The sequence below is a fragment of the Mytilus californianus genome, unplaced genomic scaffold (assembly GCF_021869535.1).
Source record: "Mytilus californianus isolate M0D057914Y unplaced genomic scaffold, xbMytCali1.0.p SCAF_15, whole genome shotgun sequence".
NCBI classification, from domain to species: domain Eukaryota; kingdom Metazoa; phylum Mollusca; class Bivalvia; order Mytilida; family Mytilidae; genus Mytilus; species Mytilus californianus.
In genome coordinates this window covers 2513340-2585428 of record NW_026262637.1, presented here as the reverse complement: position 1 = coordinate 2585428, position 72089 = coordinate 2513340, and the positions used below count along the sequence as shown (strand labels likewise).

At 32.7% G+C, this 72089-nt stretch overlaps 1 protein-coding gene across 1 annotated transcript; it reads right to left on the bottom strand.

The window, feature by feature from the left end:
* Positions 1 to 41565: 41565 nt before the first annotated feature.
* Positions 41566 to 63898, bottom strand: LOC127725207 (uncharacterized). The gene is made up of 5 exons (XM_052232063.1): positions 63851 to 63898; positions 62239 to 62625; positions 56969 to 57055; positions 51980 to 52070; positions 41566 to 43938 (listed from the first exon to the last, which is right to left on the bottom strand). The coding sequence occupies exons 2-5, from the start codon at positions 62615 to 62617 to the stop codon at positions 43857 to 43859; spliced, it is 639 nt and encodes a 212-aa protein (XP_052088023.1). The 5' UTR covers positions 62618 to 62625; positions 63851 to 63898; the 3' UTR covers positions 41566 to 43856.
* Positions 63899 to 72089: the final 8191 nt, after the last annotated feature.

Here is a 72089-nt window from a genome sequence, read left to right as displayed (position 1 = left end):
TTTTATCCCCGTCTGCTGACTTTTGTCAAAATGTCAGTACGAGTTGATTGGTATTTTGAAGACATCATTACAAAAAAACGGCTTTTCTGAGTAAAGGTACATTATCCCCGGCTTAGTATATTTCTAGGAGTTTGATTGGTTAACGCACGTCGTTACAAAACCCATAGCCCCTGGGTGTTGCTAACCCATATCCCCGGACGTTGCTACCCATTACATCGGGGAATTTCACGCGCGTTTTCCTTAGTTCCATGGTTGTTCCTTATGAAATATCGAATTCTGTAGTTTTTCCATGATGTCTGTATAATTAAATACGTAATCCACTAACGATTTTATCTTATTACATTGATTATTTGCACTCATTTTAGTAAATGCATCACTATGCAGCCACATTGTCAATGAATGGTACTACCGACCTAGCTATGCAAATGACCCACGTTGACCTCACACCATTTATGATGTAACTCTCACAACATTGCGCGCCAAATTCGACCCATTTCAGTTTCTCTGTCTCTAGTTTAAAAACGTCTTATATTTGTCTACCTGTAGGGTTCTACCAAAGGTAGTACCCTACACCCCGTTAAAAACATGTCAAATTCCCAGATTTCAATAAAAGATATTAAAAAATTTAAAAAAGTTGCTTTCACGTTAAACTTTGTGGTCGAATTTCTCTAAAAATCGCCAGATTTAGACTAAGACCGGGGAAAAATTCGTTATCTACGTTCATATCCGTAGATATGGATATTTTAACACCCTTCAGTACCCTGTACTTGGATACTTCAGGGTGTTAAAATATCCATATCTACGGATATGAACGTAGATAACTTATAATGTTTCCTTATTTTTTGCAATGATTTTACACATATCAGATGTTCAGTTGAATAACAATAAGAGAGTCGAAATACGGAAATAAACTCATCATAGATACCAGGATTGAAATTTTGTATATGCGCCAGACGCGCGTTTCGTCTTCAAAAGACTCATCAGTGACGCTCGAATCAAAAAAGGTTAAAAAGGCCAAATAAAGTACGAAGTTGAAGAGCATTGAGGACCAAAAATTCCTAATAGACTGCCAAATACAGTTAAGGTAATCTATTCCTGAGGTAGAAAAACTTAGTATTTCAAAATTTCAAAGTTTTAAAAAACAGTTAATTTATAATTATGACCATACCAATGATAATTCATGTCAACACAGAAGTGCTAACTACTGGGCTGAAGAAAACATCGTTACGTTATGCTACAGTTTAAATCAAGTATCAACATCTTCAGACAATTAAATCATACATTAGGTTCTTTTATTTAATTTAAACAATAAATCAAATATTCAAGTAATAAACATTAGATAGCATGTTATCCGAGTTACATGCATAACATTTTATGCATACTTCATTTTAAAGTTAGTTAAAAAATCTAAAGAAAATTACAGCTGAAGTTTTAGGTTGTTTTTAATCAACATAAAAGTACCTATTTAAGTAACAAGCATTTCAAGAACACTTTGTATCGTGTTAACCGGGAAAACATTTAGTATGGCTAAAAGGTAAATGCACTCGCTATAAAGAATATGAAAACGTGGTGTAAATTATTGAATTGAGAATAGAACTTAATCCTCGTCTTACCTGTAAAAATCGAAAATAAAATCATTATCAATGTGTAGATAATAATATTATTCCTCATTGTTAATGATATTGGTTTTACTGCATAGTATTGAGAAAGTAATGTCCAGAAAAGATAAACCGATATGTAAACACTTAACAGTCCAGTGACTTTATGACCAATGCTTATTGTATATATAGCCTTTACATTTATTACCTGGCGGCAAAAGGGGAATAATTATATTTTATAATTTTTTGTTATCAGTGACAGGAGTTTCAGGAGTCTCCCATTCAGAACAGTTTGTGTGGTGGTCCAAATTTTGTGTAAGTTATATTTTCATCAGATAACAATAAAACAATTGAAATCAAGTAAATTCCACCTAATTATGGAATTACAAAACTGTTAATGTCATAATGCCAATACATTGACTAAAATAAATAAAAATCAAAAATAGGTTAAAAGGCTATTGTAAATGTGTATTCTGTAAAAAAAGGATAAAAATGGATTTTAATTTATGTAAATTCGGTTAATGATAGCTTTATATATGTAACAACTGAACAAAACCCACCCTTCTTCAAACAATTAAATTGCAATGTATATATACCCAAATATAATTGATAAGGAGCAAAGGTGTGTTCAATCTATTAGTTTGTGATTTGCACTTCAAAATAAAATGTATAAGTTAATTGTGTATTTTACTTGAAAAATATTCGAAAATTAACCAAACAGGGAGAAATTGGAGAAGATTCTAATTTTTCAAAAAGAAGTAAAGAAACTCACAGCAAGGTTAATGAGGATAGTACAAAGAATCGTAAACGATTTTGAAGATTAATTAGTTGAGAACAGGGTTGGCCCATCCACGAAAAAAAACATGAACACTTACAGAAACACCAAAGCCAACATCGTTAATAACAAATTTACATCCACATTCTCCGACAAGTCCCTGATGACATTCCATCAAAAGAGAGTCCTAACTCAATTGTTCCAGATATTATTAATAGATTCAGATTTTAACAAACAACACCGCATTATAATGGAATATAGAGTTCATGGAACAACATTAGGGACAGCAACTTTTTAGAGTACCTAGGTCTTATCAGCAACAACCTATTTTGGAATACCAAAATCAACACCATAGCAAAGAAAACTAACAACAACTCTTATTTTGTTTGGTATAAGTAACATCAAACAATACATACAATATCAGTTAGCTTTGATCAAAGGGAAATTGTACAAATTGCCGTGTATGACTATAAATAACGATACTACAATTAGGAAAGATTTATCTTTTTTTTTTGTATGAATACATATTGCATTAAGTAATTATGTAGTAAAAAAATGAAATAGAATCGGAGTATCCTTAATTGATTAACTTGACTAGTGACCATGATATTATATTTCTAACTCAGTGAAATAAAAACTGATTATTTTGATAACATACAGAATAGTCGTTCAAATTTAAAAATAATGTAAAAAAATCAGCATCAGATTTCATAATTTATGGAGAAGTTTGTAAATTACTTATCAGAATTTCTGCCAGGAAAGCAAAAAAAAAAACACCCTCCTGTTATTTAGTATAATTATGTTTACAAACAGTTTGGGATAAGAATATTATCTTAGGAAGAAAGATAAGAAGTAAGCAATATCCGCTATATAGATGATGTTCTCTCACTAAATAATACAAAAATTGGTGACTATGTTGAACGAATCTATCCCATCGAACTAGAGATAATGGATACTACAGATACAGTTAAGTCTGCCTCATATCTTGACTTACATCTAGAAATTGACAATGAGGGTCGGTTGAAAACAAAACTGTACGACAAAAGAGATGATTTCAGCTTCCCAATTGTGAACTTTCCATTTCTATGTAGCAACATTCCAGCAGCGCCAGCATACGGAGTATATATCTCCCAATTGATACTATATTCCCGGGCTTGTATTTCCTATCATGATTTCCTTGATAGAGGATTGCTGCTCACAAGGAAGCTATTAAAAACCAAGAGTTCCAAATGGTGAAGTTGAAATCATCCCTTCGTAAATTTTACATACGCCATCACCAGTTGGTTGACCGTTATGGAATAACCGTTTCACAGATGATATCGGATATGTTCCTTATGTCGTAACTACAATACCCTTCCCTTTTCACGAATGTGAGCTACCGAATTAGACTATTTACCGGATTTGTAATAACATAAGCAACACGACGGGTGCCACATGTGGAGCAGGATCTGCTTACCCTTCCGGAGCACCTGAGATCACCCCCAGTTTTTGGTGAGATTCGTGTTGCTTAGTCTTTAGTTTTCTATGTTGTGTCATCTGCACTATTATTTGTCTGTTTGTCTTTTTGTTTTTGGCCATGGCGTTGTCTGTTTGTTTTCGATCTATGAGTTTGATTTCTCTCTGGTATCTTTCGTCCCTCTTTTACATCTTTTCTAGATAATTGTAGTTTGTCATATGTTTGGAATGCTCAGTAAGTCAGTCAGTTCTACGTTGTTATATTATAATATTAAAATAAGTCTCATAGAACAATTTAAAAACAATATTGACACTCACCATCAAAAACAACTAACTATAGTGTATTCATAGAAAAGCCTGAAGGGAAAGCTATACTATTTTGTTATATTAATCAATATTTACCCAGAAAGTACAAGCATTGAGAATTTTATTTTATCACCACATATCATAAACTGCTGGTCTGGAAGCGTACCCGATAATTTCATATCAAGACTATTCCACTTATACTTACAATATCAGTTAGCTTAGATCAAAGGTAAATTGTACCAATTACCGTGTATGACTATAAATAACGTTACCACAATTAGGAAAGATTTTATTATTGTTTGTATAAATACATATTGCATTTATTAATTATGTAGTAAAAAAAAACATAGAATCGGAGTATCCTTAACTCAAGATTAAGTTATATCAACATGATTAGTGACCATGATATTATATTTCTATCTCAGTGAAACAAAAACTATTGATTTTGATAACAAACCAGAATGGTCGTTCAAATTTGAAAATCAGAATCACACTGTATAGTCAAATCAGGTGACATAGTTTTCGGCTGAGGGATTTTTTGTTAAATGTAAAGAAATCAGCATCAGATGGCATGATATATGGAGAAGTTTATAAATTACTGATCTAAACTTCTGTCAGTTTAAACAATATTGACAATCACCATCAAAAGCCACTAATTATTGTGTATTCAGAGAAAAGCCTGAAGGGAAAGCTATACTATTTTTAAAATTTTCGGTAAGAAAAACATTTTAATGTTTTGTATATTCAGTTAACTTGGATATATTGGTGATGAATTTGATTTTGTTTTTAAATGTTCGCATTTAAGAGATGAGAGATAAAAACAGTACGAAAATCTTACTATCGAAATGGACAAAAATTCGAAAATTCTATGATCTAATATCTCTAGAAATAAAAATATCATGAGCAATTTATGTAAAAGTAAAACTAAAAAATAAATTGCTATTGCTATAATATTGTACTTACACATATATAAGATGGACCGGTTTTACCCATTGTAGGTCATGAATTCGTATTAATGTTGATTATGTGTTATACACTGCAAAGTTTTAATGTCTCTGTACCATAGATTTTATCTTATCAGAATAAAGATATAAGTACACTGTGTACAACTTGTTATACTTTTTGCAAATATAATTTGTGCAAAATTAATGCACAATTTATCAATATTGCTTGAAACGTGTACTAAATAGGAAAGAAGGTAAGTATGTACAAATATTACTGTTTACAACATTGCAACTTGTACACAACATAATGGAAATGTAAAACATAGGAAACAATGACTTCTTCGTAAGATAATCGTCCAAGAAAAAACTATTATGAAGTCATAGAACTCTTAAAGGATACATAAAACATCTACATCATATTTTGAAATGTTATTACAAAAATACCAAACTCCGAGTTAAATTAACAAAAGGGAAGTCCATAAAAACTGACAAAACTAAACGATCGACTATATCAACAGACGAAATGACAGGAAAAAACTGTCATATTCCTGACTTGGTACTCGCATTTCCGAAGAAAATAAGTCACTTGGACAGAATTTCATCTTTCCTAATATAATCAATAAGGAGTAAAGTGGTGTTCAATCAATTAGTTTGTGATTTGCACTTTAAATAACTTTATTAGTTAATTGTGTATTTACCTTAAAAATATTCGGAAATTAACCAAACAGAGAGAAAATTCTAATTTATCAAAAAGAAGCAAAGAAACATACAGCAAGCTTAATGAGAATAGTACAAAGAATCTTAAACGATTTAAGAGATTGATTAATTGAAAACAGGGTTGGCCCATCTACGAAAAACAAAATGAATACTGTACAGTAACACCATAGCCAACATCGTAAATAACCAATTTCCATCCACATCCACAGTCCGTGATGATATTCCGTCAAAAAGAGGTCCTAACTCAGTTGTACCAGATACTTTTATAATAGATTCAGGTTTAAAAAAATAAAACCGCATAATAAAGGAATATAGAGTTCATGGAACAACATAAGGAACTGCAACTTTTGAGAGTACCTAGGTCTTACCATCAGCAACAACCTATTTTGGAATACCAAAATCAACACCATAGCACAGAAAGCCAACAACACCTCTTATTTTGTTTGGTATGTCTAGCATCAAACATTTTTTTTTCTTTCATATTCAACAAAAACACGTTTCGTCTACTTAATAAATGACTGCAATATTTTTTCTGTCTGAGAAAATTAAATAAAAAATGTGGTGCACACTGAATAACCCCCCGTAGCCTTTTTTTTAAAAGTGTGCATCACATTTTTGAGGTTATTTCGAATAGACAGAAAAACTATTACAGTAGTTCCTTATAGTTTAATTCTAAATTCCATTTTGAAATATGAAATCATGAAAAAAGGTTGATGACGTCACGGTTACATGATAAAATTATGTCTATGAGCTGATAGACAAAAAACTTTCAGCCAATCAGAAGACGTCTTACATCCAAAAGTAAATATATCAGAACCACCAAGGGCGATCGTATCAAAACAAAAGAAGGCCAAATCAAATACGAAGTGGAAGACAACTGGAAACCACAATTTTTAAAAAGCAGTGCCATATCTTGAATTGATAGTGCCATCAATAACACCTTAGTGATATGAATGATTTTAATTCATGCAGGCACAGGAGCACTGTCTACCAAGTCGACCATCAGTGACATAGACCAAGTGTTTTATGATTCTTATAAATGTACAAATTGTTTTTTTAAGTTATGATCGTTCTCTTATATTCACCTTTCACAGCAACATAAAATAACAATTGCGTACATATATTTCTTTCCGTTTATAGTAAAATAAAATGTATTTGAGAAGGTTATAATATTCATCTCCGAAATCATTATTGTTACATAATCAACAAGTCACACTTTCTCATATGTTTACCAACTTTCCTCTAACTACAATTCTACACATCAAAATAACTACACATGAACGTAACTACACTAACCGTAAGATATTCTACAAACGGCTGATGTAAATAACAACTAATAAAACGGAGTTATGTAGAATTGTCGTTTAAAATATAATCAGAAAATCGGTATTTTTACCTTTGAAGACATCATTCATAGAATGCAATGAAATTATACGTTAAAATCACATATATAACATTTGGTTCTATCAATAAAACAAATATATTGTTCGGTGGCCGAGTGGTCTAAGTAGTTCAACTACTGTATCACTAGCCTGTCAACACTGAGGTTGTGAGTTCGAACCTGGCGCTAGACTCCAATCTTAATTGACTAGAATTGTCCGTTTTCCTACCGAAGGTCGGTGTTTTCTCCGGGCACTCCGGTTTCCTCCACCAATAAAAACTTACCGCCACGAAATAGCCAATAGTGTTTAAAGTGGCGTTGAACACCAATTAATAAATGAATCAGTCTCTGTGTTATACCACAATTTACAATACCTGTATGAAACATAACAAACAGGAACAAGACCACAATATCAATTACGTAAATGTTTACAGTAATCTTGAGAAAACAAAAAGACACCACAGGGATATTTAAATCTTATATGTAGAAGAAAATCTGACAACACCATATGCATGGAAAAAAAACGAAAAATAACAAAAAGACAAACAAGCACTGCATAGAAAACTAAAATGTGATCAATAATCTTATCAATCCATTAGGGGCCTCGGTGGCTGAGTGGTCTAAGTAGTAAAGCTACTGCATCACTAGCCTGTCAACACTGAGGTTGTGAGTTCGACCCCGCCTGTGGTAAGTGCCCTCGACTCCAATATTAAGTAACCAAGATTGTCAGTTTTTCTGCCGAATGTCGGTGGTTCTCTCCGGGCACTCCAGCTATCTCCACCAGTAAAAACTGACCGCCACGAGATAGCCAATATTGCTGAAAGTGGTGTCAAACGCAAACTAATCAATCAATCATAAATCCATTAAGAAGATACAAATCAATGTGGATCAATGTCAGTTGAATTCAACCTGCCAGACAGACATGTACACCTTGCAATCACTCCATGCACAAAACATAGTTTACCTATTTCTAAAAGACCCCAAGGGTTGACTGGGGTACATAAATATGATCATATCCCGTTCTGGAAGTAGAATACTTAATAAATCGAAACATCTCTTTGGCTATTCAGGATGAATAAATACGCAGTGAAGTCCGGGCGGGATGGAGGCGTTAAATCCGATGCCTCGTGTAGTGAGGGTATCATGCGCTCTGCACGTAAAATAACACTTGCAACAACTTTCTGAGGGGTCTGTAGGTTTTTTTCCAGTGACAGTCCAAATTTCCCGTCCTTCATCGATATCTCTGTCGACTTTTACCTTTTAGATAAAAAATTAGAAGATGAGGTATGATTGCAAATGAGTCAACTATTCACCAAAGTTCAAATGAAGTGGATGTAAGGAATTATAGGCAACCTTGCGGCCTTCAACAATGAGAATTCTCATACCGTTTTGTCGGCTTTAAAAGGCCAAGACATAAAAATATGATACACTTCTCTTGAGAAAACTAACGGCCTAATTTATAACAAAACAATAAACGAAAAACAAACATGACAGACATGAACCAACGACAACCACTGAACTACAGGCTCCTGACTTGGGACAGGCACATAAAGACTGTGGCGGGGTTTAACGTGCTTGTGAGCGCTCAGCCCCCCCCTAAACTGAGACAGTTGTGTAACAGCACAACAAAGGAACAAACTATAAAAATAAGTTACGAAGAACTTATTTTATTTTGTTTTTGACCTGAATATGCATGATACATTTGCCACTGGAAGTAAAGCAAACAACATTTAATGGTATTTCTGTAGCCTAATAATGACTCGTATGTTCCTCCTAATAATGACTCGTATGCTCCTCCTAATAATGATTCGTATGTTCCTCCTAATAATGACTCTTATTGTATCTCCTCCTTTTACAGAATTTACCAAAGATTCAAATATTTCCAGATTTTTTAGAGAATTCACAATAGGAATACTTGGAATGAACAAAAATAATGGACAGTACAACAGACCGCACAAACCACCAACATCCGACTTCTCCGAAACAAACAGGCTTACAATCAACAACAAACAACACATGTTACTAAAGCCTGACTTGGTACAGGGACAAATTTAAGGTGAGGTTGAACAGGTTTTTATGCAGTACATGTGTAAACCATGTGTGTAAAATATCTATGTATTTATGGATAAACCTCCCTATGTAAACCATGTGTTCTATTAGTAAATAACACAATACAAAATATGAACAGTAGTTTGAACAATGAGCTCAAAGACACACAATTTGAAACGCACGGTCAATATGTGCTCACAATTACAGGAGGCTAGCGAGGGAAGCTACAGCTGTTGGTGGAATACTGCTGCCAATACAAATAAACAAAAACAAAAAAACAAAAACAACATTTCTCACAAGTTTCATTTTTCCTCGAGTCTTAGCATAAAATTTATTTGAAATCTATAGTGGAAAGTAATAAAAATTGGCAGACCAGCGGAATACATACTTTAAAAAGGACTTATATCCCACTGAGATATGAACAAGGGCAACCACTGATTGAAGAATTGTTTCAGTCACATAAATATTTTATTTGAGTTGTCTGCCCGTCCATTTTTTATGTATCTCAATCCTTATGTATGGAAGTGGTTACCATATAATTATTAAGTGTATGGATTGTTTCCAGACTTTTAAACATGGTACGTCACTGATGAGTCGCATATATCCAAATAGATATATATAAGAAGATGCTGTATGAGTGCCAATGAGACAACTCTCCATCCAAGTCAAAATTTATAAAAGTAAACCAATATAGGTCAAAGTACGGTCTTCAACACGGAGCCTTGGCTCACACCGAACAGAAATCTATAAAGGGCCCCAAAAATACTAGTGTAAAACCATTCAAACGGGAAAACCAACGGTCTAATCTATATAAAAAACGAGAATCGAGAAACACTTATGAACCACATCAACAAACGACAACTACTGAACATCAGATTCCTGACTTAGGACAGGTGCTAACATTTGCAGCGGGTTTAAACGTTTTAATGGTACCAAACCTTCACTCTTATCTGAAACAATAGTGTAACATCACAACATAGAAAGACACACTATAAAATATCAATTGAAATAGCTTAACTCAATCAAAAGGCATATTAACACCAGTGAACATACACTGAACAAATAAATTTGATCTATGATACAATGTAAGTACAAAGTTAATAAACTAAGGGAAGAATAATTAAAGTAACATGTAAAACCGCTGTGAAATATTAACAATTTAAGAAAACCAATATGCTTGAACAAAAATATCAGCCATTTGCAATTACTTTAAGCACAGGTAAATTGAAATCAGTTTGTTGTTAGGTATACGTGTACAGTTCAAATGGAGAAAGGAAATATATTTACAAAAAAAATAATTTTGATGTTCATAGTACTACGAAGTGAAAATTTATAGTAATACCAAACAAAGCTGGTATATAGACCAGATATTACCCTGAATAAGTGAACATTAAATAACAAAAAACATTACAATTAGTATCAACAGGTCAAATAAACAAGAAAGTACGATTTGCGAGTACTCGCAGTTACTGACAGCTAGTTAAAAGCCAAAAACAATTAATTAAAAAAATCATGCATCAGAGACTAAAATCAACTAAAACACATCCCAGGGATTTAGTATTTTAACGTCATGGACAGTCAAAGAAGACATGACTTGTGCAATGCCAAAATTAAATGTATCGATAGGCAGTATGATAGTTAGGAGTTAACCTCTTTATAAATCAAAACGAACGTGGGTGTGTCTTTATACCTCCCGTTTGAAAAGAATACAAATTTAGTTATGTTTTAATTTGCTGATGACAAAATCGATATTAGTGCCAATGTAAATTATATTCAAAGATCTAATTACCACATTGGTACGATAACCTTTATTAATAAGTTTGTTTAAAGGTTCGAAGAGTTTACACGAATCACATAGTGATTTCCGCGCTTGAAGTACAATAGTACCGTAAAATTTAGGACGTGAAATACAGTTTTTTATCAGTTTTCCACAGGTACAGCCAAAGGAATAGCCAAATTAACTTATCAAATCTTTGTATCTATGAAAGAATTTAGTAAAAGTTTTACGTAATTTATGGTAACGAAATCCCTGACTTAATAATTTACCAGCGATGCATTGATTACGTTCGTTAAAATCTATGACATCACTACAAACACGCTTCTGGGGTGCAAAATTATAAGCCTGGTATTTTTGAAATTTATTTACAGCCCCCTCATTATTTGTATTAAAACTCTATTTAGAAAAATACTGGAGGTATCTTTTGGCATGTTTGGTGCATAATCTAAAAGAGGGACGAAAGATACCAGAGGGACAGCCAAACTCATAGTTCGAAAACAAACTGACAACGCCATGGCCAAAAATAAAAAGACAAACAGACAAATAATAGTACAGATGACACAACATAGAAAACTAAAGACTAAGCAACAGGAACCTCACCAAAAACTGGGGGTGATCTCAGGTGCCCCGGAATGGTAAGCAGATCCTGCTCCACATGTGGCACCCGTCGTGTTGCTTATGTTATTACAAATCCGGTAAATAGTCTAATTCGGTAGGTCACATTCGTGAAAAGAGAAGGGTATTGTAGTTACGACATCAGGAACATATCCGAAATCATCTGTGAAACGGTTATTCCATAACGGTCAACCAACTCGTAATGGCGTCCGTAAAATTTACGAAGGGATGATTTCAACTTCACCACTTGGAACTCTTGGTTTTTGATAGCTTCCTTGTGAGCAGCAATCCTCTATCAAGGAAATCATGATAGGAAATACAAGCCCGGGAATATCGTATCAATTGGGAGATATATACTCCGTATGCAGGCGCTGCTGGAATGTTGCTACATAGAAATGGAAAGTTCACAATTGGGAAGCTGAAATAATAAAGTTTTGTTTTTAACCGACCCTCATTGTCAATTTCTAGATGTAAGTCAAGATATGAGGCAGACTTAACTGTGTCTGTAGTATCCTTTATCACTAGTTCGATGGGATAGATTCGTTCAAGATAGTCACCAAATTTTGTATTATTTAGTGAGAGAAAATCATCTATATAGCGGAACGTAAAGTTAAAGGATATTGCTAACTTCTTATCTTTCTTCCTAAGAAGTTCCTAAGTTGCTATCTTTATGGATTTGGAGGCAGAAGAAACAGAATTTGTTTTTTAAAGTTTTTATGGTTGGGGATGAAAACTTTATAGTATGCTTACAATTTAAGTTAAATGATAGAAAATGGGTATAATGTCCTTGACCTTTGACCTATTGAACCAACATTCAACAGGGAATTACTATTTCAAACCGGCATTTTCGCACAGGGATTGGAGAATGTTAGATACATGGTTCAAACTTTTTATTATATGGAAAACTCAATTTTGCATCAATTTCGGTCTATCAACTAAAGCTGTGATATTGACCTTTAACCTAGTGACAACAATTCAATAGCGGTCTATCTTTGTCATCATAATTGGTTGAAATGGACATAATTGGACAAATGGCTTGAGAAAACATCAGCAAACTCACATTTTGCCAAATTTCAGTCTATCGTTAGCTGCTGGGACCTTGATATTTTGTTAATTGATCCTAAAGGCCATTAGGGGTTTCCTTCATCTCATTGTTATCAGAAATTAGCATACAAAATTTGTTAAAAGTTGGACACATGGTTCAGAAGATAATATTTTGAAATCAAAGTTTTGACAAAACTTCAGGATAATAGTATCTGCTTTGACAATTTCTTTGGAGTATTGACCCCAAAACACACGAGTTCTTTATAAACCCATGGGGCATTATCACACATCAAGTTTGGTAAAGTTATTGCTTATGGCTCAAAGTATTTGAAACCAAAATGTTGACACCTGAGGATCAGGACATAATTCCTCATATTATAGGCAAAGTTCAACTTCGTTACAATGATAGATGTCAGTCAAGAAGAAAGCAACTTGAAGTGTAGGTCATTTGTTAATCATTGTTCTTAATTTGTGATTTTTTATGCTTCAATCATTTTACTGACAGCAACACTAATTATAGGTTTTATTGAGTTTCATTCAGATGTGGTCATTATTAGTTAATATGAATAAAAGGGGATCATGTGCAGATAAATGTCAAATGACAGCCATAAAACAACACCAATGCTCCGTGTTGAAGGCCGTACCTTGACCTATAATGGTTTACTTTTATAAATTGTAACTTGGATGGAGAGTTGTCTCATTGGCACTCATACCACATCATCCTATATCTACATAAAGCATCAACTAATTTTGCTAGAGGAATATTATTGTATTATTGTAATTCAATATTGATTTTTAATTGAAGTTTAAATGCCAAAGTTTAAGTTTATTTGTGTATGTAATCTGTTTGAGTGTTTGTAAGATGGTTTAATTATATATTACAGTAAAAATTTGCCACGTTTCAAATGAGGTTTCAACTCCCTCAGGCATGACCTTAGATAGATTTGATTATGTTTTGGTATTTTTGGTCATATAGCTCTTCAACTGTTTCGTTTTTTTTTCAATTTGTAACATACTTTATTATCACCTGTTACATAAACCCTAAGTTGCTTAGGGAAGCAACTAAGAGGATTTCGCATTATTACAGTCTCATTTGTCGGGGAAAATGCTAATGAGTCTATTTTTCTCCTTAGAGCTACCTATATATTGAGCAGTTTCAAATTTAAAACATTTCGTTTTAGTCCTTTTGTTATGCTTATTTCTATTACAACCCGGTCGAATGATCTTTGCCACATGCTACTCGTTAAAATTTATTTGAAAGAAAATGTGTAAATCATTCATATAAAGTAGGGTCTTTACATCAGAAATAAACACATTTATTCTAAAACCAGTTGTTGGCATAATACGGGTTATGTACTTTTTATATATTTTATGATGGTATGATACTAAACCCCTAACAGGCGGGATTGTGCATGATTTTCATATGATGAAGATATAATCTGTCAATCAGTTTAATTGAGGTCTGGAGCTGGCATGTCAGTAACTGCTAGTGGTCCTTTGTTAATTTATGTATCATTGTGATTTTGCTTAGTTTCTTTTGTTACCTATTGTGACATCAGACTCGAACTTCTTTTGAACTGAGTTTTACTGTGCGTATTGCTGTGTGTTTGGTTATTCTACATTGGCTAGAGGTATAGGGGGAGGGTTGAGATCTCACAAAACATGTTTAACTCCGCCGCATTTTTGCGCCTGTCCCAAGTCAGGAGCCCCTGGTCTTTGTTAGTCTTGTATGTTTTTTTAATTTTAGTTCATTTTTATGTATTGGAGTTAAGTGTGATGTCCATTTTCATTGAACTAGTACACATCTTTGGTTAGGGGCCAGCTGAAGCCCGTCTACGGGTGCGGGAATTTCTCGCTGTGTTGAAGACCTATTGGTGGCCTTCGGTTGTTTTCTGCTCTTTGGTCGGGTTGTTGTCTCTTTGACACATTCCCATTTCCAATCTCAATCTTATTGTAGTTTTGTTTTTGGAAAAGGAGTTATTGTTTCGTTTCTTATACATCCTTGGCTTTCAAATAGTCGGCTTTGAGCGTTCCGGATGAAGGTAAATCCAGAAAAGCGCTTCGGACGCATTAAATTAATAACGTGTTGTTTTTCATTTTTTTTTTTCAACTATTGAGCATATGACAGTATCTTTTTTTGCATATTCAGGAAAGATTTTTGCTACAACCATCAATAATAATTAATATTACATATATATTGATCCTATCACCCCTCTCAAACGTTTTACTTTCAAAGTATTATCTAAAAGTCGAATTCGAGGAATAAAAATATATGAGTTTCATAACTGAAAAAATAATTCCTGAGTAATGTCAAGCATTTAATGATAAATGACAACATAAAATACCCTGTTAAATTTTCAGAAAAAAATCTACATGTATCTTTTGACGGCAGTCACAGATGTATGTTTCGATGGAATGGATAAACACATACATAGATAACTATATACAAAGAATTACATTTATATTACAGACACAGTCAACTACAATGCTCGTTTTATCTAAGGTTAACTGACAGAAAAGTTCTACTGTTACATGTACACATTCAATATGAAAAACTAAGATATGAAATAAACTAGCCGATAGTATTATGTATCTGCATATATATTCTAGATCAGTCAGGATAATCAGGAATGGAAATCCCAGTTTACAAAATATGTTTTGTTCCTATTGTGAATTTTAAATAAAACCAAAAACACTAAAATTACAGATGACCTCCGGCATGATTTAGAATTTTTGCTTAGGTATTTGCTAAATAAATATAAATTTCTGAAAAATCCGAACTGAACTACCGTGCAAATAATCACCTTCATATGGCAATAATAAGAACTGAATCAAATCTAATGGTACAACCTATTACATGTATATATCTACTTTGTTATTGTTTCCAATTTGTCAAATCATTTTCAGTCAAACTTGCTGTTTAACTTTTCAATTGACTGCATTGATTATAGTTTTGTATACTTTTGTTTGTCTTTTTATTGTTTAGTCGTGGCGTTGTCAGTTATGAGTTTGACTGACCCTTTGGTATCTTGCGCCTCTCTTTTTTAAACCTGTTGTTCAATTCAACAAGTAACTTGTCATTCATAACTGCTGTTTTAACTTTGCAAATTACTATACACTTATACACTGATATTTGTTCAATTCGTCGGCTAAACCAATACAGACAACAACAAAAAATTGACAGTAGCTAAATAGATATTTTGTTTTAATTTTGATATCAATTCAATTGTATGTAAAATTCATTATATATATATATAAATATTTCTGAATATAAACACATCACTTGGCATTAAAGTATAAAACAGATCATTTTATTCCCGTTCTACAATTGCTCACCTCTTGATATTTGCATACAGTATACACTACACCTGTAGATATATCTATTTTTTCTAATTTTGTAAATATTTCTTAGAACTAGAGACATCACTAAAATGATTAATAAAGATTTATATCTTACTTTTCCCTTTATTTATATATCCGCTCTACATACATGCATCGTCATTCTCGCGGGGACACAAAACTACCGGGCGTCCGGTCTTGTAAGCGCTCTTACATGTACAATTCTTGTAAATTTTTAGAAATTTCATATCAAAGGTTGATATTAGCAATGTCTCGGACAAATTCAAAAATAAATGCAGATCAATAATTTTTCAAAGAGTTATGCTCCTTCGAAAAATATTACTTATATGAAAAATTGCATTGAAAGCGCTCTCACGTGTACAATTCTTGCCAAAATGTTATCAAATTTATATCAAAGGTTTATATCAGCAATTTCTTGAACAAGTTCGAAAATCAGTGCCGACCAACTATTTTTAAAAGAGTTACGCCCCTTGGAAAAACACAATAACTGTTCGATATCATATACCAAATATCAAATCGACATGTTGCAAAATAAAGTCGTCATTTCAGAATAAAAAGTGGCGGACGAAGAAAAAATTAGAACAAAATCAAAAGGTCTGTTCACGAAAAGATGGAAAGACTTTAATAGACATTGGCCGCAATTGGGCCTATAGTACTATTTTTTCTATCTTTATAAAACCAGCATTTATGAATCCTGTATTGTAACTTGGAACTTAAAAGTTGATTAAATCACAAGGTAAATGCAAGAAAAGAGTGAACTAAGGAAAAGAGGGAAAACATGCACTCATTCACTGTAATTTTTAAACATTGTTAAAGGCCACTTAACAATCTCAAAGCTCATTTTTTTGGTAAATATCAATGCAATGGAAGATTTTAAGAAACAAATAATACTGTTTTTCATTCAAAATTACATGGTAAACTGCAGTTTGCAAGAATGAACTACGTAGACTGTTGAAGGACGCATGGGGTCTATTTGAAAAAATAGTTTTGTGTCCAGATTGAAAGAAACAAAAGGGATGACTCCTTAGAGTTATAAAATTGATGAAAGACATAAATATTCTACCCATTTTACATTCCATTTTGCACATATTCTTTCTAATAATGTATAACATTAGAGTTACCTCCTTTTGAGACATTGTATTTTTTTAAGCAGTGATCCTTTTGTTTAGTTGCAGATAAAGTTGTAAATAACTACTTAAAAACCACTCGAATAATCTAACCGTATGAAGATATGGCTTTATTTTACTTAATTCATTGCCTTTCTTTAATTAGAAAACTATTCTAAACAAATTTTCAGATTTAGATACCCTTTATCTATGAAATTGTTATTGAAATATTTGTATTTGAGTTACTATTTAAATATTATAAAGTGTTGTTTTAATTATTTAAGTGCAAAGTTTGATCAAATCCAATCTTATTTTCATCTTTTTGCTCATTTGTCTACTTCAGTTTTGATCGCCCTGTTTTTGACGAAGAAATCGCCCTGATTTTGGATTAATAGAAATTTCTGCACAGTGTTTGTTATTGACAGTTTTTCATCTATACAAGTAGTCAAAACTCAGCTTTAGTAAAATGAAGCATTACTGTTGGTTTTTTTTTATTAATCTCCTTGAGGTTGCACTTTGTAAATACAGCTGTTTCTCAAACCACGCCTCTTTTGGGGAGATATAGAATATTCATAGATAATTAATTTTGTTTACATACTGGTTCCCAGTTATGATCTCTATATTTCATCTCATAGAGACATAACTTGGGAATGTTACCAGTAAATATACATTTGCATATTGTTTATATTGAAATCTGTGGTAATCCTACAGTTATTGTAGGGGTAGTTAAGAAATTTAATGTTAGTTTAAACTCTTAGAAGTTCGGGGCATATAAACGTTGAAAATATGCAGGCACAGCCCTATATTTTAACCTTTGAAAAAAATAGTAGTGCATATGAACTTTCCATTCTAGGATATGATTTTTTTCAAAACTTCATAGTAAAAGTGGTACAGTTTTAGACGTAAAAGGAGTTCCTATGGGAAATTGCATTGTCAATATTTACAGAAATGCAACCTTGAAAAGCCTTTAAAGGCCGTTTGGGGTGTATTTTCAGGGTTAATGATCAAAAACTACCATATCAGGAAAACTTTTAGTAAAAATAAGCTTCAAGCATTCTTTGAAGTACTAGTATTTGTCAAAGCAAACACCGGAAACAGTTCATATTAATTGAGCTTATTATTTTATATCATTCTTGAAAAAAGCAGGAAATGTACAACTTTATTTACAAAATACACATTGGTCGCAAAAAATCTGACAAGAATTGTACACGTGAGAGCGCTTACAATGCAATTTTCCATATAATTGATATTTCCAAGGGGCATTTCTCTTTTATAATAGTTGATCGGCAATGAATTGCGAATTTGTCCGAGACATTGCTGATATATAAACTTCTGATATAAATTTGATTAAAATCTGACAAGAATTATACATGTGAGATCGCTTACAATGTAATTTTCCTTGGATGAGTTTATTAAGTTTGGAATTGATGAGTAATGCAACCGACCCTGTGAGACACGTCAAGGTCAAAGTCGTTTAGCACCCCGTAGTAGTAGTAATAGTAGTAGTAGTTGTAGTGTTATATAGTGAGAATACACACATTTACTTAACATGAATACATGTTTATAATAAAATTGAGAATAGAAATTGGGATCGGCAATGAATTGCGAATTTGTCCGAGACATTGTTGATATATAAACTTCTGATATAAATTTGATTAAAATCTGACAAGAATTGTACACGTGAGAGTGCTTACAATGCAATTTTCTATATAATTGATATTTCCAAGGGGCATTTCTCTTTTATAATAGTTGATCGGCAATGAATTGCGAATTTGTCCGAGACATTGCTGATATATGAACTTCTGATATAAATTTGATTAAAATCTGCAATCTACAGTGTATGTAAACAATGCCATGTTAATTGTCCAAAAATGCCGCATGATCCTAAGTTTTGATTGTTGCAAAAGATGGAGTTATATATGTACTTTCATGAATAATGTATGAAAGCTTCTGATTTCTCAAGATGAACCAGGTATAAATTTAATTCAAGAAATAGGTTTGCATTGAAGTTCATGGGAGATTTTATACTGCATTTACCCCATTAAGAAATGCATACAACTTACACATCGGATCTAAAGCGATGTACTAAAGATGCAAGGATATTAAATTATAGTATATAAAGGCCTTATAGTTTATCCAAACAATGTTATAGTAATTTCAACCCTCAAAATCGTCTGTAAACACAAATTTTATTTTTATGTCATCTCTCGAGAGACGAACGTACAACAATTTTTATCATCCTTCGACGACCATACGTATAAAATTAATATTGATGAGATTGCTCGGTCATAAAGATTTTCATCCTTTACGACATACGAAACAATTGATTTGCAAGGTATATCATGTACTGTGTTACAACCCTGGATAAAGTGTCTGATTCTCTTGATAGGCTTACATTTACATGTTTGGTTTCAGTTTAAGGTGGTACCCAACACCTTGACTAATACTAATTTGGCTCGTTTAATTTTCCAAAAAATTTGACAAAATGTTTACTTTGACCCTTTGACAAAAATATAAAAATTTCAAAAAATTTGAACCAACCACTTTATCAGAAAAATTTCACTGGTTATATAGCAGTTTGACAAACACTAATTTTGATCATTGAGAAGCTTAATATTTCCTTAACAATACAACGTGATTAAAACGTTTAGCTGATTTTTACAGAGTTATCTCCCTGTAGTGTTAGGTACCACCTTAATAACTGGCTCTGATGTGATTAGTGAAATATTATTGTTGCTCTCAATTTTGTTTTTCCTTTAACATCACTGTAATCCCCTATCAATTCATCATAATCATTATCGGAGTCTTTTTTTCCTTTAACAGCACTGTAATCCACTATCAATTCATCATAATCATTATCGGAGTCTTTTTTTCCTTTAACAGCACTGTAATCCCCTATCAATTCATCATAATCATTATCGGAGTCTTTTTTTCCTTTAACAGCACTGTAATCCCCTATCAATTCATCATAGTCATTATCGGAGTCTTTTTTTCCTTTAACAGCACTGTAATCCCCTATCAATTCATCATAGTCATTATCGGAGTCTTTTTTTCCTTTAACAGCACTGTAATCCCCTATCAATTCATCATAGTCATTATCGGAGTCTTTTTTTCCTTTAACAGCACTGTAATCCCCTATCAATTCATCATAGTCATTATCGGAGTCTTTTTTTCCTTTAACAGCACTGTAATCCCCTATCAATTCATCATAGTCATTATCGGAGTCTTTTTTTCCTTTAACAGCACTGTAATCCCCTATCAATTCATCATAGTCATTATCGGAGTCTTTTTTTCCTTTAACAGCACTGTAATTCCCTATCAATTCATCATAGTCATTATCGGAGTCTTTTTTTCCTTTAACAGCACTGTAATCCCCTATCAATTCATCATAGTCATTATCGGAGTCTTTTTTTCCTTTAACAGCACTGTAATCCCCTATCAATTCATCATAGTCATTATCGGAGTCTTTTTTTCCTTTAACAGCACTGTAATCCCCTATCAATTCATCATAGTCATTATCGGAGTCTTTTTTTCCTTTAACAGCACTGTAATCCCTATCAATTCATCATAGTCATTATCGGAGTCTTTTTTTCCTTTAACAGCACTGTAATCCCCTATCAATTCATCATAGTCATTATCGGAGTCTTTTTTTCCTTTAACAGCACTGTAATCCCCTATCAATTCTCATAGTCCATTATCGGAGTCTTTTTTTCCTTTAACAGCACTGTAATCCCCTATCAATCTCATATAGTCATTATCGGAGTCTTTTTTTCCTTTAACAGCACTGTAATCCCCTATCAATTCATCATAGTCATTATCGGAGTCTTTTTTTCCTTTAACAGCACTGTAATCCCCTATCAATTCATCATAGTCATTATCGGAGTCTTTTTTCCTTTAACAGCAACTGTAATCCCCTATCAATTCATCATAGTCATTATCGGAGTCTTTTTTTCCTTTAACAGCACTGTAATCCCCTATCAATTCATCATAGTCATTATCGGAGTCTTTTTTCCTTTAACAGCACTGTAATCCCCTATCAATTCATCATAGTCATTATCGGAGTCTTTTTTTTCCTTTAACAGCACTGTAATCCCCTATCAATTCATCATAGTCATTATCGGAGTCTTTTTTTCCTTTAACAGCACTGTAATCCCCTATCAATTCATCATAGTCATTATCGGAGTCTTTTTTTCCTTTAACAGCACTGTAATCCCCTATCAATTCATCATAGTCATTATCGGAGTCTTTTTTTCCTTTAACAGCACTGTAATCCCCTATCAATTCATCATAGTCATTATCGGAGTCTTTTTTTCCTTTAACAGCACTGTAATCCCCTATCAATTCATCATAGTCATTATCGGAGTCTTTTTTTCCTTTAACAGCACTGTAATCCCCTATCAATTCATCATAGTCATTATCGGAGTCTTTTTTTCCTTTAACAGCACTGTAATCCCCTATCAATTCATCATAGTCATTATCGGAGTCTTTTTTTCCTTTAACAGCACTGTAATCCCCTATCAATTCATCATAGTCATTATCGGAGTCTTTTTTTCCTTTAACAGCACTGTAATCCCCTATCAATTCATCATAGTCATTATCGGAGTCTTTTTTTCCTTTAACAGCACTGTAATCCCCTATCAATTCATCATAGTCATTATCGGAGTCTTTTTTTCCTTTAACAGCACTGTAATCCCCTATCAATTCATCATAGTCATTATCGGAGTCTTTTTTTCCTTTAACAGCACTGTAATCCCCTATCAATTCATCATAGTCATTATCGGAGTCTTTTTTCCTTTAACAGCACTGTAATCCCCTATCAATTCATCATAGTCATTATCGGAGTCTTTTTTTCCTTTAACAGCACTGTAATCCCTATCAATTCATCATAGTCATTATCGGAGTCTTTTTTTCCTTTAACAGCACTGTAATCCCCTATCAATTCATCATAGTCATTATCGGAGTCTTTTTTTCCTTTAACAGCACTGTAATCCCCTATCAATTCATCATAGTCATTATCGGAGTCTTTTTTTCCTTTAACAGCACTGTAATCCCCTATCAATTCATCATAGTCATTATCGGAGTCTTTTTTTCCTTTAACAGCACTGTAATCCCCTATCAATTCATCATAGTCATTATCGGAGTCTTTTTTTCCTTTAACAGCACTGTAATCCCCTATCAATTCATCATAGTCATTATCGGAGTCTTTTTTTCCTTTAACAGCACTGTAATCCCCTATCAATTCATCATAGTCATTATCGGAGTCTTTTTTTCCTTTAACAGCACTGTAATCCCCTATCAATTCATCATAGTCATTATCGGAGTCTTTTTTTCCTTTAACAGCACTGTAATCCCCTATCAATTCATCATAGTCATTATCGGAGTCTTTTTTTCCTTTAACAGCACTGTAATCCCCTATCAATTCATCATAGTCATTATCGGAGTCTTTTTTTCCTTTAACAGCACTGTAATCCCCTATCAATTCATCATAGTCATTATCGGAGTCTTTTTTTCCTTTAACAGCACTGTAATCCCCTATCAATTCATCATAGTCATTATCGGAGTCTTTTTTTCCTTTAACAGCACTGTAATCCCCTATCAATTCATCATAGTCATTATCGGAGTCTTTTTTTCCTTTAACAGCACTGTAATCCCCTATCAATTCATCATAGTCATTATCGGAGTCTTTTTTTCCTTTAACAGCACTGTAATCCCCTATCAATTCATCATAGTCATTATCGGAGTCTTTTTTTCCTTTAACAGCACTGTAATCCCCTATCAATTCATCATAGTCATTATCGGAGTCTTTTTTTCCTTTAACAGCACTGTAATCCCCTATCAATTCATCATAGTCATTATCGGAGTCTTTTTTTCCTTTAACAGCACTGTAATCCCCTATCAATTCATCATAGTCATTATCGGAGTCTTTTTTTCCTTTAACAGCACTGTAATCCCCTATCAATTCATCATAGTCATTATCGGAGTCTTTTTTTCCTTTAACAGCACTGTAATCCCCTATCAATTCATCATAGTCATTATCGGAGTCTTTTTTTCCTTTAACAGCACTGTAATCCCCTATCAATTCATCATAGTCATTATCGGAGTCTTTTTTTCCTTTAACAGCACTGTAATCCCCTATCAATTCATCATAGTCATTATCGGAGTCTTTTTTTCCTTTAACAGCACTGTAATCCCCTATCAATTCATCATAGTCATTATCGGAGTCTTTTTTTCCTTTAACAGCACTGTAATCCCCTATCAATTCATCATAGTCATTATCGGAGTCTTTTTTTCCTTTAACAGCACTGTAATCCCCTATCAATTCATCATAGTCATTATCGGAGTCTTTTTTTCCTTTAACAGCACTGTAATCCCCTATCAATTCATCATAGTCATTATCGGAGTCTTTTTTTCCTTTAACAGCACTGTAATCCCCTATCAATTCATCATAGTCATTATCGGAGTCTTTTTTTCCTTTAACAGCACTGTAATCCCCTATCAATTCATCATAGTCATTATCGGAGTCTTTTTTTCCTTTAACAGCACTGTAATCCCCTATCAATTCATCATAGTCATTATCGGAGTCTTTTTTTCCTTTAACAGCACTGTAATCCCCTATCAATTCATCATAGTCATTATCGGAGTCTTTTTTTCCTTTAACAGCACTGTAATCCCCTATCAATTCATCATAGTCATTATCGGAGTCTTTTTTTCCTTTAACAGCACTGTAATCCCCTATCAATTCATCATAGTCATTATCGGAGTCTTTTTTTCCTTTAACAGCACTGTAATCCCCTATCAATTCATCATAGTCATTATCGGAGTCTTTTTTTCCTTTAACAGCACTGTAATCCCCTATCAATTCATCATAGTCATTATCGGAGTCTTTTTTTCCTTTAACAGCACTGTAATCCCCTATCAATTCATCATAGTCATTATCGGAGTCTTTTTTTCCTTTAACAGCACTGTAATCCCCTATCAATTCATCATAGTCATTATCGGAGTCTTTTTTTCCTTTAACAGCACTGTAATCCCCTATCAATTCATCATAGTCATTATCGGAGTCTTTTTTCCTTTAACAGCACTGTAATCCCCTATCAATTCATCATAGTCATTATCGGAGTCTTTTTTTCCTTTAACAGCACTGTAATCCCCTATCAATTCATCATAGTCATTATCGGAGTCTTTTTTCCTTTAACAGCACTGTAATCCCCTATCAATTCATCATAGTCATTATCGGAGTCTTTTTTTCCTTTAACAGCACTGTAATCCCCTATCAATTCATCATAGTCATTATCGGAGTCCTTTTTTCCTTTAACAGCACTGTAATCCCCTATCAATTCATCATAGTCATTATCGGAGTCTTTGGTGTAATTATGAGTTTGCATCGTTATTTCGTACTGATTTTCTGTATGATATGTCTTGTTGGAACGTTTCCTTTAAAAAAAAGACTCATTAAATATAATGAACTTACAAATTGAAGGAGTCACACTATAAATCAAATATAGTTGTGCAATATACATGGTTTTATCAGATTATGCAAAACAGTTTAGGTTAGCGATGCAAGTATATATCACCCGGGAATCATAATTACTAAAATATATATCTGAATTATTTGAGAATATATGTGTACATACTAAGCTTATAAGACGTGTGTTTTGCATTCTTAAAAAAAATCATTTGAATTATCAGAATACATGTGTAAACGTCTTCTAATGTATTTTTTTCAAATCATAAAGAAATAATGATGTTATTGCAGCGATAAATCCTTCTCGTTATTTTTAAATAATTGATATGTATTTTTCTATTTAAAAACTCATCAAAGATGAATTATTTCAGTCTGGGTGGAACGACGAATCTACAATCTGCATAATAGTACAAAGATCGATGATGTTGCAACTATTTTGCTATGAATATTCAAATTCTTGGATGAGTTTATTAAGTTTGGAATTGATGAGTAATGCAACCGACCCTGTGAGACACGTCAAGGTCAAAGTCGTTTAGCACCCCGTAGTAGTAGTAATAGTAGTAGTAGTTGTAGTGTTATATAGTGAGAATACACACATTTACTTAACATGAATACATGTTTATAATAAAATTGAGAATAGAAATTGGGAATGTGTCAAAGAGACAACAACCCGATCAAAGAGCAGAAAACAGCCGAAGGCCACCAATGGGTCTCCAACGCTGCGCGGGCTTCATCTGGCCCCTAAACAAAAATGTGTACTAGTTCAATGAAATGGACGTCACACTAACTCCAAAACATATAAATGAACTAAAATTAAAAAACATACAAGACTAACAAAGGCCAAAGGTTCCTGATTTGGAACAGGCACACAAATGTGCGGGGTTAAACATGTTTTGTGAGATCTCAACCCTCCCCTATACCTCTAGCCAATGTAGAATAAACAAACACACAGCAATACGCACAGTAAAACTCAGTTTAAAAGAAGTCCGAGTCCGGTGGCAAAATAGTTAACAAAAGAAACTAAGCAAAATGACAATGATGCATAAATTAACAAAGGACTACTAGCAGTTACTGACATGCCAGCTCCAGACCTCAATTAAACTGATTGAAAGATTATGCCTCATCATATTAAAATCAACCACAATCCCTCCCGTTAGTAGTTTAGTATCATACCATCATAAAATATAAGCATGACTATATAATAAAAATTAAAATATAACAGAAATACCGAACTCCAAGGAAAATTCAAATCGGAAAGTCCTTTATCAAATGTCAAAATCAACAGCTCAAACACATCAAATGAATGGAAAACAACTGTCATATTCCTGACTTGGTACAGGCATTTCCTTATGGTGAAAATGGTGGATTAAACCTGGATTTATAGCTAGCTAAACCTCTCACTTGTATGACAGTCGCATACAATTCCATTATATTGACAACAATGTGTGAACAAAACAAACAGTAAATGATAAACACTCTAGGAAGACAAAGTCAGCTCAACATGACGTCTACAAAATGGATTGATTCATATTTCAAAATTTGATAAAATACCTTATACAGACAATAATCAGACCAATCAACAATATTATTGGCACTACAGCTGCGGCTCAAACATGAGTGTACAGATCTGAATTAATGTCTGAAAAAAATCATTTGTTTGTTTAAAATCTTCATGCATACAATTCATCCGGTTTCACTGAACAGATGTAAAAAAAATTTGTTTTTTATGTATCTAAACAACGACTTGTGAGAGAATATCTACTGTTGACATCGTATCGAATTCAGGACTAGTTCCGTTTATGCTATATTAGTACAATTTATACAAAAAAAAAACATCGGCTAAAACCTTGACCGGTAGTATTTGCTGGGCCATAGTGATAACGGACACCTTTTTTGAATTTTCACCATTTTCTAACACTGACCAAGAACATACACACAAAACTTACTGAAGCACTTTTATTATCATATTCAGAAGTACATGTGAAAATGCATAGTTACCGTCCGTTGTGCAGATGAATGAAAGTGGATATGGTATAAATGTAAATATTACAAAAACAAATAACAAAAGGAAATATTAACATAAAGGCTTAATACTCGTAGTCTTTTTCAACTTCCTCTTTTAAAAATGTTAAAAAAAAACGTTGAAGGGGTATCTGCTGAAATCTTTTTCGATGTAAATATAAGCAATGTTGCATTCTTTTGAAGCCAATTGGTCATGTATTTAGAGGTAATAGCGACAGAGGAGAAATTCTAAACCAATAATACAACAACAACAAAAATTAAATAATTTGTGAAGGTCTTTCCTTTTTCCATAACAACGGACAAGAAAATAATGACATCTTTTCCAAATATATATTTTCATTTGTTGATATTTCCAGACAGCCTTCTTTTTCCATTTAAAGACATAGCGTACACGAAATCTAGAACTTACAGTGGGGTGAGAGTTTTTGCTCCATGTTGAAGGCCTTACTGTGACTTAAGATGAAGAATAGCAATAAATGCGCTATTCCTTTGCCTTTACTTTGTGCGCGTAGTAATTTGTGTTATGAATTGATACTCTTTTTTTCAAATTTTCCCCTGAAAATTGATTGATTGATGTTTTTTTGTAATTTCAAGGAACAAATGTTTTAAGTAATTTAATTTCACGGAGAAAAAAGTACAGTTTTTTTTTAAAAAACAGAAAGTCCAATGGCATAATCTAATATTAAGATTTTGGTAGTTCTAGATAGTTTTCTCGTTTGAATTGTTTTACAATTGGCATGTCAGTGCCTATTATACATGGCGGTATGGATTTTGCTTATTGATGAAGGCCAAACAGTGAACTATAGTTATCAATTTTTACTTCATTTGGTCTATGGTAGAAAGATATCTCATTAGCAGTCTCCTTTTTTTTCAGTATTAAAATCTACCTACTGTCTGTTTACAGTAAAATTGTAGGAATCATTGCTTTTAAAGGACGATTTAATTTTTTCATTATTGCCCATTATCTTTAACACTACAATAGATGAAGAGAAACTTCAAGTAGCAAAATTGATCGGCGAGATAAGATTTACAAATTTGTTAAATGGCCAAATTCGACTTCTTTGATGAGTAATTTCCCCTGTATGAAGATTTTCACCATTTTTTTGGGGGGCATTTTATGCCAAAACTATATGAGATGACGAAATACTGTTTACAGCAATAATGATCAGCAACACAAAATCTAAAAATATATGCTAACGTGGCTGAAATTGCCAATCGACTCTTTTGAAGTTATTGCCCTTTATTGATGAGTTTAACCATGTTTTGCATATGAAACAAAAACTATCAAGATAAAGAATTAAGGCGACAGTAGTTTACTGATTTTCAAAAAATTGCAAAATGCTAAAAAGGTTCGCAATATCCAAAATTGTCAGTCGACTCCTTATAAACGTTATTGCAATACATTGTAGTTTACCCAAGTGTTTTTAGCTTTTCACACGAAAACTATTGCAGATAAAGAAAATTGTTATGACGATTTTTTTACCCTTTGTATGGGTACAGCAAAATCTATAGAATATTGAGAGAAACTGTTAACAGCTAAAATGATCACCAAGACAAGATCTACAAATAGGTCAACAAAGTCGAATTTGTTAGTCCTTTTCTTATAGAAGTTCGTGCAATTGAATGACAATATTTTGTACTTTGGGCAAAAAGTAAGAGAGTGACTGAAAACTGAAAATATTATCAGCAGTACAAGATCAACAAAACAGAGTTCTTGGTCAAAAATTATATTTTAGTCTTCAATGTTCAAAATGCACAAAAAATCAGGTGAACGAAACAAGCTCTTTAGAGCCTAAAATTTTAAAGTGAGAAATAGTTGATCCAAGAAGTGCGATCTTTTTTATGTTTGTTTTCACTTTATTTAGAAACCATAAATTGAGAACACTTCTCATGAAATGTTGATACGGTCAAATGTCTGTATTTTACTGTTTAAAAAATATCGAAATGTGCGGAACAATGAGGTTTTTCTATATTACCGTAGACAGATTTGAGAATTTTTGTTTTCATTGCACCCTAATTTAGCATTCGATTTGGCCTTCCAACTGTTTTGAATAGAGCGCAATCGATGACTTTTATGTAGATGAACTCGGGTCATGAGGCCTGGTAACATTGATTAAATCGTTTTTTGTTTGTATTATGGTTTGTTTTTGTTGTTGTTAAATGTTTTAATCGCAGTAGGTAAGGTATTGGTATAAGAGATAATTGAAACACTCTGATCTTAAAAGAGAGAAGTGTTTAATTTTGACAGATTCATGACAAAAGATTCTGCCTTAAGGATGTTCGCTACTCTTGTTTGTGACTTTTTGTCAGATATTCGGAATCCTCTAGTTGTGTGCATGTAGTTCCAATAAAAATTTTGCCCACTAACCCCTACTTTCTTTTCATAATTTTATTACATATAGTTTAAAAAGCCATTTTTGAAAATCTTATACAATCCTTTTTATTTTTTCATAGGTTTTGAAAGAAAAAAGGTGCCAATGTAACATGCATGAAAAATCTAGAGAGAAACATTTCCCACCATGTTTTAAATTGATTATATCTCAAAATCAAGAACACGGACCTATAATTTGTTTCTTCTTTTTAGTTCTGTTGTTTATATACTATCAATTTATAAAGGGCTTGTTATTTTAAAACAGAAGAGCACACATCCTTAATTGATAACATAAACACCTTTTATGACACAGGCAAATTGTGAAAGGATAGTTTCTCTTTTAAAAGAGGGACGAAAGATACCAGAGGGACAGTCAAACTCATAGATCGAAAACAAACTGACAACGTCATAGCCAAAAATAAAAAGACAAACAGACAAATAATAGTACAGATGACACAACATAGAAAACTAAAGACTAAGCAACACGAACCCCACCAAAAACTGGGGGTAATCTCAGGTGCTCCGGAAGGGTAAGCAGATCCTGCTCCACATGTGGCACCCGTCGAGTTGCTTATGTTATTACAAATCCGGTAAATAGTCTAATTCGGTAAGTCACATTCGTGAAAAGGGAAGGGTATTGTAGTTACGACATAAGGAACATATCCGATATCATCTGTGAAACGGTTATTCCATAACGGTCAACCAACTCGTGATGGCGTCCGTAAAATTTACGAAGGGATGACCTCAACTTCACTATTTGGAACTCTTGGTTTAATAGCTTCCTTGTGAGCAGCAATCCTCTATCAAGGAAATCATGATAGGAAACACAAGCCCGGGAATATCGTATCAATTGGGAGATATATACTCCGTATGCAGGCGCTGCTGGAATGTTGCTACATAGAAATGGAAAGTTCACAATTGGGAAGCTGAAATCATCTCTTTTGTCGTAAAGTTTTGTTTTCAACCGACCCTCATTGTCAATTTCTAGATGTAAGTCAAGATATGAGGCAGACTTAGCTGTATCTGTAGTATCCTTTATCTCTAGTTCGATGGGATAGATTCGTTCAACATAGTCACCAAATTTTATATTATTTAGTGAGAGAACATCATCTATATAGCGGAACGTAGAGTTAAAGGATATTGCTAACTTCTTATCTCTCTTCCTAAGAAGCTCCTGTATGAAGTCAGCCTCATAATAATAAAGAAACAAGTCGGCAAGAAGAGGGGCACAATTGGTTCCCATTGGAATTCCGACAGTCTGCTGAAAAACACGTCCTCCAAACGTAACAAATATGTTGTCAATCAAGAAATCAAGCATCTTGATAATGTCAGTTTCAGAGAATTTTTTGTTTGAATCAGAGTGATTCTTTACAAAGTAGGATTTATCCCTCCCCAAGACAAGATACTTTTATCTACGTTCGCCATTCTTTTTAATGAAACAAAGTAATACCAACTCTTTCAATTTGTCTTTTAGTTTGGAATGGGGAATACTTGTGTAAAGTGTAGAAAAGTCAAATGTTTTAATACTATTGCAAGATGAGAGAGTCTTAGATTGTATGTACTCTAAAAGATCTTTGGAATTTTTTAGTATCCACATCTGATTCACGCCACCTCTAGAATAGGCAGTTTCACAATAACTTTGGAGCCCGGCTTTGATTGCTGATAAAATAGATGTTAATAATTTAGAAAGAGGTTTCGTGGAGCACTTGGAAGACCCAGCAATATACCGTTGTTTGTAAGGACACTTATGTAGTTTAGGTATCCAATACAGTGATGGAAGATCCAGTTCTTCGTCTTTGGTTGAAATTCCAAAGGAACATAGAACAGACCTATGATTATCTAGGATTTCCTCTTTGGTAAGTGTCGTGAGGGTATATGTTGAGTTTCCAAGTGAATTGTCAATACCTAATTCATTTATCAAGCAGTTTATGTAATGATATTTACACACAAAAACGATGTTGTTTGGGGCTTTATCTGCGGGGACAACAACATATTTGTCATGGAGGTAGGACAAGTGTTTTGCAACATTTGGGTCTTTAAAAATTGATGTAGCGTGGGTATTGATATGCCCATTTAGTTTCTTAATTCGGATTTGTATCAACGACCTCACAGCCTTAATCCATTCGGAAAGAGTATCTACGTCTTCTTTCTCGCGTTTAGCCCATTGCCTGGCATTATCCTCGACTGAATCCATCAGTATTTTGAAGTTGTATTTCCAATTGATGGATTTAGGCTCACGATATTTCGGACCTTTGGATAACAAATTTCGCAGGGAAGTGTTATCGACAATGTTGAGGTCTCCGGTAATAACGTGGCTAGCCGGATTATATGTGAATTGGGAACTAGCACAGGTGCAATCAGGAGGTTTAGACTTGAAGTCGTCAATGTTGAGATCCTGCAAAACGTGTTTGTAATTGAAAATTTTAGTTGCAATTGGTTTGGTATAGGTATAAGAAATTATTGGTACAGACTGAGCTTTAAAATAAGGAGGTATTTTCGACTGAACTAATTTATGATGAAGGATATTGCCTAAGTTGACGCCATCGAGACCTTTGTTGGCAAAGGAAAGTTTAAGAAAAGATCTTTTCTCTTTTTCATCTTTTCCAATGCGAACTGGTTTGAAAAGTCTGTGACTTGCAATATCCGAAATAATAGCTGTAAGTTTGTATTGGTTTGAATGAGGGTTTGTAACAGTGGTTTCCAAACATAAATTGAACAGAGAATGAAGTTTTGAAAGGGGTAATGAATACAGTTTCGTGCGAATGTGATGAATACCTAACGGCTTTTGTATAAATGGTAGCAAGTCATTAATAGAGACATTATGCAAAGTAGGTGATGTATAATGACGATGACCATGACTGCGTCTACGTCGAGGAGTAGAGTTGAAAATATTCATCACATTCACCGAGCTTTTAATTTATTCCAAAGGCAACCGGTCATCAATTTGCAATAGCCTAGAAGATAGCTAAAAGTTTGTATTTATACAAATGGGGATTTATAACATACGTTTCCAATCATAATTTGTAAACACATTAAAGTGGTAGGGATATAGTTTCTAGGGACGTAATGTATTCTAAACGGTTTCTATTGAAGGTTAGTTGCAGAAAAAAACATATTCATCACTTCACCCAGTTGCAGGAATATATAACACCAATACCACCTATTTTGTCATGTAGGCATGCAATGCCGTACTACCCAGTTCCCGAAATGTACCCTTGTTGAAAAACTTGTTCGAACGAAATGTGTGTCTGGACTTAACTCAGTAGGAAGGCTCAAAGTTTGAAAACAAACATCATATATAAAAAAGCTAAAAACAATTTTTCTAGTCAAGTTTAATCATTACATAACACTAAGTATCTGATTCGTAAACAAATTATCAGTTCTTAATAGATGAAAATAAAAGTTAAAGATTTCGTGCGTTTGAAGCGCCCCTCTGGGTTTAACTACGTCATACGTAGAAACGTTAGGAGCTATATAATCAAAATGGACCTTAAATTAATAGCAAAATTAATCAAAGGTCAAATTTGCTTCAGGGAGTTGGATACTTAGTTTCTTCATAATTTCTTAATCTATCAACGAACATTTTTTGAAAAATATGTTATAAATCATTTCAGTACCGACAATGATTAATTAGCTTATGACACAAACAGTCCATCTTTAGACATTAGTGTTATCGACCTATTGCTAGTAAATGGAAATAACACTTTATAAATCTAATCCGCCCAAAGTGCCGTTCTGTATTTACCTTAATCAGGAACGCTCAAACCCAAGTATTTGAAAGAAAGGGATGTATACATACTTAGTTATGTTAACAGCTTTAGTGCAATAAATCTATATTCGAGTGTTAGAAAAAAAAAATGTTAGGAGCGATATGACCAGAAAGGGACCTAAAAAGACTAGCAAATGCATTCAAAGGTCAACTTTGTGTGAGAAATCTTAATTGTAACTGTTAAGCCCAGTAGAAAATGCTAGAATGGTATCATGCAATGTATAGTTGGGTTTTTTTATTCGGGAAATGCATTTAACCAATACATGCAGTACACATGTGTGTCTTGTAGCCCTTTAAATCTAAATAAACATCCAATTGATTATTATTGTGAAAGAAAACGTTGGTCCATATTAACTAAAAAAAACCTTGAAATATTCATCATGTAAACATATTTCTTGCGGAGATACGACTGCAGTGGACTAAAGTTCGATATAGAATTCGACGTTTTGGTACTTTGAGTTCGTCGATAATGTTATACCAATATCATTATATCCTTAATCGGTTTGGCTACTCACTAAAACGAATATTCTCTAATATGCGATAAATATATACAAAATATACATATATACACTTACTGGAAATGTGAGGATATGATTGAAGATTTAAATTTTCTCCTAGATAACATATATGTACGTTTCGGCGATAAAGTGTATCGTCAGGTAGTAGGTATTCCTATGGGCACTAACTGCGCCCCTTTAATAGCAGATTTATTCCTGTATTGCTATGAATCTCAGTTTATGACCAAACTCAGTAGAGACACATCATTGTTACATTTGGTTGATACATTCAACAATACCTACCGTTATCTGGATGATATTTTTTCGTTAAATAATCCAGAGTTCTCTAAATATACTACCGAAATTTACCCAAAAGAACTTACTTTAACTTAATCTAACATAAACAGCAGCAGTTGTCCTTTTCTAGATTTAGACATTTCAACTTCTAAAGGGAAACTCCATACTAAAATTTACGACAAAAGAGACGATTTTTCATTCCCTATTGTTAATTTTCCTTTTTTAGACGGCGATGTGCCTTTGGCTCCATCATACGGTGTTTATATATCCCACCTCGTTCGGTATGCCCGTGTGTGTAGTGATGTCGTAGATTTTAACGAACGTAGTCAATGCATCACTGGTAAATTATTAAGTCAGGGATTTCGTTACCATACATTACTTGAAACTTTTACTAAATTCTTTCATAGATACAAAGATTTGATTAGTAAATTTGGCTGTACCTGTAGAACACTTATTAAAAATGGTATTTCACATCCTAAATTTTATGGTAATATTGTACTTAAAGCGCGGAAATCATTATGTGATCCGTGTAAACTCATCGAACCTTTAAACAAACTTATTAGTAAGGGTTATCGTACCAATGTTGTAATTAGATCTCTGAATATAGTTTACATTGGCACTAATATCGATTTTGTCATTAGCAAATTAAAACATAACTAAATTTTTCTTGTCAAACGGGATGTATAGAGACACACACACGTTCATCTTTATCTATAAAGAAGTCGCTCCTAATTATCCTACTACCTGTCGATACATTTATTTTTGGCATTGCACAAGTCATGTCTACTTTGACTGTTCATGACGTTAAAATACTAAATCCCTGGGACGTATTTTTGTTGATTTTAGTCTCTGATGCATGATTTTTTATTATTAATTGTTTAGGCTTTTAACTAGCTGTCAGTAACTGCGAGTACTCTCAAATCGTACTTTCTTTTTAATTTGACCTGTTGATACTATTTGTAATGCTTTTTTGTTATTTAATGTTAACATGGATCTTGTCTATATACCAGCTTTGATTATTTGGTATTTAATCTACTACTAATTTTCACTTCTTCGTACTATGAACATCAAAATTATTTCATTTTTCCTTAGATGCTGTTCTTGGACCTGTACAGGAAGTTTTATGTAGCACTAATTGTATATTTGTATTGTTGATATTCACCCCATATGTACCAAGTGTTAGATTAGTTTTATTGATATTAAAGAAGTTTCTTGGTATTCCAAAACGGAAGATTTTATACACACAGAAGAAGAAGTATACTTAACAACAAAATTATTTTCATTTACCTGTGTATAAAATGACGCAGGTTTCTTCAAAAGTGATGATTTTCTAAAAATTGTTTGAAATATCACAGTGATATCATACTTTAACTTTGTTTAAACCTGTTTTTTTACTTCTGACTTTAATTATTTATCCTTTGTAATTTTTTATTAACTGTGTATTTGCATTCAGGTGTCACAGGTCAAATTTATTCATTCATTGTGTGTTAATTTACGTTTTTTGATAGAGTTAAACCTTCCAATTGATATTTTATAGTGTGTTTTTCTATGTTGTGATGTAATACTAATGTTTCAGAAAAGGGAGAATGTTTGGTACCATTAAAACGTTTAATCCCGCTGCATTTGTTTGCACCTGTCCTAAGTCAGGAATCTGATTACAGTAGTTGTCGTCTGTTTATGTAGTTCATACGTGTTTCTCGTTTTTCGTTTTTATATAGATTAGACCGTTGGTTTTTCCGTTTGAATGGTTTTACACTAGTAATTTTTGGGGCCCTTTATAGCTTACTGTTCGGTGTGAGCCAATGCTTCGTGTTAAAGGCCTCACCTTGACCTATAATGGTTTACTTTTATAAATTGGATGGAGAGTTGTCTCATTGGCACTCATACCACATCTTCATATATCTATAATATTCCTTGTACAACTGTTCACAATATTTAACACAATTTCGTTGTAAGTTTTTCTTTCGAATAACAAAATCACACTTATAACCAGTGGCACAGTCTGATATAATAAGTTCCTAATTTTACGCTACTATTAAAACTAAACCACAAAAGCAATAAAAGTAAAAAATTGAAAACAACACGTTTAATAATTGCATGCGTCCGAAGCGCTTTTCTGGATTTACCTTCATCAGGAACGCTCAAAGCCAAACATTTGAAATCCAAGGGATGTATAAGTACCGAAACAGTTGAAGAGCTATATGACAAAAATACCTAAAACAAATAGCCAAATCCATCTAAGGTCAACTTTGCCTGAGGGAGTTGAAACCTTAGTTTCTTTATTATTTCAAAATTTATAAACGGGCAATTTTAGAAAAGTTTGTTATAAATCATGTCAGTACCGAAGTACTGACTACTGAGCTGATGATACCCTCGGGGACTGATAGTCCACCAGCAGAGGTATCGACCCAGTGATGTAAAAAATTAAAAACAACACGTTTAATAATTGCATGCGTCCGAAGCGCTTTTCTGGATTTACCTTCATCAGGAACGCTCAAAGCCAAACATTTGAAATCCGAGGGATGTATAAGTACCGAAACAGTTGAAGAGCTATATAACCAAAAATACCTTAAACAAATAGTCAAATCCATTTAAGGTCAACTTTGCCTGAGGGAGTTGAAACTTTTATTTCGAGAACCGGAAGTCGTGAAGACATGGAACCTTCACCAACAATCTTAAGTTCATGTGACCTTTCATTTGCACCCAGGGTGAAAGGTCACCGAATGCAAAAAAGTATTTACGCTTAAATTTCAAGCTTACATATTAAGAACATGATAAGGAATTGCTGCATCATACAGTGTATAAAATGTTCCTCTCGACGAACTCTACATTTTATACATCTGACTCAAAGATGTCCGATCATCTGTTCAAAAGTTACTATAAGATTATTCTTAAAAGTAAAGTATTTTGTGTATATCTTTACAATAAATTGCAAAAGTGATCAGTATTTCTTGACCTCCAAAGTGTACTATAACCTTGACCTTGTGACATTTGGAAGGTCAAATGGTCCTGAGTTGAATGGTGATAGTCCCATGTCTCTACGACTTCCGATTCTCAAGTTTGGTATTGCATCATATATTTGATTATTCATTGTGACCTTGATGAACTATGAAATTGTCCCAAAATTTTTGTTACAATGTTGTACTTTAACTGCAGATCATTTTTCACTTAGCAGATTTGAGATATCTGTTGTCGTTTTAGAGATAATGCAGTTGGAAATTTTGCGAGTGGAGGCATGTATTTCTGAATTAAAAACAGATAGCCACCTAAAAAGAGTTTAACACGGTTATATATTTGACTAATTACCAAAAAAGGCAATAAAACAAATTTGAAATTTTCATGTTTAGACTTTGTAAGTTTCATAAGTTCTATTAATACAATTGATATTGCATCATTTTTGGGACTTTACCAAATGGGGTCATTTGGTATATCCAATTGAACGTCTAAATGTGCTCTACTCAAAAATGAAAATTTTAAACCCCCTTTTCATCCCAGTGAGAAGGGTGGGGTCATTTAGTGCAACAATTAAAACTTCCGACATGGTTAGGTTGTAGCATATCAAATGACAGTCCATAAAGCGTACATTTCAAATATCAAATATACGTCCACCAAAAATAGGTTGGGTGGGGTCATTGAGTGCAAAAAGACAAATTCTCTTCTAAGGTAAGGTTGTTGTATATCAAATGAAAGGTCATAATGTGAACATTTCGGCTATCAAATTCCTGTCCTCCAAAAATGAGTTGGATGGGGTTATTAAGTTCAGAAAATCAAACTTTCTAGAAGATGGTGTTGTCGCATATCAAATTAAAGGTCATCAAGTAAAGATTACAAATATCAAACTTCTGATCTCGAAAATTTAGGTGGATAGTGTCATTAAGTGCGAAGAGAGAAAACTTTAAGAGGGTATGCTCGTAGCATATCAAATGATAGGTCGTAAAGAGTGCATTACAAATATCAGATTTTAAAGGGAAAGAACTTTCATATGTTTTACAAGCGATTGAGTTACTAGTCTTCTCCAGCGTTTTGTAGGGTTTAAGTCTGTATTATCAATTGATTCTGGAGCGAAATGACCACTTATTTATCAATGCAAAAAATAATTCGGATTCAAAGTGTATCATCTTTAGGATCGGCTGATTTGTACGTCAGCGGTCTTGAATTAATAAGCGCTTCAGCTCCGGTAAATGCTGTTAAAAGTTCCTCATCATTTCCTACATTTCCTAATATTGCGGTAATTGCCCTTTTTGCGGCTTTGTTCATAGTTTCATGAATGCCACCAAAATGAGGAGCTAGCGGTGGATTAAAGTGCCACTTAATCTCTTGATTACATATTAAATTCTGTATTTTATCATTGTCTAAAAGCAAAACTAGTTCTTTGAGATCTATTTGCTCCAACAAAATTAGTTCCATTGTCTGAAATAATCTCTTTATGAAGACCTCCCTTATTTACCATCCGATAAAAAGTGTTAAGAAATGAGTCTGTGTCAAATCCAAATCCTTCTTCGAAATGCACTACACGTGACGCTAAACACGTAAATAGACATAGGTATCTTTTTTGATGTCGTTTTCCTCCCCCTCCTTCCACCCGAACTGTTATGAAGGTTCCTTTAAAATCAACTGCTGTACGAGTGAAAGCATGTAACGATGTTTTGAAACGAATTTCCGGTAACGGGACCATCACTTGCTCGGCAACTTTAGCTTTTTTTCTCTCATTCATATTCTCTTATTTCTTCTCTCCCTGAAATAATCCAAAAGCGTGAGGTTGATGCTGAAAGTTTGATTTGTCCCGCTAACATGTTTTCCAATTGCATGATAGCGCTTCACAATAAGCTTTGTGACCTAATTTTTGTCATTTCAAAATGATCAGATATCGATCATTAAACGGTAGAAAATCGGCGTACTAAACGTCCATCACATCTGATTAATCCATTCTCATCAATTCTCGGATGTAATCTTAACAATTTGCTAGTTTTCGGTAAATCTTTACTATTCATTAGAGCGTTGTATTTGTCTTGAAATGCCTCCATTTGTGCATGTTCTATGATTTGTAGTTTGACCTCTGCAAATTTGACGGTAGTTAAACTTCCTTGACGGCGTTGTTCTTGCTTCATTCTATCTACAGTAATCAATAAATATGTTGATCCATACGAATACTCGAACTAGTCTTGTAAAATTAGAAAAGCGCACGGGATCTAGACGCCACTGTGATTCATTCATGTGAAAACTGTTCATGTAGGATTGTCAGTTACTTTTTCGCTTGTTTTCATTTGACACTTGTAGTTCGGTATCACGTACGTTTTTCTATCTGAATATTAGTTTCCGGCTATTGTGCTTCTTCTTCTTGCAGAAATTACGGTCCATTCCACCAAATTACGTCCGACTGTAGTTGTTTGATTTATCCTACCTCTAGATACTAAATCCGCGGGGTTAAATTTTGTTGGCACATATCGCCATTGGAATCGATGAAGTGTGAATTTCTCCGATTCGATTCTCTACAAAGGGCTTGTACTCTCTACTCCTGCTTCTAATCTAATACAAAACGTTCATACTGTCTGACCAGAATATCATGTGGAATGCTGACTGACGTTAATGGAGCAACTCTTGACTTTGCTGTAATCACTCTTGTCGATATCGTTCCACTTTTATTCAAGTGTCTGGGATAGATAACTGATTTTTGGAAATATTCGAAGCAGCTCAGGAAGGGATGCTGGCCTTTTTTCGGAACATATCGCCGGTTTACCGAGTCTGTTGTAATAAGCCAATAGCATACTATACCATACCATACTGTACATTATATACAGCATACTATACCATACGATACCATACCATACTGTACATTATATACATACTATACCATACCATACTGTACATTATATACAGCATACTATACCATACCATACTGTACATTATATACAGTATACTATACCATACCATACTGTACATTATATACAGTATACTATACCATACCATACTGTACATTATATACAGCATACTATACCATACCATACTGTACATTATATACAGCATACTATACCATACCATACTGTACATTATATACAGCATACTATACCATACCATACTGTACATTATATACAGCATACTATACCATACCATACTGTACATTATATACAGCATACTATACCATACCATACTGTACATTATATACAGCATACTATACCATACCATACTGTACATTATATACAGTATACTATACCATACCATACTGTACATTATATACAGCATACTATACCATACCATACTGTACATTATATACAGTATATACCATACCATACTGTACATTATATACAGTATACTTTGTTACAAATTCAAGAAGAGAAATAATACTAATAGCTTTGTTATTGATAAAGCAAATAGTTGTTGGATGGGATAAAAAAAAACCGTGATTTCGAAATTTGATAAAAACATATATTTTAACGTTGGAAATTAGAAACCATGTAGTTTCATCCATCTGATGTAATACAACAATACATTTTGGCGAGTAGTTGTCATAGACGTTGCATCAAAACAAAGTTAGAACGAGTATATAAACACTATAATGTACTTAACCTTTCTTAGAAGTCAATGTAATAAATAGAATAACAAAATAAAAGAATTCAAATATAAGCAAATATTCAATTCTTGATCGAACAACAGTGGCAATTTATTCATGCGCTACGCGCATTCAGGAATTAATGGTTTTTTTTCGATCACCCGTTAAATATTTTCTGATATTTTAGTTCTAGGAATAGTCATTCTTCTATTTTACCATTGATCAATAATATTGATATCATTTTAAAAAGATAAAAGACTCTTATATTTATGTAATTTCAAGATGCCTAATAATGGCTCTTATACCCCATACCACCTTCATCATAGAACATTTAGATTCCATAATGCGAAAGTAATAAATCTATATTTCTTTTTTCCATACTTGTTTTGGTTTTAATGTTGTTCAATTTGTATCACTTTAAGGATTTTGAACGGTTGAAACAACTTTTTAAACGTCATTTTACACCAGGACACTAACACTGAAGAAGACAATTTGTTATAGCCGAAACAGTAATTGATTCTTGTAATGTTTTTTATTAGTCTTATTTCGATACATCTTTTGTGTTATTTTAAAATGTTTACATACTAGTACTAGAAATTCTCTTGAACATTTTGTTTATATGTTATTTCAATACGTTGGACAAATAATTTTATAACGCATAGTTATAGCATTACCATACTGAGTGCTTAAAAAGAGATTGAAGATATCAAAGCTAAAACTTTATTAAAAATATTGCAAACTATATACAATTAATATATGACTATAGTATTTCTGTTCTCTCATAGACTAAAACTATTGTAAAACATCATATATTTGAAAAATTGTGACAGGTTTATACAACATGTATAAGATTTTGAACAGCCAACATGTACCTAAATAGCTATTTTCCTAGGCAACGTCAAGGACTAAAGCTTATGACGTGTTGCAAGTTCTCTTTGTTCTTTTTCGGTATTTTGAATACATATTATTGATATGCAACTGTCCTTCCAAAGCGGATTATATATCTAGCTTAAAATTCGTAATTTTTGGTCCTGGATGCCTTTCAACTTCGTATATTGTGTGGCCTTTTAACTTTTTGATAAGAGCGTCATTGATGAGTCTTTTGTAGACCAAACACACATCTGACATACAAAATTATGAGCCCGGAATCTTTGATGAGTTTTGTTTTTTTCAAAATATTTTGAGCAAATACTAGACGATTGGATATGGATACTGAACGTCATATAATAAAAAATAAAATAACAAAAATACCGAACTCCAAGGAAATTTCAAAACGAGAAGTCCCTTAACAATTGGCAAAATCAAAAGCTCAAACACATCAAACGAATGGAAACAACTGTCATATTCTTGACTTGGTTTTATAGCTAGCTAAACTTCTCACTTGTATGTCAGTCGCATTAAATTCCATTATATTGACAACAATATGTGAAAAAAACCAGACATAATAGGTAAAAATATCAAAATCAGGGGTACAGCAGTCCACATTGTGTTTTAATCTTAATCATTATAAAAACAAACAAATATGTCAACAAGGAAAAATTAAATGGCATAAAGACAAAGTACATACGCAAAAATAAAAGACAAGAATACAAAAAATTACTATAGCACAGTAACACAATGGCAAGATGCATAAGTACCGAGCTACGCCAACAGGATGTTACTGAAAATGGACCAAACAGTAAAGGTTGATAATATACAAGACAAATAAAAGAACACTATGACACGTAATTAAGATGATAAACAACATCAGTACCTAAAATCTATACACCAAGACCATCATGTTTTATTTGTGAATATATTCATTAACAAGGTCTTGGTATCTTCCAAGGAACCTTTTTAGAAATAAACGAGACGTTCTTTGACATAACCTTGGTTCATCAACTTTCTGCTCAGAGATTGGTGACGTACGCGTTTTATAAAGTCTGAGTAGCAGCTGCAAGCTCTTGAATACCGAATGAGTTGGGAAATGTGTATCCCATATGCAGGTAAAGTTGGTTTATTAATACTGAGTTGGGGGAAATTGATAATTTCAAAGTTAAAATCGTCTCCTTTGTCATAGATTTTGGCACTGAGATGACCGCTTCTGTCAATTTTGAAGTATAAGTCTAAAAATGAGGCAGAGGAAGCCGAATCTGTTGGTCTGTAATTTCTAGTTCTGAAGGATATATTTAATGGAACCCAATTAGAAAAGTTTGGATTGTTAATGGAAATAACATCATCAATATACCTGAATGTGAAATTAAAGATCTGGGTTATTTGATCTTATTGTTTTTGACAAGTGACACGTATCTGAAGGAACTTCTACTCCTTATGAAAATAAGTAAGGTCGGCAAGGATAGGCGCACAGTTCGTTCCATTAGGAATGATGACAATTTTTTGAAAAAGTCTACCTCCAAATTCAACAAATACGTTGTCTATGAGAAACTCCAGCATACTGATCACTTGTTCCTCTGTGTAGTATGTTTAACCTTTTTGTATACTGGGTTGAAAAATAAAAAGTTTTGATAGAATTAATTTCAGAGGAAGATCAAGATTTAAAATTATCCAGAAGTTCCTTAGAGTTTGTAAGAATCCACATAATTATGGTTAATACCACTACGCGAGTAAACAGTTTCATAGTATTATTTATTCCTAATTTTTTACAAGACACTCGTAGTACGATTTACGTACAAAGACAATATGTTTTTGAAGCTTTGCCCGCAGGAACACCAACATATTTATCGTGAAGAGATGATAGACATTTCACAGCTTCTTTGTCTCTGAAAACGGACTTTGGTCGATCATTCACACAGTGTTTTTCAACTTATGAATTCGACGTTCAACAATTGTTGACCTTTGATATCTATTGTATATTAATTGGCCTCGTTAAATATCATATATCCTTCAAATTCAATACATGTATAATATAGATTATTTTATATTATTTATGACCCGTTGATAGTTTTCACTATTTCAAGCTGATGAATAAGGTAACTTACTAACTCAAATGTCAATAAAAAAGTGTACTGAACATGTCTCTTTTTTCAAAACACAAAAATACATTTTAACCTGTTGAATTATCTGAAAATATGACAAAGCAAGGCCTTAAATTGTTATATAGTTTGTACAAAATATAAAGTAGAGATTAAACAGTATGGCTTTATTACACACACCGCATTGGGCACTAAGCATGTTTACAGGTATTTTATTTCAGTTATCGTCTGCTGATACGTACTTACATACGCTTGTTCCAAAAAGCATTTTAACTGCAGGCTGCATTTATAAGAAGTCATGTCCGAAATCTCCAATAAAAAGTATTTTTCTGGAAATTCGTACAATTTGCTGCACATTGTTTAGTCTTCATTCATCAGCTTTTTTCCTATTTGCTTTATCAACCACTGCATATGTTTGATCTATAACAGACATTTCCGTGTCTTTCTCGCTGCTATTCTTTACCTCCAAAGGAGTAGCATGTTTAACACCACCAGATTGTCTCCCTTTATCTACCACGGCATACTCATTATTACTATTTTCCAAGATAGATATATGTTGCCTTTGCGTGTCCGATTCATTAAAGTTGACGGCCGGTTTCGGTTTATTCCGAGTATCTGGACTACTATCAGTAGTTCCTATTGAACTGTAGTTTCCGTCAGCTGTACTATCTTCTACACCAGAACTTGTACTTTCATTTACTATTCGTTTATTTTCTAAATCTACAGTACTGTAATTACCGTCTTCAATGATATCTTGTGGATCTGAGGAAACGTATAATATGTTATCTTTCAATTTGCCATTATCAGAATCAGTATCATTGCTGTCATTCGCAGTTTCTTCTTCTTTTTGTCTTTCTTTGTTGATCTGTTCCTTTAATTCGAAATAAACTTTTATTGGCATAAAGGATTTACAAAAAATGTAACGGACGTTAATATCCCAGTTAAATTGTATAAAAATTGAAGATTAGCAAATCTATTGTAAAAAAAATATGTCAGAATAACAATAACAAATATAAATCAATTGTTTTAAAAACAATTGTTAACGGTCTTTCCCCTTCCAAACATAGTTGCTTGATTGGTTGATTGATTGATTAAACTGATTGATTGATTAGTTGGTTGGTTGATTGATTGGTTGGTTGGTTGGTTGGCTGGCTGATTACACAACGTGGGACCTAGCCTCTAGGAACAAGCGAAAAAGGACTCGAGAGCCTAATTCCTCTGTTTAAACACGTGGGACCTAGCCTCTAGGAACAAGCGAAAAAGGACTTGAGAGCCTAATTCCTCTGTTTAAACACGTGGGACCTAGCCTCTAGGAACAAGTGAAAAAGGAATTGAGAGCCTAGTTCCCCTGTTTAAAGACGTGGGACCTTGCCTCTAGGAACATGCGAAAACGGGTCCGTGCAACATGTTTATTTATATTTAAATTATGATATTTCTAGGAACATGCAAGGATTTAAACATCCCTCCAAAAAATATCCTTGCATCTTCCTTTATAAATGTTCCTTTTTTTATAAGGTTTCACGGAATTTGTGTCTTACTTACTTATTGTGTGTGCATTTAATTCAATTTTGTATTTAAAGGAAATCGGACCTGACCCGCATGGATCTTTTGTTTTTAATCTACGTGCACATTTCTAATTCTTTCGGAAAAGGGGAAAACCCCTACTTTATTTTAGGTAGCACGCGCTGAAGATGGTGTGATTGTGACGTCACCAAGCTGATATACTAAAAAAGATTTCTTTGCAGAGGAGGATGTCGTCAAGACCAGACCTGTGTATAAAGATTGTGCAAACGGATTTAATTTTCTTTCATTTACAGGTCATTGATGTCGGATCATGCATGCTTTTTTCGTACACATATTTACGGGAGCACAGAATTGTATTTTAATGCATGTTTAGAAATTTGATTGTAGGATTTCACTGATATTTACGAACTTTGGAGCGATTTCTACGTCATTGATTTTAATTTCTCAATCCAGATCAGAACGTCAAGCGGACCGCACGTGATTTATAGTGCTAACGGGAATATATTTTCATGATTCATTTTACAGGTAAACTATTGTCTAATCGGTGACCACGAGTCTTCATTCATTGCGTGCACACAAAAATAATGCTGTTGTTATAGTACTTTAACAAAACGTTTATCGATTAATTTCAGAAAATACATGAATTGGAGCAGATTTTTGCAGGGATGGATTTCTATTTCAGAAAGAAGTTTGTACATAAGAAGGATTAGCATTTTTACAGTAAAATAGAACTGGGATTCCTAAAAAAAAAATTTAAAAAAGGGGGGGGGGGAGGACGGGTGGTCGGTGGTGGACCTTGGTTGATTAATGAAGATAAAATGCGCATCATGATAGCTACAAAGTTTGAGGCTATAATTAGTTAATTTGTTCATTTTACCATTTTAGTGGCATGGAACCCCCCCAAAAAATGACGCGTTCCATTTTGACAAAAACTCTCCAGTTATATCATGTCGCGACTAACATTTTGGTCAAATTTTTTTTGTCGGTATCTTTAACTCTTTCTGAGTAGAAGCAGTATGAAGTGAATGTCAAAACTTAGAACATGACCTTGACCTTTGTCCTTGACCTCATTTTCTAAGTTAGGACCCAAGGACCTCAAATAAAACGATTCTAGGTTTATACGTCTTACGGTTTATAAGTTACAAAATCATAACGAACAACTTTATTTGGTGAAGGTAGATAACTCCTATAAGATTTCACCGGATCGCTTCGATCCAAATCAGCCAAAAATTCCTGAGGATGTAACGAACAAATATGAAAAAAAAATTATCGTTATCTTTTTTGGTTACGGAGGAGATACACTCACAAGAAAAACAGTGTTTGGGGAGATAACTCTTACAATAAAAAAGTCTTCGGCTTAACAAGATGAGTTTTATAAAGCGCAATTCCTGTTCGATATAATATCCAAAATATCTAAGCGACATCTTACGAAACAACTTTATACCGCAAGAAAAGGGTTTGGCGGAAGAAGAAAAAAAAAAAATTAAAAACCAATTGTTCAAAGAACAATTGAAGGTCTTTCCACATCAATTTTCTAAATAATTGATAAGAAGCTCTTTCTGGTTTACTCAAAGCTACTATTGGCGTCCAATCATAGGTTTCTTTATACTGATTCAATAAATATATGGTTTCTATGGACTTTTGCTTGAAATAAGGGAGATAATTGTCAACTTTCGGTTGAGAAAATGTCACTTCCGGTCTCATATGATAGCTTTATTTAAACTGATTCCAAAAATATATGGTTTATATATACTTTTGCCTGTAAAAAGGGAGATAATTTGCTACTTCCGGTTTAGAAAATGTAATGTCCGGTCTCATTCGATAGCTTTATTCACACTGATTCCAAAAATATATAGTTTGTATATACATATGCCTGTAATAAGGGAGATAATATGCTACTTTCGGTTTATAAAATGTCACTTCTTGTCTCAAATGATAAGTTAATTTATGACCATTAAAAAAATATATGGTTTCTATGTATTTTTACAAAATAAGTGCAAAAATGATTACTTCCGGTTCACTCAAGGTCACTTCCGGTTGATACTTTTCAAGGTCACATGTCACTTAACATTTTCTAAAAGACCTTTTTGCTTTATCATGTACCAATTTGAAGTAATAATCAATTTACCTTAAAATAAAACATTCCAGGGGCAATAACTCCTATAAGATGTCACTGGATTGTTTCAGACCAAATGTATCATATCTTCATCCCAATAAAACAAACATTTTGCAGTAGTTCTTTTATATATAACGTTAAAAATATCAGAGAAAATGCAAAAACAAGCAAAAGACAAAATTGAGAACATGACCATGACCTTTGACCTTGACCTCATTTTCTAAGTAAGGCCCCAAGGACCTCAAATAAAAAGACTATAGGTTAATACGGCTTACGGTTTATGAGTTACAAAAACATAACGACAAATTTAATTGATAAAGGTAGATAACTCCTATAAAATTTCACAGGATCGCTTCGATCCAAATCAGCTTAAAATTTCTGAGGATGTAACGAACAAATATGAAAAAAGAATTTTGTCGTTATTTTTTTTTGGTTACGGAGGAGATACACTCACAAGAAAAACAGTGTTAGGGAGATAACTCTTACAAAGTCTTCGCCTTAACGAGACAAGTTTAAAAAGCGCAATAACTGTTCGATATCATATTCAAAATGTCTAAGCAACATCTTGCGAAACAACTTTATACCGCAAGAAAAGTATAATAATAACAAATAAAAATCAATTGTTTAAAAAACAATTGTTTAACGGTCTTTCCCCTCCGAAACATGATTAATTGGTTGGTTGGTTGGTTGGTTGGTCGATTGATTGATTGATTGATTGATTGATTGATTGATTGATTGCATGGCACTTTCTCTGTGCGACGCAGCTAACTTAAATAACGCCTATATTCTGACCGAACGTGACTGCGTACTTATACATCCCGCACAGCCAAACGGACGCCTGAGATGTCCTCATAAAAATTGATCCTAGCATCATTCGTTTATAAATTTTCTCTAGTTTCTATGTTACCTCGGACTTCCATTTTTCATCTATTTGTTGTGTATGCATTTTGATTGAATTTGTAGGAAAACGGAGTAAATTTTATCTTGAAAGTTTTATTTTCCTTATTTGGATATGGAATGTTTTATACTAAATTTAGGTCCGCGCTAGAGATGGTGTTGTGAAGTCACGTGACCCTCGAATATATATGTCTGGAGTTAGAATATTAATTATTTCTTTTCAGGGGAGACCGTTGAACAGAGCACATGTGTTTTGATCAGAGAAACACGATAACTATTGTTTTTATTTTGTACAGGTCATTGATGTCGGATCATGCATACATATTACGTACACATGTTTACGGGAGCACATATTTGTATTTTAATGCATGTTTAGAAATTTGATTGTAGGATTTCAGTAATATTGACGAATTTGGGAGGGATTTCTACAACATTGATTTTAATTTCGCAATCAAGCGGACCGCACGTGTCTCATCTATTAATTTCAGAAAATACATGAATTGGAGCAGATTTTTGCAGGGATGGATTTCTATATCAGAACGAAATTTGTACGTAAGAAGGATTAGCATTTTACAGTATAATGTACGGGACTAAAAGCGATTTTCTTTTCATAGAAATGCGATAACTTGTCGATATCTATAACTCTTTCTAGGAAGAAGCGATATGAACTTAATGTATAAATCACAACATGACCTTGACCTTTGACCTTGACCTAATTTTCTTATTTTTGGATCAAGGACCTCAAATCAAAAGATCCTAGGTCTCTATCACTTATGGTTTACAAGATAGAAATGCATATCACTTATATCAAATGCAAAGAGGGAAATAACTCTCATATGGAATATTCATATCGCTTCGGTCAAAATAGGACAAATCATGCAAAGGATATAACGAGTAATTTTATAAAATAAATTTGTCGCTTTCTTTTACGGTTACGGAGGAGATGCAGTCACAAGGAAAACAGTGTTCGGGGAGACAACTCCTGCAAAGAAAATTGTTCGGCTTAGAATGGGTGAAAATAAAAAGCGCATAAACTGTATGATACTATATAAGAAATATCTAAGCAACATCTTGCGAAACAAAAATTTTACGCGAGAACAAAATTTGGCGGAATAAAATAATAATAATCAGAACAAATACAATAGGTCTTTCCACAGAAAAGTGGAAAGGCCTAATAATCAGAACAAAACCAATAGGTCTTTCCATGGAAAAGTGGAAAGACCTAATAATACACAGGACAAATGGCAATGTATGTTTTCATATGATTGGAAACTCATGGAAAACATGTCTTTCGAAAAATATGTTTTTCATATGTAACACGAAACATACGAAAAACCTATGAAAGTCATATGTTATCCATATGATTTTTACATTATCCATATGATTTTTACATGTTTTAAAACACATGGAAAACATATGTTGCAATTTGTCTTGTGATATATACAGAAACCTTAAGTTTAAATAAAAAAACAAAAACAAGGTATTATATACATACAACCATATGGTCAATTTGAACTTTACAATAAATTTGATGTGCTAAACGAATGCTATTAATCATTAAATAGAATAATCAGAAAAAATGGATAAACGCAGAAAGCTCAAATTGCATGCGTCCGAAGCACTTTCCTGGATTTACCTTGATTAGGAACGATCAAAGCCGGATATTTGAAAGCCAAAGATGTATAAGAACATAAACAGTTGAAGAGCTATATAACCAAATGGGGCCTAATAAGTTGAGAAAAATCTGAGCGTCAGCTATTTTTTCCATTGTTTAACGTAAGGAGATTATTAATCCATTGATAAGTTCAGAGATAAGTACATGTAAGGAAGGCCTATTCTAACATGGACAATCTTAAGTTATCCATGATAATCTGTCACCCATAACGATCATCAAAAGTAAACATTCGGGACATTCGAAGTTGAAAAGAAAACATGGGTTATAACAACATTCAGATAATCGTTGATTATTGCTATAAATGGAATCAAGAGTGTATGCAAATATTCAAATATGATTTTCGACACATTATCCCATTAATTGTAGAATCAAATAGCAATTTTTTTGTATTGTCCACCAACGGTGTTGTCAGAGTAAAAATTGGACATTCCATTTAGAAACATTTTAGAGTTTGACCTTTCTGAACTCAAATTTTAATCGTACTATACCATTTATTCAAATATTAAGTCGAATTAGAATTTAAACTCGAAGGTTTTCTTGATTACTAATTAACATTCTAACTCAGACTTTATGATTAGCCTTACTCAATAATAATATAAAAACAACCTTATAACATAAACCATTTAAACATTTTGAATAAATGGGTAAATTATGGCATGTTCATTTGGAGAAATGTAAAAAAAAATAATATTATGTACATCAAACTCATATATATCTTCACATACCTGGTACACACATGCATCTTCCTTATACGCTATATCCTGGCGTTTATTGAAGTTATGATTGCAAGTCGACTACCCATATTAATTTTATAATGGAAAAAGTCTCAAACAACCAAATGTCTTGGGGAAATTAAAGTTTAAATTTGAAGAGAATATACATATACATGACATTTATATTCTTTTGATTTTAAAATATTGTTTTAGTGTGATACAATTGTGGTCTACAAAATTTATTGCGGATCGTTAAGGAAAACAATATCGAGACAGCACGAATTGTAACCGGAGTTACTATTTAAGCAAGTATATATTCTTTATATACTGAAGAAGGTTGGGAAACTCTTGCAAAGACGAAAATAATGCAAATATTATTTTAAATTAGCTTCGATCGATGTTAAGTCATTGATCCCTTGAATAAGCCTATTCTTGAAGGTTGGAAATTTACGTCGTATTAAGATCTTTGGCTTTTGCTTTTATCTGTACCAACATTGATTTTGATTTTGCTATACAGATATGAAAACTTATAGCCCTACATTATGTCAATATTGTTTACTTATATTGTGGCATTGAACATGATCGCGCTTTTTTTCAGACTGTTTTCGACGTCTCTACACTAAATCCGTTGGATATGTCCTGATTGATACTTAAGTCTGGGAAAACAGTTTGTACCTAATATTTGTAAACGACTTTGAACTAGCTTGCAGTAACTGCATGTACTCTGGGATCTTTTATCAGTTGTTAAAGGCTTTTACGAGTACTTTCTTGTATCGGTTCTTCGTCTCTTTAGTCTTTTTGTGAGTTTCTTTTTATGCTTTGTATATATCTGACGAATCAAGCTATTTCGTTGACAGTTTGTTCTTGTGTTGTGCTATTACAGAACTATCCAAGGTCAGGTCAAATATTGTTAAACATGAGAGATTTTTTAAATTTCATCCAATTCATCATTTTTTTATGAAGAAAATCTTGAAAAAGAACGTCTGAATTTGCATTACATTTGAAACATTTTCTGGTTTCCTGTTTTCGGAGATCTTATGATAATATCTGAATTTTTGGCAAACAATAATTATTGTTTTGGCATGATATTTTGTCAGTTTCCGTATACAATTCTGTTTGTAATGTTATAAAATAGAGTTACATTTGATAAATGTTCCGGTTTCAGATTTTCGAAGATTTTATGATAACATCTTAGATTTATCTTCAAGATACTAATTTCTCGTCATAAAGTTTTGTCAGTTTCCTTATAAATATTTTATCGTGATGTGTCAATCAGACATATATTTAACAACATATGTATCTCCATTAATAACATAAATATTACAATTTCCAAATTTTCATTGATTAAAAAAAAAAAAACGATGATCTTAACCTAATACTTAATTCCCTTAACTATTAATTTGCATTTGGTAGACTTTTAGTATATCAAATATGATGACAATCTGGACACAATAACTGACATTATCCTGGCCGTAATGACCATAATGTCTAGGATAATTGATTAAACAGTGAATGCTAAACGTACAGATTGTAGATGCATAGTCAGGACGATAACATGTTAACTTGATAATTCTCTTCATGACCCTTGCTTTTTATCCGACATGCTTTGATGGTTTGGTAAACATTGTTTTTGTTTATTTTGTCTGTCCACTCTTTGATCTTGATGATGGATTATCCAAAGTGTTCTCAGGATTCAAAATCTACGCTAAAGCTGCTAGTTTTTCTGAATTTTTGGTCATGCCGTTTTTATGATCATTGATGATTACTATATCAGTGTTTTTTATTATTTGTTTAAAAAAAACACGCTTGCTCAGCAGTCCACAAGAAGACATATCAACCCGATTAGGACACATTTAGCATATTATGCTTTGTTCTTACTCTTAAAATGTTTACATGCTTGTGTAGACATAGCAAATATTTCACTTAAAGTCTTTGGATTGACTTGGCCAAGAATCAAACATTATGAAATAATGTTAGTTGCAATTACCTTATACAAAGTAAAATCAATAGAATAGATATCATCATTAGCAATCCTCCTGCTCCTGCTCCTATATAGATGTATACTTCTAACTTCTGATCTGTAAATTATATTGCATACTATTCTTCTCAACTTTGAATAAATTTCACATCAAACCAAGTTGTCTGTATTATTGTATCGTAAATATCAAACCGATAGAAATACTAAAATAATAAATGGCGTGTCTTTTTTTTATTTCTCTCCATCATTAGACTTTTAAAAAATACTCATGATTAAATATAAACACAGGTTAAGTAGACATGTTTTTAGCACGTTTTCTCAACTTAAATTCAGATTCATATAAATAATTTTATCATATTATAGTGTTATTAAAAGGGTGTTTTCATATTTATCCTATATCATGTTCAAGTCCGCATCGAGCCAATATAGCTAACATCGACCCAATACGACTTTACGAGGACACAATACAGGATTCATATGAAAACACCCATTTTATGACACCTAATTAACCAATGACTAAAATAACCAACAAAAGCTGACTGAGGATAAACACGACAGTAGGAAAACCCATACAGGATCAATATGATTCATTTTCTTCACCGGTAAAAAAAAACCTTTGAACCTCTCGATTTGAACAGAGGTAATGCTATCAAAATGACGTCACTGACATATGTAAACAAAATGGCAACTGAAATCAATCTAGTGCCGAGTATAGCTTTCACAAACCGCCCTTTTCAGGGCCACCACTACTTTAAAGAAATAGTCTTCATTTGTTGTACATATGAGGCATCTTTAAAGTCACAAAATAATTCTCTGACGTAAGTGTTTTGACAAATTATTTGTAACTACAGTAAGCCATGTACAGGAGCTTCTTTAACATGTATCTTTAATGGCTCGAACATTGTCGAAGGCTCCTTTTGTATAATAAAACAAATAAGGTCCATTCGAAGCATGGCATATATCCAAGATTGTCAATCCTACAAATGTCTCTCATCTCGGTCTGCGCCCTCAAAGAAATAATCTGTTATTGTTGATAATTCTGGAGATTCACACTTTCTACCGTCCATAATAGTATAATCTCAAAGAACAAAATAGTATAACATATCAAAAATAACAACAACTCTAACATCAAATATATTGAAATCCATTATTTCGCGTAAAAAGTAGAATAACAAAAATACCGAACTCCAAGGAAAATTCAAAACGGAGAGTCCCTTATCCAATGGAAAAATCAAAAGCTCAAACACGTCAAACAAATGGAAAACAACTGTCATATTCCTGACTTGGTACATGCATTTCCTTATGTAGAAAATGGTGGATTAAACCTGGTTTTATAGCTAGCTAAACCTCTCACTTGTATGACAGTCGCAAAAAATTCCATTATATGACAACAATGTGTGAACAAAACAAACAGACATAATAGATAAAAATGTCAAAAATAGGGGTACAGTAGTGAACATTGTGTTATAATCTTAATCACTATAAAAATAAACAAATACGTCAACAAAGAAAAACAAAACGGCATATAGAGAAAACACATAAGCAAAAATACACACATCCGTTTTCTGACACCCTTTTTGAACCAAAACCAGAGGTAAAAATCCTGTATTAAGACCAGTAAAAATTCTGTATTAATTAGCTTCTCTGTACAGTATTAGACCTGTATCAAATACCAGCTCTAAGACAAATGTAATCGTATAAAATGGACAACTTATAAGGTATTCTAAGTCATTAGTTAATAAAGCTACGTAATAATCCCCACATAACGTAACGAAATATTAACGTGCAATACTCTTTGATATTGCTCTAGAAATATAGCTCTAATTCATCGACGTCATATTTGATTTTAAACATATTTTATTCATTGAGAGATGAAAAAGATTTAGCAACAGGCTCATATTAACAGAGTTAATTACTAAATGTATAGTAAATAAGGTGTGTAGGCAATTGATCATCATTTAATCAAGTTCCTTGAGATATGTAAATATTTTTTATAAGTCATTAAATATATATATATTTATATATATATAAGGTCTTGAAGAGACACTAAGCTTACTTAGTGGAATAAATTAAATAATATTGTAGAAAAAAAGGACAGAATTGAAAACAAATTATCACGAAATAAATTGGTTTTTTTTTTTAAATTTCAAACAAAACTTTTAGTGTCGCTGATATATTTCTGAACAGATTTAAAAATAGCATACGAAAATAATTTGTTTCCAAAAAGTAATAAATCAATAGTTATGTCAACATTATCGTCAACAATTGATTAAATGGAATCAAGTAAGATCTGTCTTACATAACTGTACTTAGGGCAAATAAATGCTGGTATCCTAAACAGGGTGATTACATTTTTAACAGCTAGTGTTTACTGATAAAAATTGATCAAACAAATGAATTTTCAGGTTGCTACCATTATTTTTTAGTTGACAATATCTAATATTATAGTCCTATCAAATTTGTCTTGTCTACCTCTAAATATACATAAACTTGGGGGTTTTATATACCTGTAGGAATACCATTCCAAAGTCGTAGAGAGGAAGGAATTAAACTATTAAAGTAAGAGCTAGTTCTAGCAAGTGGAGGTGAAAAGTATAATTGTCATTCCTAAAAGTCTAAGGGGTTTTTCTCGGAAAATTTAGCTAGACTTACTCATATAAATTTGCAGGTGTCATCCCATTTAATATTTTATGAAACAGTATAAACTTATGTTTATTTCGTCTATTTTCCAAAGTTTCTATTCCTTATTCAATATAAAGTTTATGTCTTGAGGAATTACGCCGTAGTCCAATTATTCCAACAGCTTCTATTTGAATATTTTCAAGAAGCTTGGACTCGCGCTGAGAGCAGTTGCCCAAAACAAAATCACCATACTCTAGTATAGGTCTAATAAAAGCACAGTAAATACGTATAAATGAATTCCTGTCTAATTAATGTTTAACTTGTCGAAGTACAGATAAACGAGAGCATGTTTTTTTATAAATGTTATCAATATGTGTGTTTCATGAAGCTGATGACTGAAATGTTATCCCAAGATGACAGTAATTATTTATTTTCTCAGCCTCTTCACCAAAAATAAAAAACAGGTGGATGCTCCCTTTCCCTTCTAGTAAATACAATATTTTTTTTCGTTTTCTTAGAGTTAAATTGAACAGCTCATGGTTTAGCCCAGTTTAAGTTCTAGTCGCAGTCATCAGTCAAAGAATCAGCTGCTACAGCATGATCATCGGCTACTATAACAAATAAAGAAATGTCATCTGCAAAAAGGCTTATGTCATTAACAATGTCATTTACTATATGATTTATATAAATGAAAAACAGAAAGGGTCCCAAACTGATCCCTGAGGGACACCTACATATATACTTTTAAGAGTTGATGAAAAGCCTTCTGATACTACTTTTTGTTGACGATCTGAAAATTAACTCTCTATCCAAGATAAGAGCTGATCATTGAGCCAGACTGTTTAAGTTTGAATAAAAGTTCTTTATCAAAGGCTTTAGACACATCACAAAATGAAGATCTTGCATCCCTCCAACTATCCATATTACTGATAATTTTATGATATGTTTCAATTAACCGATTCACAGTAGAGTCTCCTTGCTGGAATCCAGGTTGAATCTTTGACAAAAGGTTATTACTCCTCATATAATCATACAAGTGTTTAAAACGGAATTTCTCCATAACCTTACAAACAATACTAGAAACAGAAATAGGACGATAATTAAAGAACAGAGTTTCATAATTCCCTGCGTTGCATTCATTTTATCTATCGAAGTGCAATAATTAAAAAATACTTTTTTTCTGTTCTTTAAAACTGTTTACAAATATCTATAATAATAATAAATATTTCCAAGGGGCATAACTCTTTTAAAATTATTTGATCGGCACTGATTTTAAATTTGTCCGAGACATTGCTTATATAAACCTTTAATACGAATGTGATAAAAATCTTTTAACTTTTGTACTAATGAGAGCGCTTGAAATCCTATTTTCCATATAATAATTATTTCAAAGGGCATAACTCTTTCAAAAATATTTGATCAGCACTGATATTTTAACTTGTCCGAGACATTGCTGATATAAACCTATCATATAAATTTGATACAAATCTGCCAAAAAATGTACACATAAGAGTGTTCCATATAATTAATATTTCCAAGGGGATAACTCTTTTAAAAATGATTGATCGGCACTGATTTTCAAACTTGTTTGAGACATTGCTGATATTAACCTATGATATAAGTTTCATAAAAATATGGCAAGAATTGTACACATGAGAGCGCTTACAATACAGGTCGGACGGACGGACGGACGCCCGGTATTTCTATGTCCCCCGCAAAGCGTGTCGCCGTGGACATTATTTTGCACGCGCAAGCTAATGGAAACTTAAAATCTTCTCCGGACAATATTCATCATTATTCATGCAGTAAGTAACCCTATATTATTATACATATTACATAATGCATGCTGAAATGTATTTGTTGTATTTTCCTTCATATCGAGAACTTAACATACGAAATCGTTATTTCTATTGATGCATTTTGCTTCAAGTAAAACAAAATATGTTTAAGGATGCTCGCTACTCTGTTTCAAAATAACAAGCTTTTTAAAAGACTGTTATAGATTAGTAGTATATAAATAAAGGAACTATAAAAGCAGAAAAAAATGAAGGGTCCGTGTGCTTCTTTTCGAGATATAAGCCAATGAAAATTTGGCGGGAAATGATTCTCTCTAGATTTTTCATACATTTAACATTGGCACTTTTTTTCTTTCAAAAACTATGAAAAAATAATAAGGATTTAATAAGATTTTCAAAGATGGCATTTTAAACTATATGCAATCAAATTATAAAAAGAAAAGTAGGGGTTAGCGGGCAATTTTTTTTTAATGCCACTACATATATTAAACCAGAGGATTCCGAATATCTGACAAAAATTCAAAAACAAGAGGAGCGAACATCCTTAACCTTAACTACACCTTAAAGTGATTTATATTACCTTCTCTATTGTATCCTTTCGTTGTTGTCTTATCCGGATCATCACACTGTATTTTTAATTTAACATTGAGGCCATCCGCTCCATTTTCTAAGATAATAAGTTAAATTATTACATTGCTTGCAATGCAACACCGTGAGTCCCAAGTAAAATAAAAACAGATAATTTCACCCCTCTGACGTCATACAACAATGGTTGTTGTCAACACATTGTCGATGACGTTACATGAACACGAAATGAGAATGCATAGAGAAAGATAAAGTTCCCTGCACTTTCTACTTTATTTCCATTAAAAAATTCATGGTCATTGTAATAAAAGAATAACTAATACAAGGATTCAAAAATAGAAAATTCGTGACAGCAAAACACTAATAATTAACTCATGCGCATTCGTGAATTAATGTGTTGTTCGGTAACTCGTAAATTATTTTTCTATAAGTCTTGGATAGGTTATTCTACTATTATTGTATAAAAGAACAGGAATTCCAATATATAAAGTTCAATTTGAAATTATCTGCAAAGGAAAACAAACACGTTGTATATATGTAAGCACTCGAAATGTACTGTGACATTTCGAGGAAAATGAAGACTGATACCTTTCTATCATCAATAATATCGTATATAAAAATAATGCGCATAGCGCTTTACTTTACAGCGGGAATTGCTTAATGACAATGTCGCATTGAGAATACACATTGACGTAGTTTAGCGCCAAATAGGGAAAATGCATCTCCATCATTTAAAGAAAACTGGGTGTTCTGATTCCAACTTAAAATAAGCTATTGAACACCCATTTTGAACTTTCGATCATGCTTTGCTTCAAGTATGTTATATCGAAATTGCAAGAACAAATCAACGGTATATGTTTTTCTGCATGTAATAACTGACATTTTTTGCTCTCTATTGTTGCACATATATGTGTGGTCTTTTTTGATTTACTCGAACGATATGTTACTGTTCAAATATTGTCTGTTTGAAATTAAGAAGGGTAAATATTTGCTGCATAGCATTCTGTTTTTGTGATATGTATGACGTAATGTCCAGCATAATCTCAGCAAGAATCTTTAAATGTGGCATTAAGTAAGCATTTATCGTGCCGAAGTTTTAAAAAGGAATTGTGATTTTTTTCCTACGAGCTGAATTATATGCTAAGTCGAATTTCCTGATAACTAGTAATTTAATGACCATGTTGGGTGCAGTTTGGCGGTTTATTTTAAAAATAAATTGTTTGATTCTAAATTTCTTGAGAAAAGAATATTTCTGTCAGAAGGACAGTGAAAACTAGTTGGTTTCCGTTCAAAGTTAGTGAGAAAAAAAAATTGTTCTTGTAATATAATGGAGAAAAAAGTTTCAGGTCCTTAGAAAAACAATTATGCCTCCACAAAAGATGAATTGCCAGTGCCTAAACTATTAGGGAAAAAGCGACGAAACGTGAATCTCTAGTATATGTAGTGTATTTATATATGCAGAGTTGTGGTGATGCAATAAAAAGTGGCGCTTTTTTAATTACTAAGCATGTTAAGTTAAAACTTGAATCATAAGTCATATTAAAAATGGGGTCCAAAAAGCGTAAAAAATCAATTATCCTGAAGACGCATGTTACACCATTTGATTTATTGATTCCTTGATATTCAGTTAAATTATTTTATGCACTTTCAGAACAATATCATTGATAGTCATTTAATGAGTGTATTGACCAGGATGAAGGGCAAGAAATTTGGACTGCTAAATGAAAACTGTCAGATATGGGCAGAAAGTTTGCTCGGAGAATTGTGGCAAGGGTTTTTTAATGAACAGATAGCCTGACACTCTCTCTACTCAAGGAATCGAATTTACGTTACAATTCTGGCCGAACATGGCTGAATATTTGAACAACCTGTTAAAGTATTTGAGATACCAGGAACAAATAAATTGGCATGTTATTCACGCTATATGAGCTGTTTGTGTCAAAATTTTAAGTCTTGATATTTGCAAAAACGTTTTTTGGGTTAACCAGTAACTATTAAAATATTTTAGAGAATAATTGTTTGAAATTAATACATGAATCATACATTTAATAGATTGTATTCGAATTTATGTATGGCTCCATGGTTGTGGTCTCTAGGGAGACGAAAAAACCGAAATTTATTCCCCCTAAGCAATTATGCAATTAAGAATAGAAACTTGATATCATCCAAATAATCAACACTTTTCACAGTTTGCCGAAGGTTTTGGAAGTTTGATGTTTGACCTACGAACTCTTTGGGTATAGAAATAAATGAAATATGATTGTCCTATAAATCCACCTAAGGTTTTGGAAGTTTGCTGTTTACCCTACGGAATATTTGGGTATAGAAATAAATGAAAAATGATTGTCCTAATTCCACCCAAGGTTTTGGAAGTTTGCTGTTTACCCTACGGACTCTTTTGGTATAGAAATAAATGTAATACGATTGTCCTATAACTCCATTCACACTAATAAAGAAAGACATTTATATCATATATATATAGATAACACTTCCCGAGTTTTAGAATTTGAGGAATAGGAATAATAATGCTATTTTTAACATATTATCTTCCATTAGAAAAATACGATAAACAATATCATTTGATTTTCTCTTGAACATATATAATATAGGGTCCTTTCGGGAACGTGTCAAAGATTAAAGAGTTTCATTTCAAAGGGCGATTATTCGTTTTATTACTAGTTTTACACTAGAGTATATTTAATCATAGTAAACTGAAAAACTGAACAATGTAGGCTTATTTCTAATTATCCTCTTTCTCCAAGGATAGGGATAGAAGGATAGTCTGTAACGTGTAGATGGAGTAATTAAAATTGCATTCTATTTTCCCCAATACTGTATACTTTTGGGTTTAACTTTAGGACTTTTAACATGCAAAAATACTTTGAACATATTACAATGGAAGACGTGTTGTATTGTGTTACATGATAGGATAATTTGTAAAAGAAAAAGGCGGAAGATACAAGATGTCATTAAACACTCTTAAATCGAACTCAAACTGACAACGCTGTGGTAAAAACGAAAGAAGACGAAAGGACAAACAAGTCCACAAACAAATACATAAAAACCAAAGATAGAGCACCACGAACCCCACCAAAATGGGGCCAAAATTTCAGTAAAGGCAACCCACATGAAAAGACCATGTATCATTCCAGTTAGTTCTCAGGTCAGCTTTGGTGTTAAGGTTTAGAATCTTTCATATTTAGAATTTTTACTACATTACATATTTTATATTGAAGGAGGGATTCAGGACAATAACATGTGAACTTGATAATTATTATCATAACATTTGCTTTGTACCAGACATGCTTCGCTGGTTTTCCAACACACTTGCTCACAAGACAACAACCCCCTACAAGACATGTCACTCCTAATAGGAGAAGACCATACTTTGCTCTAAGTCTTAAAAATGTCCCTTGCTTTGATGGAAATGTAGTAAATACAACATTTAAAGTCTTTGAATTGATTTGGACAAAAATCGGAAAGCGACCTCCCGCACTTGATGTGTGCACGCTACCATTGCATTTGTTTGTAGCTCAGTCTTTTTAATAACAAGTTGAGAATATAATAAATTGACAAATGAACAAATTATACCTTGCCGAGATGTAGAATTATGGATTGTTGATTTGAAAATGTACATCAGCAACACATGTATGCATTGACACTGAAATGTACTCGAAACTGTTAATATTACAACGTCCAAATATAGGGATTTAGGGAAAGCATGACATTTTTCTGTTCGATCGCTTGTTTTTTTTTAATTTTTTTTTTTAGGACGGGGTTAAGTTATTTGTTTTACCCAGGGGGGGGGGGGGGAGGGTCTATTTTTATTATCCCTTATTCCTTATTTTAATTTTCTTTTATATAATCAACACAATGAAGTGCTACATTTACCTCACAGAAGACCTTGTTGCCTTCCACGAGACATATTTTAGATTTCTTTCTACGATATAGGTGAAAAAAAAAGAAAGCATTCTTTTGTTGTCGGACTTTTTGTTGTTAGTTGTTGTAAACATTATCTGCATTTAAAATAATGAAGACCATGTTGCCATTCTGCAGAATATGCTGTCAATCAAATCTTCGATATTTCAGCTTAAGATTAATGGTCTATAGAACTCAAATGGACCATATAAATGATAACATTTTGTTGTTGAATTGCATGGGTGTTTTATTTGTTGTTATTGTTGTTTTGTTTGACTTTGGTGTTTGGCTTTATTTTTCTATAAATTACGAATGCTGCATTTAGCTCACAGAAATCCTTGCTCCTTTCCACAAAGATTTGCTGTCAATTAAAATTTAATGGAGCACTACTGTAGTGCATACGATACAGAAGAGATATGAAAATAACATCTTATAAAGTTTTACAAAAGTCAATGTAGATATATACTTTCGAAACATTCAAAGATAAATACACATTCGATAATTACTTGTCTAGATATTCCGGCTTGATGTTTGTCAGTCGAAAACTCAAAATTTCATATTTTAATACTTTTCCAAAAGAATAACATAACCTTCAAAAAGACGTTTCTCAATCCGATTTTATTTAAAATATCCTTAGTTTTTAGGCTTTAAATTAAATACCATAATGAAGGTTGAATGCATTTGCATTTTTTTTTGTAATTTTATAAATATTGGCCCAAGAGTTATTTTCCCACTACAATATACACAATGCATACACAAATAATCTTCTGTTGATTTTCTCTTGCATTTTTGATATTCATTCATGAAGTAGCACACAATCAATTGCACATAAAAAAATAAATTAAGGTCCATGTGCTTATCTTTAAGTTAACCAGAGAAAATCTATTCTTTTAAATATTGCAGTTCCCATTTTCCCTTTTTGGCGCTAAAATACGTCGCATTGTTTTCTTTATGCTACATCGCAGAGTAAAATTTAATTGTCCCGTCATATATCAAAATGCTTTACGAATTACTGTCATAATTTTGAAAGTTTTGCTCGAATTGTATGCCAACGCAGTAGATTTCTCATGCTTAAATATACAGCATATTTGTTTTCTTTTGCAAATGCTTTTGAATTCACCTGCGCGATTTGATGATGTCTGAATTTTCCAATTATTTTAGTGCTGATTACTAGTGACGTTGCAAAAACAACGTGTTACATTTTGACGGGCTTGTATCTGCCTCTGCTGTATCTTTTACCCTTAAAATCGCTGATAAGACTACAAGTTTCTATTTTCTATTTTCGTGTAACAGATGAGGAAGCATCGTGCATTTTATTTCAAATTCAATAATGAAACGGGAGCTTACTTCTATATATCTGCATACAGTATCCTCTAGTAAAATTGCCACTTATAATTTTTGATTTCAGTTTAATAACACCATTTTTTTCTATACCAATTTCTCGACTTTTAGTACCATTTCTACATTTAATTGGGTCCAGATTTCTTTCAGATCCTGTAACTTTATGATAATGAACATCAATAGCTAGTCCACAGTTCTGTGTCGGTGGAACTACTCTTCCCAGTCCTCTGTATCTTCTCATAAGTACAGAGTAATTGCTTGTATTGTTTATAAGACTGACGCGACATTCACAGTTAGCTTTCTGCTTCATTACACGTACAATTACACTGTCATTCACGTACGTTCCGTCAATACTGTCTTCAACTGCTTGGTCGCCTGTACACATGTCTGCCACTAAGAGAAGAGACATCAGTAAATGTGAGTAGAAAAGCATTGTTTTATTTCATGTGAATAATATCTGAAACAGGAATGATTTTAACTTGAATATGTTTAAAATGGAACTTCTATTATATTACTTTTGGTCTTGTCATTAACTAGTTACACAATATATTTTCGATATGCAATTCCGGATTTACCTTCATTGCGTGGAAACTGTGAAAATACTAGTATTCGGTCAGATAATTTTTCAGCAGCAAGTTGATACAAAAAAGTATCACAGTGTTACGTCCTAAAACCAGGTACTTCATATCTGAGAAACAGGCAGTATATGACCTCAACTTTAGAATTCATTCATACATTTTTATATTATTCAAAATTATCGGTCAAAAGTAAAATTACAAAAATACTGAACTCCGAGGAAAATTCAAAAAGGAAAGTCCCCAATCAAATGGCAAAATCAAACGTTCAAACACATCAAACGAATGGATAACAACTGTCATATTCCTGACTTGGTACAGGCATTTTCTTATGTAGAAAATGGTGGATTGAACCTGGTTTTAAAGCTAGCTAAACCTCTCACTTGTATGACAGTCGCATCAAATTCCATTATATTGACAACGATGTGTGAACAAAACAAACAAAAACAATACACAAATAGGGGTAAATAGTCTAATTCGGTAGGTCACATTCGTGAAAAGGGAACGGGATTGTAGTTACGACATGAGGAACATATCCGATATCATCTGTGAAACGGATATTCCATAACGGTCAAATGTGTTACAAGGATCACCAGTCCTTCACCTTTCATTTAATACCTTAATTACTAAAATATACTCTACATAGTTTTGTATTTACACCTATGCATAGGAACTATTTTGTTTTAAATATGTACAACTTTCCAGTATGTTCTTTTTTTGACCGGCCTTATTTGATGGTGTTACATCTTACAAAGTCGATCCGAATCATTTTGCAAAGAATTCTGCTCCCGTCTTAAACTTGCAGTAGGCGAGAGTTTGTTTGCCTCGTGTTGATGACCTCACTGTGACTTTGAGATGAAGAACAATAATACAAGCGCTGCTCATATGCTTTTGTGTGTTTGTTGCTGTGCATGTACTTATTTTGTGTCATGGATGGATACCCCATATCCTTTGTTTACTTTTATTATACCATTATGAAAACAAAACATCTATTGTATGACCAATATATACTTTTGATAGAAACAGAAAATAAAATGTAATACCTATCTTACTGTCGATTTCATTGGGACACGGGTCATCTACAGCACACAACTCTGAAAAAATAATGCATCTTGTTATCGTTTATGTACACAAAAAAAGGAAAGGAAGTAAAAAAAGAAACGGAAAGATTAATGTGATATCTTTTACTTTGTAATTCGATTCTCTAAATTCAGAAATGTTGGCGTTTATAATTGCAATTGTTGAACCATCGACACAAATGCTTTTTTCAGGAAATGCTGCGTAAAAATAATGCCATCAAATATTAAAACTGCGAGTTTTTATTTTTGCGCTATCCATATTGTCGCATTTTTTGCAATAAAAAACTGAAAGGTACGTTGCCTTTATTATAAGAAGCTAGTGAGACAACAAAAGAGTGGCAAAAGACACCGAAGGTACATTCAAACTCATAAGTCGAAAATAATTTGACAACGCCATGGCTAAAAAAGAAAAAAGACAAACAACAGTACACAAAATACAACATAGAAAACTAAAGACTGAGCAACACGAACCCCATCAAAAACTGGGTTTGATCTAAGGTGATCCGGAAGGGTGAGCATATCCTGCTCCACATGTGACAGCCGTATAACAAAACAAAATTAACAAAAGATTATTAAGACAAATCAAGGACGAAATATTTAACAAAACCAATTGACAAGTACCTACAATGGCTTTGTATTTTTAAAGTGTTCACATCAGCTCTGAATGTAAACGAAGAAGTCATAAATAATAAACCGCAGTAGTTTCCGGTTTCTAAAATATATTTAGTTCATTAGAAAGATATAAATTATGGTAAAAAACTATGGAAAAAGCATAAAATCCAAAAGGAGCGAGACCGGGTACATCGACATAGTATGCGTCTCATCTTATCCTTGCATCATTCCCCATGCGGATCCCCATTCAACCAACATGTAACATTTTGGATAGGACACAAAAGTTTATTTAATAGACAAGACGGATATTGTAGTATCCAAAGATCTAAGACCGAAAATACTTGTCACTAGCGAGTTTAGATATATCCACGTCGTATCAGTCATCTAATTTTTCATCATAACAGTGAAACTTATATTAATCCAATTTTAGTTGTTTTCCTCAAAACTCTGTTTGAGCAGTGTTGGGAGCAAGAGGATTATTCTGTTAACGAAGTCCATATAGAGTGAGCATGTACTATAGAACTGTTTTAATCAAGATATGTTTACGCAAAACGATTGTTCAAAAGCTATGTTACTTTTGGAAAATGGAAATTAACAAAAAGAAAGTTAAAAGCATCACCTTCATGCACTATATTGAAATATCAATCCTCTAAACTCAACAGATATGTTGCTTGAGGCTTTGTCTGCTTGAGCAACAACTTATTTGTTTTAAATGGAGGATAACGCATTCACAACCTCGGGTTTCCTAAATGGTAAACCATGTGCTATTGTCAATTAGTAGTTTTCTTATGTGTCTCTGAATAATTTTGTAATATTTTTCTGTCCATGAAGATATAACATCAAAAATGAGGTGCATACTGAATAAACCGAGTAGCGTGTTATTTAAAAACATTTGTTAGGTTATTTCGCATATCGCATAGACAGAAAACGATATTACAGTCATTCCTTATAATTTAATTCTAAATTCCATATTAAAGGAATAAATAATGAAAACAACGTTGATGAAGTCACGGTCACATGACAAAATTATATCTATCAGCTGATAGACAAAAAAACTTTGAGCCAATCAGAAGACGCATAACATCCAAAATTAAATTATTAACATATACTAGGAACAAAATGGAGATCCAAACTCCGTTTCATTCGAACATTTAATGCAATAAAATAACAAAAGACATTGCAATGGAACACATGGAACTAACATTTACCATTGACACCAAAAAGTCACAGAGATGACTTTCTTTTTATATTGAAATCCGCTTACCCTGTTGAAGCACCTGAAACCCCCTCCAGTTTTTGTTCGGGCTCGGATTGCTCAATCTATAGTTTTATTATGTTAGTGCCTTGTTAATTTTGTTTGTCCTATCGTCGGTGATATCGTGTCTTGCCATGGCGTTGTAAGTTTCGCTTCGACTGATGTTATTTTAATGTTCTCTTGGTATCTTTCGCCTTTTTTTTACAGTCTTTTCTAGATATCCAACAATACAAAACAAGTCAAGATGAGTAAAGATGAACACATTCGAATAGTAAAGAAAGGATATGATGACACCAATTCACGATTAACATTCGTCCACAAAACCAAAAACAAAGACTTCATTAAGAATAAACAAAACGATATTGCAAATACCGTTATACACATGGAAAACTTGTTTAAACAAAAGGCAAAATGCAAACAAGCTTACCTGTTATAATGATTAGTAATAAAATGTTTGGCAACAAATATATAGAGCTAGTAATCTTCATGTTAATTAGTTATACAAACTACAGTAATGAGGAAGTAAACTCATCAAAGAAAAATGTAAACCGGTGTGTATACTTAACTCCTGTAAGTTTGTGTCACACTTGTAATTCAAGTGCTTCAATGTTCAATCGATAATTTGGTTGTTAAAGACTTCCCTATTTTAATAAACTGTAAGTGTTTCATATGTAATCATTTCCAAATTCCACGTGCACAATTTAATCAGTGCATGAATACGATTCATTTACAATCTAAATCTGGGTTTGTATTTTAACAGTTGATTTTAATTAAAGCAAATGTTCGGTAATATACTAATAATTGACTTTATTATACCGATGATTTCAATTGTCAAACTAAATAGAGACAAAAAGAAAACACTTCTTGAAACACCAAACTCAAAAGGTCAATGTTTGTTTTGTAAGTTATATCTTAATTCCATCAGAATATTTAATGGTTTTTTTTCTCATTTGTATTCAAACGTATTAGCAAAGAACAAATTGTTTATGCAATTGATAAACTGATAACTACCCTACATATTATATATTTGACGAAACAATATCAAAAAACACATTATTTACATTTCATGTGTTCATGTTAAAAAATAAGCTGTTTATGATTGCTGTTGATTTTATCAGTTTTTATGATGGACTTCCCCTTTTTGAATATGCCTTCGAGTCAGTACGTTTGTTATAATTTTTATATCACTTCCTTTGTAACACAAGTATGATAGACAGTTAAATGTTATACTCTTTGTTACTTCAGTACTACTAACTACTTTTTGTACAACTTTCTTATTCTATATTTACTTCTCGTTACTGTTTTTGTACATTTCAGTTTACATTCTGCAAATATATTTTTCAGTACTGTTTTAGTATGGACATTTCATTATTGTTTCAGTACTGATCAATAACTGACATTATTCAATGCCGTAAATATTTTTTCATTAGAGTTTCTGGACTGATGTTTTTTTTTTTCTTCATTAGTGTCTTTCACTTAACAAGAGTTTTGAAATAAAATTATCGGTGTTATTTCCCTTTATATGGCTAAGTAAACAAATGTACTGACAAATAATATTCTGTATTCATAAAATCTTATCAAAGATAACAAGCTTATATGTTGCTACGCCAGATGCGTATTTCTTCTACATAAGACTCCTCAGTGGCACTTGAATCAAAACAGCTGGAAGGCATAATTAAATACTAAATCGTAAAACTCCTCAAACCTATTTTGCGAAAAGGTATCCGTAAACAACGACTTAGGACATCTATGCCTGGAAGTAGAAAAATCAAGTGTTTCTACCATACGACATTGGGTTAACAGAAAATTTACAGAAAAAAACCTTATTATTAACATTTTATGTTAACACAGAAGTGCTGACCACTGGATGTGTGATTCTTTCTGGGTCAACAGATCAACCAGCAGTTGTATCGATTCAATTGTTATAAAACTCAACAACGTAACCAGTCTTATAATTTGCTACACCAGAAGAGCGTCCACATTAGACTAACAATCTGCGCTAGAATTTAAACAATTTGAAGGTCAAATCAATTATGAAGTTGAAGAGCTTTCAAAAAGTCGGTAGTGAAGAGAAAACACTAAAAAAAGATTTCTTAATTTAAATGAAGTCTTGTCTCAAAATTTGCATATTTTAATAAAGATTTAGACCGATTGTCTTCTTTTGAATTATTATTCGAAAAGAGACTGGGAACTCCACTGCATAAAACGAAAAACTACGAACAAGTACACAAATCACGCCATTTAAACTAAATACTGGGCAAAATAAACACACCAAACACTTGAAGGAAACGCAGATAATCTGGAATGGCCCAGGGTAACAAACAAAAACCATTTTCATTCAGCTAAAAGGTATTACTGCTTCAAAAGTCATATAAAAATTATAAAGAAAAAAAAACACAAGTTAAGTACCGTTAATTATAAAAAAATGATATCCGTGTTGGTTTTGTACCCCTATTTGTGACATTTTGTTCACGCATCATTGTCAATATAATGGAAATTGATGCGACTGTCGTACAAGTGAGAGGTTTAGCGCTATAAAACCAGGTTCAATCCACCATTTTCTACTTTTGAAAATGCCTGTACCAAGTCAGGAATATGACAGTTGTTGTCCATTCGTTTGATGTGTTTTTATCTTTTGATTTTGCCATTTGATTAGGGACTTTCCGTTTTGAATTTTCCTCGGAGTTCAGTATTTTTGTAATTTTACTTTTTATCCTATGGAATTTATGAATATATCTTCAGAAAATATTCTCTTGTACATGTTTTTTTATGTAGTTTTAATTTGTTGAGCAAATAATTATATGACACCTAATTATATTTCATTATCAGATCTAGAGCTGACTGTTTACAAACATAAATCATGTATATCTTGATAATTTACTGTTGAACATTTCAGTATCTCAAACCCTTGAAAACCACCTAACTTTCGCAAGCAATTTTTTTTCGCGACTTTCGCGAGAAGACAAATAACGCGACTATAAATCTTCACAAAAATTTAAAACTTGGATCTTTTCTTATCTAACTACATCAAGACAATTTAAAAATCGCGAAATTAAATCACCGCGAAGTGGGATAGAAAGAACTAAACGCGAAATAAAGTATCCGCGAAAATAAGTTGGTCTACAGTATTGGTATATAGTTTTCAGCAAAATATAATATAAAAACAGTATGGTTTACGTATAAGGGACGTCTTCACTTTAACAGCATATATTTCATTACCATTATGGTACGTTTTGACATACATTGAGTACGAATCTCCTTTACGAAATAATTGCTGTTAATTACAGTAAATGGACAAAGCATATTGACACAATAATAACATAAGCTTCAAATCAAGAATCTAAAGCGCCTCTTGTTTGAATTTTAGTATTAATAATAAACATTGACAAATACGCACTTGTTTAAAAGGAGATCTTTTCATAATCAATGTTCACATACTATTTCTATTGTGAATGAGGTAGATATTTTGACAACTCTGACCATTTGTCTTAAGTTCTTGTGTTTTACACACATCAGAAAATTCAACTCTCGCCAATCTAAAACGATCTGTGGATTTGACATAAACAGTATTCTTTTTGGATGCTAACATTTGGACTATGTCATGAACTGTATGTTATGTAGAGCATTACAACATTTTATAAATTCAACTAAGCAATTTGTCTAACTCTAATCTTTAAAGACTTTTCCTTTGACGACAGCAAACTCCCCTTCGTCAAACGTGCGCTATGCTATGTTATCTCATTTTCTAAAGTCATTTATTTCCTTGTCAGGTGAACTTTCTCATATAGATATAGTGTAATATAATGATTATCTGATATAACATGCAAAAGACTGCCATAGGCCGATTTAATGACCGTGAGACAAACATTAAAGATCACAAATGCTTATAATATACAGTTGGCTAACATCGAAGTTTCTAAAACAACGTTTCAGTAATTTTTGATCTTCGAGGCAAACAATTAAGTTATTTTTTTAATAAAAACATTTGTTTAAGATGCGTTAAATTCTTGAAAATCAAACATCTCTCATTTATAAATCCACGCTAGCTAATCATACGGTATCGTATGGGGTTTGAAAATTGTTGAAAGGCCGTATGCACTTGGTTGTTTCTTTTGACGATTTCAGTTGTCTACATATATAACATTAAGAAGATGTGGTATGATTGCCAATGAGACAACTCTCCACCAGAGACCAAATGACGTAGAATTTGAAAACTAAAACCGTGCGCATTCAATAATGACTTTACTAGTCGAGCACAAAATATGGTCTTTTCAGACTCTGAGCAGTTTGTAGTGCACTGAACAACAGGCTCCTGACTTGGGACAGACATATACAGAATGTGTCGGGGTTAAACATGTTTGTGAGCGATCAATCCTCCCCTTACCTGGGACAGTGGTGTAACAAAAAAACAAACTGAAAAAAAATAGTAGCAATTCGCAGATCTCAAAGGACTGGAACGAGGCACAAAAGCAACTAACATAGTAATATATTGTGTAACATATTTGGATTTTGTTTTACACTTGCAACCATTATGACATTTAAAGTAATTGATGTTATCCTTTCAATCATTCTTTTCTTTTATTTCTTGCATTTTTACATTATAATCAGAAAGCAACAAAGTCTAAACAAAACATGTACAGTCAATAAAAAAAATGTCAATTACAACCATGAACGGCAAAATTATTGACAACTTTACACGAAAATATGGAACACTTTTCCATATAAGATGAAAAATTTATCACATAAGCCCGGTTCTCTGCACATGGAAGTATTTCACGCTTTACGTATAACTTTAAACCGGCTAATCATGAGAACATTACAAATAAAAGTACCTGATTAAGAAATGTGTGTTCAAATGTTTCTAATGTTTTTTTAATTAAACAATGATGTGGTTCTTCTCTTTTTACAGTTATTGTAACCTTTCTGTTCTAGTCTTTAACTTGCCACCTACCATATGTGCTTTTAATTGTCTTTGTTAACAAGTCATATACCAAGAATCGGTCTAATTGACTTTCGTAAACTCACAATGATCTGTTTTAAACTATTTTGAATACCTTACTGCTTACTGCAAATAAGGATCACTGATAAAGCGCTTTTTATTTGCTTTTGATTTTTTCAGTGTGTGCGTAAAGGGAATTTGTTTCATGAATTAAACACGGTATACCGTATCCTGATTGGATGTGGACATTTATCAGTTTTGAATTTTACATTGGAAGGATATTTCAGTTTAGAAATTGGCAGCAAATAAAATATTAAATAATGAAAATCATATAAACGAAAATGGTGCGAGTCCAGCTAATTAAACAGAGTAAAGATTAAAAGTATTTGTTTCTTATGTTTGATCAGTCGGTTACGCTAAAACTTTTTTAAAAATCTATTTTTGTGATTATCATAGAAAAGAGAAAAATTACATGTATAAAAATTTACACGAATGATTTGCGGAAATTCTAATATGAAATAATTTTACGTACAATGTATTACTTCATATAAACCTATGTACAACTCATATGATATTTAATTGACGGATAATTCTTTTGGCCGATGCATTGTCAATCAAATAGATAGATGATGTGGTATGAGTGCCAATGAGACAACTCTCAATCCAAGCCACAATTTGTAAAAGTAAACCATTGTAGATCAAAGTACGGTCTTCAACACGGAGCCTTGGCTCCCACCGAATAGCAAGCTATACAGGGCATCAAAAAATGACTAGTGTAAAACCATTCAAACCGAAAAACTAATGGTCTAATCTATATAAAAAACGAGAAACGAGAAACACTTATGAACCACACCAACAAACGACAACCACCGAACAGGTTCCTGAATTAGGACAGGTGCAAACAAATGCCTTATTCTAGTTAATTCATGGGAGTCACATGTTGTTCAGTTATGATGTAACTGTTGACAAATTAAGGGAATTGTAATTAGATGAAAGTCTTGATGTGTTTAAATCTTCGTACTGCTTGTTTTCATGCAATTCAATACCAATGGTTTGTCTTGGTTGATTGTTTCTGAAAATGAAATTGATACCTTATTAAGTTACAGTCAAACATTTAAAATAGATGAATAATTGTAACCATGATGATAAAATGTAATTAAAATGTTCAACAAATTATATAATATACCTTCGGTACAAACCGAAATGTAATAGAGCGAAGAGTGCAGGAAAACATCAACCAACACAGATCTGTACTAACATTGATTTTGATTTTGCTATACAGATATGAAAACGTATAGTCCTGGATTATGTCAATACTAAATATGGCATTGTACAAGGTCATTCGTTTTTCTGACTTTTATGACGTCTCTACATTAAATCTGTTAAACGTGCCCTGA

Excerpts from the sequence above, each read along its gene's own strand:
- LOC127725207 (XM_052232063.1), bottom strand. The coding sequence starts at position 62,617 with ATGTGTACAGGCGACCAAGCAGTTGAAGACAGTATTGACGGAACGTAC. Across the intron at positions 52,071-56,968 it reads GAAAGGATACAATAGAGAAG|ATCAGAAGTTAGAAGTATAC; the intron begins GTAATATAAATC and ends TATAATTTACAG. Across the intron at positions 43,939-51,979 it reads TTGATTTTACTTTGTATAAG|GAACAGATCAACAAAGAAAG; the intron begins GTAATTGCAACT and ends TTCGAATTAAAG.